This window comes from Balaenoptera acutorostrata, chromosome 6, assembly GCF_949987535.1.
Source record: "Balaenoptera acutorostrata chromosome 6, mBalAcu1.1, whole genome shotgun sequence".
Lineage (NCBI taxonomy): Eukaryota > Metazoa > Chordata > Mammalia > Artiodactyla > Balaenopteridae > Balaenoptera > Balaenoptera acutorostrata.
This window is the reverse complement of record NC_080069.1, coordinates 12,505,894-12,571,056: the sequence shown is the minus strand read 5'-3', so window position 1 is coordinate 12,571,056 and position 65,163 is coordinate 12,505,894. Positions and strand designations below refer to the sequence as shown.

The 65,163-nt window shown below is 39.3% G+C and overlaps 1 protein-coding gene across 3 annotated transcripts; it reads left to right on the top strand.

The window, feature by feature from the left end:
* Positions 1–28,657: 28,657 nt before the first annotated feature.
* On the top strand, positions 28,658–60,023 carry BNIP3L (BCL2 interacting protein 3 like). Of its 3 annotated transcripts, none has more exons than XM_007192755.3 (6): positions 28,658–28,856; positions 36,483–36,666; positions 40,461–40,533; positions 46,605–46,708; positions 46,827–46,976; positions 57,256–60,023. In XM_007192755.3, exons 1-6 carry the CDS (start codon positions 28,757–28,759, stop codon positions 57,302–57,304), a joined length of 660 nt encoding a protein of 219 aa, XP_007192817.1. In that variant the 5' UTR covers positions 28,658–28,756; the 3' UTR covers positions 57,305–60,023. The 3 variants fall into 3 exon arrangements, with proteins under 3 accessions (XP_007192817.1, XP_007192819.1, XP_007192821.1); XM_007192757.3 differs by having other exon boundaries at positions 28,661–28,820; XM_007192759.2 differs by lacking the exon at positions 28,658–28,856 and adding an exon at positions 35,640–35,716.
* The last annotated feature ends 5,140 nt before the right edge of the window (positions 60,024–65,163 follow it).

Genomic DNA, 65,163 nt, shown 5'->3' with positions numbered 1-65,163 from the left:
TATTAGCCCCAATCTAGATCAAACTCTTGCTGCACACAGTTTACTTAGTAACGCCTGAAAGGATCCCCTGATCAGGTTATGTAGTTGTTACCTTAAGTGGCAAAGAACAAGGGGGTTAGGATGTGGGGTAACGCCACACCTGGAACCCTGCCAGTCTAAGAAAATACTATAAAGTTCTTTCCTCCTCTTAGCCTCCCTTCACTCTCAACTGGCAGCAAATGATGACCAATCTTGCAGAAAAGTTGATTTGGTCACTGGATGAGAAGGCCTCTCAACAGCTCATTCTTCAATTTATTCTACCATGTTTACTGACTTCTCTTCCTTCTGAAACCACTAAGTTTACACCTCTTCTGCTTTAGAATTAGGGCCAAAACAAGGCAAAATTATTTGTAATTGGGTATGACATGGAACTCGTACTCAATATAATTAATAATTACAAAATAGTTTGCAGAGTACATCATGGTTTATGTAGTGCTCTTAGAAACATCCCATTTGATCCCTACTACATCCCTGAGATAGTGAGAGAGGATTACTGTCCCTATTCGACCCTTGATCAGGCTCAGAGAGGATGTGACTCGCCCAGCATCTCACCACTGGTAAGCCTGGACACGGGACCCAGTTTTTCTTACTCCAGGTCCCATGGTTTTTTGTGCTACATTACACACAATGCCTCTCTGAGGTTAAAGACATCTGTATTTTTACTTAATTTCCACTTTATAATGGTAATGATGATGATGATAATTGCACTGTACTAAGGATTTTACATAATTTTCTCAAGAGTAAACTGCCTAGAGCTACACAGCTAGTAAATACTACCCAGTTGGTCATCTCCAGAGCCCACAGTCTTACCACTACTTTAGACTGCCAGTAAAGAAAAACGGAAGTCCATCCACAGTTCTACCTCTCAGAGATCATTTGTTTTGTTTTCATATATACAAAACATGGAGTGCTATTCATACTGTTCTGTAAACTATTTTCACATTATGGCCCACATTTTCCCATCACTGATAAACATTTTCATTTTTAATGACTGCATTACAAGGATATACCATTGTGTATTAAACTGACTTTACTGGCCACATCTAGATTTTGTTTTCTAAATTTTTTGTTGCTAATAATGCTGCAATGACTATCCACGTACAGACTCTTTGATTATTTTGTTAGGCCAATTTCCTGAAAGTGAAAGTTCTAGATCAATAGACCACATTTAAAATTTGGATACACAGTATCCACCAGAAAGGGTGTAGACAAAGCTTTGTTAGTGTGACAAGCTTAAGATCCTAATTTATTTTTGTTTGTTTCTTTTGGCCCTGCACCGCGTGGCTTGTGGGATCTTAGTTCCCCCACCAGGGATTGAACCCAGGCCCTTAGCAGTGAAAGCTCGGATTCTTAACCACTGGACCTCCAGGGAATTCCCTTAAGATCCTAATTTAGATATCAATAGTACAGGTGCCAAAGCAGTTCCCAAAATTGTGGATCAGTAGGTCCATTTCCTGACTGATTTATATCATTTGGTCCTTATTTTTCCAAAAGCAGTAACACTGCAGAGTTCTCGAACTTGATGAAACTTCAGGGATCAAGGCAAAATATTTTCTGCAGATACAACTGTGGCTCTTTCTCTTGACAGGAAAGTAAAACTATAATTTGAGAGAAATCATTTCCTGGATTAATGCACAGGCAGCCAGCATTTTTTTTTTTTTGAGCATTTGAAAGGAAACCAATCCTTTCCTACAACTCAAATGCTAAATAATTACACCTCATAGACTAAACTTCATATAGCCCCGTAACTAATAGGTAGGAACTCTGATTAGTAAAAAGTTCTGAAGGAAGGGTGCCTGGCAGTGCAGCTGGTGTGTCCAGGTGGGATCTCTGTAAATCCGGGTAAAGAAGAATCTGGCCCAACCAGAGCCATTTTTCTAGACAGGGCCTTGGAGGCCAAGAAACTAGATTACAATCAGAATACACTGGCCACTTCATTCACACGTGTGTGAAAGTGAAAAGGGAGCATAGTAGCGGTGAGTCTGTACTTTGCAGTCAAGTGGTTCTGGGTTCGAGTACTAGCTCTATCACTGTCATCTTGTGTATGGTACTTTGCAAGTGTCTCAGTTTTCTTATTTGTAAAATAGTAATAATACCTAACTTGTAAGATTGTTGAGAGAACTAAATAGGAAATGATCTATATGAGGTACCTATAAAGCCTGGCTCACATGAAGTACACAATAACTTTCGCTGCTATTGTAAATGTCTGACACCACCTTCTACCTGATGTATTAGCTAACTGAGTGTGGATGAAGGCAATGTGTATACATCCACTACGTACAGTGTAGTATCTACAAACTCTTAGGCATCTAGACCCTGCGTAACTCCTACGTAATAAACAAGTGTCCCCTCATGGTAAATAACATGTTTGATGGTACAGACTCACCTTCAGGCCTCCCCCCAAAGTGGGGCCGGCTAGACCACATGTCCTGCCCCCCTAACTAGGAACTCACTTGCATGTGGCTTTTCTCACCATGATACATATGGGAGAGGGACATTTACCAGGGCAGTTGGGAGTAACTCAGGCTTTACTCAGTAATGCACTTTGCCGTAACTGAAACCTGCTTCCCTACATCAAGGAAACCCTAATGCAGTTTACGCAGTCCTGGAGAGCCGGCCGTTGTCTCTCGCGCCCTTCTCCTCCTCGAGTGCTCTTGTCTGTGCCCTCTGCTCCCGTTCTCAGGCCTCCTTCCTGTGCTCTGAGCGCGCCAAGTTTCTGATCATCACAAGGCTGCCCCGTTATGTCTCCGTTCAAATGTCTACTCCTCAGAGAGTTTTCTGCGGACTAAATCTAGTCCACATGCTTCAGTCAGTCTTCATCACCAACCCCTGACCTTCTATTTTCTTCTTGGTGCTTGTTACTATCTGAAGTTATTTCAATCACACACGTGATAATTACCTGTCTCACTACTGAGATAGGAAGCTACAATAAAGAGGCTTTCTTTTTTTTTTTTTTAAATATTTATTTATTTATTTATTTATTTGGCCTATCAGGGTCTTAGTTGAGGCCTGCGGGCATGTGGGATCTAGTTCCCTGATCAGGGATCGAACCCGGCCACCCTGCACTGGGAGCACGGAGTCTTAACGACTGGACCACCAGGGAAGTCCCAAGAGGCTTTCTTAACTGCAGTGATCTGGATGCCAAAACATGCCAGGCACCTGATAGGTGCTCAAAGAATATTTTATTGAATGATTGAGTGAATACATCCTGGCTTTTTGATTAGTCCTCTATAACCTTGCTGAAGCTACTCAGTGTATCTAAGCTTTAGAGTCCTCATTGGTAAAATGATACTGATAATGATACTTAAACTCACAGGGTGTGATGAGGATCAACTGAAGTAACTTACGTGGCAGACTTCCTGGCATTAAACAGTAGCTATTATGATGCTGGCATATTTAATGATGATGTGATATCTTGTAATGTATTTATTAAAGGAAATTTTCATTGGATATAGATTCTCGGTAGACTTTGTGCTTTCAGCACTTTTAAGAAATTCCAATACTTTATGCCTTCCATAGTTCCCAATGAGGAGTTTGCTGTTTTCTTATCTTTGTCTGTCTGTAAGTCATGTGTCGTTTTTTAGCTATTGCTTTTAAGATTTTCTCTTTATCACTTTTTTTTTGGCCACACAATTATGATGTGCCTTGGTATGATTTCCTTCATCGTTTTCCCATTTAGGGAAACTACAAAAGAACTGTAGGACAACTACAAAAGGTGTAACATACACAGCTTATAAAAGAAGGAGAAAAAAGGAGAAAAAGGAAAAAAAGAAATATTTGAAAAAAATAATGACTAAGAGTTTTCCCCTAAATTAACATCAAATACCAAATCACTAATACAAAAAACGCAGAACACCAAGCAGGATAAAAGCAAAACAAAACAGGGACTTCCCTGGTAGTCTAGTGGTAAGAATCCGCCTTCCAATGCAGGGGCCGGGGGTTCAATCCCTGGTCAGGGAACTAAGATCCCACATGCCACGGTGCAACTAAGCCCACGTGCTGCAACTACAAAGCCCACGCACTCTGGAACCTGCGTGCCACAACTAGAGAGAAGCTCGCAGGCCACAACAAAAGATCCCGCATGCCACAACAAAGACCCAATGCAGCCAAAAATAAATAAACTTGAATAAAATTTAAAAAGCAAAACAAAATAAAATGACACCAAAGCATATTGTTTTCAAAGTACAGAAAATCAAAGATAAAGAAAAAAATTCTTAAGAAGCTAAAGAAAAACACACCTTATCTACAGAGGAACAAAGATAAGAATTACAAGTGACCTCTCCTCTGAAATCATGAAAGCAAGGAGAGAGTAAAATATTTAAAATGTTGAGAGAAAAAAAATCTAGAATTCTGTATACTGTGAAATTATTCTTCAAAAATGAAAGAAAAATAAAGATTTTCTCAAACAAAAATTGAGGAAATTTGTTCCAGTAGACCTGCCTTGCAAGAAATGTTTTTCTTGAGAAAGAAAATGATATAGGTCAGAAACTCGGATCTACAGAAAAACAGGAAAAGCATTGGAGAAGGAATAACTGAAGGTGAAATAAAAAGGTATTTTTCTTATTCTTAACTGACTCAACAGATAACAGTTTGTTCAAAATAATAATAATAGCAATGATGTATATATGCTCACGTGTAAGTGAAATAAATGACAACAATAATACTAGAGAAGGGACTTCCCTGGTCGCACAGTGGTTAAGAATCTGCCTGCCGGGGCTTCCCTGGTGGCGCAGTGGTTGAGAGTCTGCCTGCCAATGCAGGGGACACGGGTTCGAGCCCTGGTCTGGGAGGATCCCACATGTCATGGAGCGACTGGGCCCGTGTGCCACAATTACTGAGCCTGCGCGTCTGGAGCCTGTGCTCTGCAACAAGAGAGGCCATGATAGTGAGAGGCCCACGCACCGCGATGAAGAGTGGCCCCCGCTTGCCACAACTAGAGAAAGCCCTCGCACAGAAACGAAGACCCAACACAGCCATAAATAAATAAAAATAAATTAAAAAAAAAAAAAAAAAAGAATCCGCCTGCCAATGCAGGGGACATGGGTTCGAGCCCTGGTCCGGGTAGATTTCACGTGCCGCGGAGCAACTAAGCCCGTGCGCTACATCTACTGAGCCTGCGCTCTAGAGCCCGTGCTCTGCAACAAGAGAAGCCACCGCAATGAGAAGCTCATGCACTGCAACAAAGAGCAGCCCCTGCTCGCTGTAACTAGAAAAAGCCCACGTGCAGCAACGAAGACCCGACACAGCCCTAAATAAATAAATAAATAAATAAATAAATAAATAATACTAGAGAAGGGATGGAGGAATTAGGATTATTTTGTTATTATAAGTTGCTCACACTACCTGGGAAGCAGTACAGTGTTATTTGAAAGTAGATCTGAATTCGTTGTAAATGTATATTGTAAACTCTAGGGCAACCAGTGAAAAAAGAGGGAAAAAAGTATAAATGATATGCTAAGAAAGGAGAGAAAATGGAATCATATAAAATGTCCAATAAAATTACATAAGACAGGAAAAGAGTGGAAGATAAAAATAGGAAGAACCTGGGCAAAAAACAAAAAACAGTAACAAGCAACAGCAATAATAAAGAATGAAATCATGCCATTTGCCACAACATGGATGTATCTTGAAGGCATTATGCTAACTGAAGTAAGTCAGACAGAGAAAGACAATTACCATATGATCTCTCTTTTATGTAGAATCAAATAAATAAATAAATAAATAAAACCAAGCTCATAGATACAGGGAAGAGATTGGTGGTCACCAGAGGCACAATACAGGGGTAGAAGAAATGGGTAAACTGTTTTTATTTAGTTAGTTTAAATAAACTGAATAAAAAGAAAAGAAAAAAAAAGAAAATGGTGATAAATGTGGTAAATATTAATCCAACTATGTCAATAATCACTTTGAATATAAATGGCCTAAATGTGCCAATTAAAAGACAGAGATTGTCAGAGTGAATCAAAAAACACCACCCACCTACATGTTACCTACAAAAAAGTTTATTTTAAACAGAAAAACAAACATAGATTAAAAGTAAAGGAATGGGGAGTTCCCTGGTGGCGCAGAGGTTAAGAATCTGCCTGCCAACGCAGGGGACGTGTGTTCGAGCCCTGGTCCGGGAAGATCCCACATGCTGTGCAGCAACTAAGCCCATGCGCCACAACTACTGAGCCTGTGCTCTAGAGCCCGTGAGCCACAACTACTGAGCCCACTCTCCTAGAGCCCGTGCTCCGCAACAAGAAAAGCCACCGCAATGAGAAACCCATGCACTGCAATGAAGAGTAGCCCCCGCTCGTTGCAACTAAAGAAAGCCTGTGTGCAGCAACAAAGACCCAACACAGCCAAAACCAATAAATTAATTAATTAATTAATTTTAAAAAAAGCTTTTTACTTTACAGCTAGAACTGCAAGGAGAAATAGATGAATCCATTATTATGGTCAGAGACTTCAACACACCTCTGTAAGAAATGGACAGATTAGACTAGCAGAAAACCATTAAAGACATAGTGGGAATCAACAGCACCATTGTTCAACTGGATATAACGGACATCTATAAACTACTTCATGCAAAACCACAGAATACACATTTTTCTCAAATTCACATGAAACATTCACCAAGCTAGATTACATTCTGGCCCTAAAACATACCTTTACATAAAGAATAGAAGTCATATAATAACTGCTCTCAGTCCCCAGTGGAATTAAACTAACATTCAATAACAGAAAGAAGCTGGAAAATCACAAAAGACTCAGAGATTAAACAACACACTTCTAAATAACACACAGGTCAACAAATAAATCTCAAGAGAAATATAAAAATATTTGACCTAAATGAAAATTAAAGCATAAGTAATCACAATCTGTGGAAGGCAGTGAAAGCAATGCTTTAGAGACATTTATACTATTGAATGCATGTATTAAAATAAGAAGAAAGATCTAAAATAAATAATCTAAGGTCCCATCTTAGGAAACTAGAAAAAGAAGACCAAATTAAGTCAAAACAACACAGAAGAAAATAAGTAATAAAAACTAAAAGAAAAATCAATGAAACAAAACAGAAAATTGATAGAAAAAAATAAAAGAAACAAAGAGCTGGTTCTTTTCAAAGATCAATAAAATCAATCAACCACTCAGTAGGCTAATTAAGAATAAAAGAGAAAGGACACAAATTATTAATATAAGAAATGAACAGGGGGGCTTCCCTGGTGGTGCAGTGGTTGAGAGTCTGCCTGCCAATGCAGGGGACATGGGTTCGAGCCCTGATCTGGGAGGATCCCACATGCCGCAGAGCAACTAGGCCCGTGGGCCACAACTACTGAGCCTGCGCTCTAGAGCCTGTGCTCCGCAACAAGAGAGGCCGCGATAGTGAGAGGCCCACGCACCGCGATGAAGAGTGGCCCCCGCACCGCAATGAAGAGTGGCCCCCGAGGAGATTAACCAAGATGGTGGAATAGAAGGACGTGCTCTCACTCCCTCTTGCGAGAGCACCAGAATCACAACTGGCTGCTGGACAATCATTGACAGGAAGACCCTGGACTTCACCAAGGAGGACACCCCACGTCCAAGGACAGAGGAGAAGCCACAGTGAGACGGTAGGAGGGGCGCAATCAGAGTAAAATCAAATCCCATAACTGCTGGGTGGGTGACTCACAGACTGGCGAACACTTATACCACAGAAGTCCACCCACTGGAGTGAAGGTTCTGAGCCCCACCTCAGGCTTCCCAACCTGGGGGTCCGGCAACGGGAGGAGGAATTCCCAGAGAATCAGACTTTGAAGTCTAGTGGGAATTGATTGCAGGACTGTGACAGGACTGGGGGAAACAGAGACCCCACTCTTGGAGGGCACACACAAAGTAATGTGTGCATCGGGACCCAGGGGAAGGAGCAGTGACCCTGGGGGAGACTGAACCAGACCTACCTGCTAGTGTTGGGGGGTCTCCTGCAGAGGCAAGTGGTGGCTCTGTTTCACCGTGGGGATAAGGACACTGGCAGCAGAGGTCCTGGGAAGTTCTCCTTGGCGTGAGCCCTCCCAGAGTCTGCCATTAACCCCACCAAAGAGCACGGGTAGGCTCCAGTGTTGGGTTGCCTCAGGCAAAACCTCCAACAGGGAGGGAACCCAGCCCCACCCATCAACAGTCAAGTGGATTAAGGTTTTACTGAGCTCTGACCGCCACAGCAACAGGGAGGGAACCCAGCCCCACCCATCAACAGTCAAGTGGATTAAGGTTTTACTGAGCTCTGACCGCCACAGCAACAGTCAGCTCTACCCACCACCAGAGCCTCCCATCAAGCCTCTTAGATAGCCTCAACCACCAGAGGGCAGACAACAGAAGCAAGAAAAACTACAATCCTGCAGCCTGTGGACCAAAAACCACAGTTACAGAAAGACAGAGAAGATGAAAAGGCAGAGGGCTATGTACCAGATGAAGGAACAAGAAAAAACCCCAGAAAAACAACTAAATGAAGTGGAGATAGGCAACCTTCCAGAAAAAGAATTCAGAATAATAATAGTGAAGATGATCCAGGACCTCGGAATAAGAATGGAGGCAAAGATTGAGAAGATGCAAGAAATGATTAACAAAGACCTAGAAGAATTAAAGAACAAACAAACAGAGATGACCAATACAATAACTGAAATGAAAACTACACTAGAAGGAATCAATAGCAGAATAACTGAGGCAGAAGAACGGATAAGTGACCTGGAAGACAGAATGGTGGAATTCACTGCTGTGGAACAGACTAAAGAAAAAAGAATGAAAAGAAATGAAGACAGCCTAAGAGACCTCTGGGACAACATTAAACGCAACAACATTCGCATTATAGGGGTCCCAGAAGGAGAAGAGAGAGAGAAAGGACCAGAGAAAATATTTGAAGAGATTATAGTCGAAAACTTCCCTAACATGGGAAAGGAAATAGCCACCCAAGTCCAGGAAGCGCAGAGAGTCCCATACAGAATAAACCCAAGGAGAAACACGCCGAGACACATAGTAATCAAAGTGGCAAAAATTAAAGACAAAGAAAAATTACTGAAAGCAGCAAGGGAAAAACGACAAATAACATACAAGGGAACTCCCATAAGGTTAACAGCTGATTTCTCAGCAGAAACTCTGCAAGCCAGAAGGGAGTGGCATGATATACTTAAAGTGATGAAAGGGAAGAACCTACAACCAAGATTACTCTACCCAGCAAGGATCTCATTTAGATTTGATGGAGAAATCAAAAGCTTTACAGACAAGCAAAAGTTAAGAGAATTCAGCACCACCAAACCAGCTCTACAACAAATGCTAAAGGAACTTCTCTAAGTGGGAAACACAAGAGAAGAAAAGGACCTACAAAAACAAACCCAAAACAATTAAGAAAATGGTCATAGGAACATACATATCGATAATTACCTTAAATGTGAATGGATTAAATGCCCCAACCAAAAGACATAGACTGGGTGAATGGATAAGAAAACAAGACCCATATATATGCTGTCTACAAGAGACCCACTTCAGACCTAGGGACACATACAGACTGAAAGTGAGGGGATGGAAAAAGATATTCCATGCAAATGGAAATCAAAAGAAAGCTGGAGTAGCTATACTCATATCAGATAAAATAGACTTTAAAATAAAGAATGTTACAAGAGACAAGGAAGGACACTACATAATGATCCAGGGATCAATCCAAGAAGAAGATATAACAATTATAAATATATATGCACCCAACATAGGAGCACCTCAATACATAAGGCAACTGCTAACAGCTATAAAAGAGGAAATCGACAGTAACACAACAATAGTGGGGGACTTTAACACCTCACTTACACCAATGGACAGATCATCCAAAATGAAAATAAATAAGGAAACAGAAGCTTTAAATGACACAATAGACCAGATAGAATTAATTGATATATATAGGACATTCCATCCAAAAACGGCAGATTACACGTTCTTCTCAAGTGCGCACGGAACATTCTCCAGGATAGATCACATCTTGGGTCACAAATCAAGCCTCAATAAATTTAAGAAAATTGAAATCATATCAAGCATCTTTTCTGACCACAACGCTATGAGATTAGAAATGAATTACAGGGAAAAAAACGAAAAAAAGACAAACACATGGAGGCTAAACAATACGTTACTAAATAACCAAGAGATCACTGAAGAAATCAAACAGGAAATAAAAAAATACCTAGAGACAAATGACAATGAAAACACGACGATCCAAAACCTATGGGATGCAGCAAAAGCGGTTCTAAGGGGGAAGTTTATAGCTATACAAGCCTACCTAAAGAAACAAGAAAAATCTCAAGTAAACAATCTAACCTTACACCTAAAGAAACTAGAGAAAGAAGAACAAACAAAACCCAAAGTTAGCAGAAGGAAAGAAATCATAAAGATCAGAGCAGAAATAAATGAAATAGAAACAAAGAAAACAATAGCAAAGATCAATAAAACTAAAAGTTGGTTCTTTGAGAAGATAAACAAAATTGATAAGCCTTTAGCCAGACTCATGAAGAAAAAGAGGGAGAGGACTCAAATCAATAAAATCAGAAATGAAAAAGGAGAAGTTACAACAGACACCGCAGAAATACAAAACATCCTAAGAGACTACTACAAGCAACTTTATGCCAATAAAATGGACAACCTGGAAGAAATGGACAAATTCTTAGAAAGGTATAACCTTCCAAGACTGAACCAGGAAGAAATAGAAAATATGAACAGACCAATCACAAGTAATGAAATTGAAACTGTGATTAAAAATCTTCCAACAAACAAAAGTCCAGGACCAGATGGCTTCACAGGTGAATTCTATCAAACATTTAGAGAAGAGCTAACACCCATCCTTCTCAAACTCTTCCAAAAAATTGCAGAGGAAGGAACACTCCCAAACTCATTCTATGAGGCCACCATCACCCTGATACCAAAACCAGACAAAGACACTACAAAAAAAGAAAATTACAGACCAATATCACTGATGAATATAGATGCAAAAATCCTCAACAAAATACTAGCAAACAGAATCCAACAACACATTAAAAGGATCATATACCACGATCAAGTGGGATTTATCCCAGGGATGCAAGGATTCTTCAATATACGCAAATCAATCAATGTGATACACCATATTAACAAATTGAAGGAGAAAAACCATATGATCATCTCAATAGATGCAGAAAAAGCTTTTGACAAAATTCAACACCCATTTATGATAAAAACTCTCCAGAAAGTGGGCATAGAGGGAACCTACCTCAACATAATAAAGGCCATATATGACAAACCCACAGCAAACATCATTCTCAATGGTGAAAAACTGAAAGCATTTCCTCTAAGATCAGGAACGAGACAAGGATGTCCACTCTCACCACTATTATTCAACATAGTTCTGGAAGTCCTAGCCACGGCAATCAGAGAAGAAAAAGAAATAAAAGGAATACAAATTGGAAAAGAAGAAGTAAAACTGTCACTGTTTGCGGATGACATGATACTATACATAGAGAATCCTAAAACTGCCACCAGAAAACTGCTAGAGCTAATTAATGAATATGGTAAAGTTGCAGGTTACAAAATTAATGCACAGAAATCTCTTGCATTCCTATACACTAATGATGAAAAATCTGAAAGAGAAATTATGCAAACACTCCCATTTACCATTGCAACAAAAAGAATAAAATACCTAGGAATAAACCTACCTAGGGAGACAAAAGACCTGTATGCAGAAAACTATAAGACACTGATGAAAGAAATTAAAGATGATACCAACAGATGGAGAGATATACCATGTTCTTGGATTGGAAGAATCAACATTGTGAAAATGAGTATACTACCCAAAGCAATCTACAGATTCAATGCAATCCCTATCAAATTACCAATGGCATTTTTTACGGAGCTAGAACAAATCATCTTAAAATTTGTATGGAGACACAAAAGACCCCGAATAGCCAAAACAGTCTTGAGGGAAAAAAATGGAGCTGGAGGAATCAGACTCCCTGACTTCAGACTATACTACAAAGCTACAGTAATCAAGACAATATGGTACTGGCACAAAAACAGAAACATAGATCAATGGAACAAGATAGAAAGCCCACAGATAAACCCACGCACCTATGGTCAACTAATCTATGACAAAGGAGGCAAAGATATACAATGGAGAAAAGACAGTCTCTTCAATAAGTGGTGCTGGGAAAACTGGACAGCTACATGTAAAAGAATGAAATTAGAATACTCCCTAACACCATACACAAAAATAAACTCAAAATGGATTAGAGACCTAAATATAAGACTGGACACTATAAAACTCTTAGAGGAAAACATAGGAAGAACACTCTTTGACATAAATCACAGCAAGATCTTTTTTGATCCACCTCCTAGAGTAATGGAAATAAAAACAAAAATAAACAAGTAGGACCTAATGAAACTTCAAAGCTTTTGCACAGCAAAGGAAACCATAAACAAGACGAAAAGACAACCCTCAGAATGGGAGAAAATATTTGCAAATGAATCAACGGACAAAGGATTAATCTCCAAAATATATAAACAGCTCATTCAGCTCAATATCAAAGAAACAAACACCCCAATCCAAAAATGGGCAGAAGACCTAAATAGACATTTCTCCAAAGAAGACATACAGACGGCCACGAAGCACATGAAAAGATGCTCAACATCACTAATTATTAGAGAAATGCAAATCAAAACTACAATGAGGTATCACCTCACTCCTGTTAGAATGGGCATCATCAGAAAATCTACAAACAACAAATGCTGGAGAGGGTGTGGAGAAAAGGGAACCCTCTTGCACTGTTGGTGGGAATGTAAATTGATACAGCCACTATGGAGAACAATATGGAGGTTCCTTAAAAAACTAAAAATAGAATTACCATATGACCCAGCAATCCCACTACTGGGCATATACCCAGAGAAAACCGTAATTCAAAAAGACACATGCACCCGAATGTTCATTGCAGCACTATTTACAATAGCCAGGTCATGGAAGCAACCTAAATGCCCATCAACAGACGAATGGATAAAGAAGTTGTGGTACATATATACAATGGAATATTACTCAGCCATAAAAAGGAACGAAATTGAGTCATTTGTTGAGACGTGGATGGATCTAGAGACTGTCATACAGAGTGAAGTAAGTCAGAAAGAGAAAAACAAATATCGTATATTAATGCATGTATGTGGAACCTAGAAAAATGGTACAGATGAGCCAGTTTGCAGGGCAGAAGTTGAGACGCAGATGTAGAGAATGGACATATGGACACCAAGGGGGGAAAACTGCGGTGAGGTGGGGATGGTGGTGTGCTGAATTGGGCGATTGGGATTGACATGTATACACTGATGTGTATAAAACTGATGCCTAATAAGAACCTGCAGTATAAAAAAACAAACAAAACAACTAATACTAAACTTTCATTGGGTTATTTGTATGGAAATATGTTAATATAAATGTTTCAGACATTACATGAAGTTTCTAAAAATCTTATATTTGTATTTGTATGGAAATATGTATGGAAATATGTTAATATAAATGTTTCAGACATTACAGGAAACTTCTAAAAATCTTATATGTTCTGGTATAAAAAAAAAAAAAAAAAACTAAAAATAGAATTACCATATGACCCAGCAATCCCACTACTGGGCATATACCCAGAGAAAACTGTAATTCAAAAAGACACATGCACCCGAATGTTCATTGCAGCACTATTTACAATAGCCAGGTCATGGAAGCAACCTAAATGCCCATCAACAGACGAATGGATAAAGAAGTTGTGGTACATATATACAATGGAATATTACTCAGCCATAAAAAGGAACGAAATTGAGTCATTTGTTGAGATGTGGATGGATCTAGAGACTGTCATACAGAGTGAAGTAAGTCAGAAAGAGAAAAACAAATATCGTATATTAATGCATGTATGTGGAACCTAGAAAAATGGTACAGATGAGCCAGTTTGCAGGGCAGAAGTTGAGACACAGATGTAGAGAATGGACATATGGACACCAAGGGGGGAAAACTGCAGTGAGGTGGGGATGGTGGTGTGCTGAATTGGGCGATTGGGATTGACATGTATACACTGATGTGTATAAAACTGATGCCTAATAAGATCCTGCAGTATAAAAAAACAAACAAAACAACTAATACTAAACTTTCATTGGGTTATTTGTATGGAAATATGTTAATATAAATGTTTCAGACATTACATGAAATTTCTAAAAATCTTATATTTGTATTTGTATGGAAATATGTATGGAAATATGTTAATATAAATGTTTCAGACATTACATGAAATTTCTAAAAATCTTATATTTGTATTTGTATGGAAATATGTATGGAAATATGTTAATATAAATGTTTCAGACATTACAGAAAACTTCTAAAAATCTTATATGTCCTGGTATAATGTTATAAGTAATAATCCTAGTTATTACTTTAAAATGTATATCTCAGAAATAACTAATTTTCTTGTCAACTGCATTATTATGAACTTTCATCAAATCTTTAACCATGGTCATTTTTAAGTCTTTTGTCATTTACAGACAGTTCTGGGTGTACTCTGATGATTTTGCAAATATGTTCCTATAAAAGGGTTTCATCTTCAAGAAATTCATGGAAAAGACTCTGACAAGTACAGGTTTCTGGTAACTGACTGTACTGCTGAACTGAATGAATAAGCATTTTCAGAACTCTAATGAAAAACTGATGAACTCATAAAAGTGCTAACAAAAGATCAAGATGAAAAAAAAAAATTAATCACATGGGACTGAGTGAACTGATGAGGATGAGTATAATTTTTGTGACTTTCTGTCTGAATTAAAAAAAAAAAATCCCACAAGGACTCAGAGGCAAAGAATATACAAATCAATTTTCACTGCAAAGTAAAGGAGCTGTTACAGTGGAGGATTACTGGACTGAATGTCAATATTATGACATAGTATGAGTGTGTTTCATGTTTGGTAATTGCAATCATTGTTGCTTTTGTTGTGGTCATCCATGTACAATGCTTGGTGTCAGTCTATTTATCTCTTGTAAAAATAAAATACAGTGTGTGTGTGGAAAAATAAATAAATAAATAAAATAAAATACACTGTTAAAAAAAAAAACAAAAACAAAAACAAAAAAAAAAGAGTGGCCCCCGCTTGCCACAACTAGAGAAAGCCCTCGCACAGAAACGAAGACCCAACACAGCCAAAAATAAATATATTTTTTTAAAAAATTTAAAAAAAAAAACAATGTAAGCTTTTCCCACTTGGATTCTTGAGGACAGAAATTAAAAAAAAAAAAAATGAACAGGGGAACATCAATACAGATCCCATGAACATTAAAAGGAAAATAAAGGAATGCTATGAATAACTCTCTACTTACAAATTTGACAATCTACACGAAACGGATGAATTTCTTGAAAGATAAGATGTGCAAAAACTCACACCAGAAGCGACAGGCCATTTAAATAGGCCTATATCTATTAACGAAATTGAATTAATAATTTAAAATCTTCCAAAACATAAAGCACTGGGCCACGATGGGTTCACTGGTGAATTATAACAACCATTTAATGAAGAAATCATATTAATTCTCTAGAATCTGTTTCAGAGGATAGAAGCAGAGAGGATTCTTCTGAATGCATTCCATGAGGCCAGCATACCCTAATACCAAATACCAAACTTGGGGTACCAAATACCAAAACCAGACTAAGACATTATAAGAAAACTGCAAACCAATATCTCCCATGAACATAAACTTAAAAATCCTCAAAAGATATTAGCAAATCAAATCCAACAATGTATTAAAAAAAGTATATACCACAACTAAGTGGGACTTATCCCAGGTATGCAAGGCCGGTTCACATTAGAAAATCAATTAATGTAAACCATCACATCAATAGGCTAAAGAAGAAAAATGAATCTAGACACAGACTTTACATCCTTCACAAAAATCAGCTCAAAATAGATCACAGATCTAAATGTAAAACATGAAACTATAAAACTGGAAGATGACATAGGAAAAAAATCTAGAAGACCTTGCTTTTGGCAATGACTTTTTCATTGCAACACCAAGGGCACAATCTGTGAAAGAAATAATTGATAAGGTAAACTTCATTAAAATAAAAAACTTCAGCTCTTTGAAAGACACTGACAAGAGAAAGAAAAGACAATTTAGAGATGGGAGAAGATATTTGTAAAAGACATATCTCATAAAGGACTGTTCTGCAAAATATACAAAGAAGAAAACAAACGATCTGATTTTTTTTAAATGGGCCAAAGACCTTAACAGACACCTTCCCAAAGAAAATACAGAAAGAAGTAAACTGTCACTATTTGCAGATGACAGACACTGCACGGAGAAAAACCTAAAATCTCCACCAAAAAGCTATTGGAGAACTAATAAATGAATTCACAAAGTTGCAGGATACAAGCTTAATATACAGAAATCTGTTACTTTTCTGTACACTAATAACTATTAGAAAGAGAAAGCAAGAAAATAATCCTATTTAAATCTCATAAAAAATAAAATAAAATAACTAGGAATAAACTTAACTAGGGAGGTGAAAGAGCTATACTCTGAAAACCATAAAATACTGATCAAGGAAACTGAAGATGGTACAGAGATGGAAAGATACCCTGTGTTCTTGGATTAAAATAATTAATATTTTTTAAATGTCCATACTACCCAAAGCAATCTGCAGATTTAATGCAATCCCTATCAAAATACCCATGACATTTTTCACAGACCTAGAACAACTAATCCTAAAATCTATATGGAACAACAAAAGACCCTAAATTGCCAAAACAGTCTTAAGAAAAAAAGAACAAAGCTGGAGGTATCATGCTCTCTGACTTCAGACTATACTACAAACCTACAGTAATCAAAACAGCATGGTACTGGCATAAAAACAGACACATAGATGAAAGGAACAGAACAGAGAACCCAGAAATAAACCCACATACTTATGCTCAATTAATCTACGACAAAGGAGGCAAGAATATAAAATTGAGAAAAGACAGTCTCTTCAATAAGTGGTGCCAGGAAAACAGGACAGCTATATGTAAAAGAATGAAATTAGTGCATTTCCTCACATCGTATATAAAAAACAAAAAAAATGGAGAGGATTGGTTCAAGATGGCGGAGTAGAAGGATGTGCTCTCATTCCCTCTTGCAAGAAGACCAGAATCACAACTAACTGCTGAGCAATCATCGACAGGAAGAAACTGGAACTCATCAAAAAAGATACCCCACACCCAAAGACAAAGGAGAAGCCACAATGAGATGGTAGGAGGGGCGCAAACACAATAAAATCAAATCCCATAACTGCTGGGTGGGTGACACACAAACTGGAGAACACTTATACCACAGAAGTCCACCCACTGGAGTGAAGGTTATGAGCCCCACATCAGGCTTCCCAATCTGGGGGTCTGGCAACGGGAGGAGGAATTCCTAGAGAATCAGATTTTGAAGGCTAGCGGGATTTGATTGCAGGACTTTGACAGAACTGCGGGAAACAGAGACTCCACTCTTGCAGGGCACACACAAAGTAGTGTGCGCACTGGGACCCAGGGGAAGGAGCAGTGATGCCACAGGAGACTGAACCAGACCTACCTGCTAGTGCTGGAGGGTCTCCTGCAGAGGCAGGGGGTGGCTGTGTCTCACTGTGAGGACAAGGACACTGGCAGCAGAAGTTCTGGGAAGTACTCCTTGGCGTGAGCCCTCTCAGAGACTGCCATGAGCCCCACCAAAGAGCCCAGGGAGGCTCCAATATTGGGTCGCCTCAGGTCAAACAACCAAAAAGGAGGGAACCCAGTCCCACCCATCAGCAGACAAGTGGATTAAAGTTTTACTGAGCTCTGCCCACCAAAGCAACAGCAAGCTCTACCCACCACCAGTGCCTCCCATCAGGAAACTTGCAAAAGCCTCTTAGATAGCCTCAACCACCAGAGGGCAGACAGCAGAAGCAGGAAGAACTACAATCCTGCAGCCTGTGGAACAAAAACCACATTCACAGAAAGACAGACAACATGAAAAGGCAAAGGGCTATGCACCAGATGAAGGAACACGATAAAACCCCAGAAAAACAACTAAATGAAGTGGAGATAGGAAACCTTCCAGAAAAAGAATTCAGAAGAATGACAGTGAAGATGATCCAGGACCTCAGAAAAAGAATGGAGGCAAAGATCAAGAAGATGCAAGGAATGTTTAACAAAGATCTAGAAGAATTAAAGAACAAACAGAGATGAACAACACAATAACTGAAATGAAAAATACACTAGAAGGAATCAATAGAACAACTGAGGCAGAAGAACGGATAAGCGACCTGGAAGACGGAATGGTGGAATTCACTGCTGCGGAACAGACTAAAGAAAAAAGAATGAAAAGAAATGAAGACAGCCTAAGAGACCTCTGGGGCAACATTAAACGCAACAACATTCACGTTATAGGGGTCCCAGAAGGAGAAGAGAGAGAGAAAGGACCAGAGAAAATATTTGAAGAGATTATAGTCGAAAACTTCCCTAACATGGGAAAGGAAAGAGCCACCCAAGTCCAGGAAGTGCAGAGAGTCCCATACAGGATAAACCCAAGGAAAAACACACCTAGACACATAGTAATCAAATTGGCAAAAATTAAAGACAAAGAAAAATTATTGAAAGCAGCAAGGGAAAAATGACAAATAACATACAAGGGAACTCCCATAAGGTTAACAGCTGATTTCTCAGCAGAAACTCTACAAGCCAGAGGGAGTGGCATGATATACTTAAAGTGATGAAAGGGAAGAAACTACAACCAAGATTACTCTACCCCACAAGGATCTCATTCAGATTCCACAGAGAAATCAAAAGCTTTACAGACAAGCAAAAGCTAAGAGAATTCAGCACCATCAAACCAGCTCTACAACAAATGTTAAAGGAACTCCTCTAAGTGGGAAACACAAGAGAAGAAAAGGACCTACAAAAACAAACCCAAAACAGTTTAAAAAATGGTAATAGGAACATACATATCGATAATTACCTTAAACATGAATGGATTAAATGCTCCAACCAAAAGACTCAGGCTCGCTGAATGGATACAAAAACAAGACCCATATATATGCTGTCTACAAGAGACCCACTTCAGACCTAGGGACACATTCAGACTGAAAGTGAGGGGATGGAAAAAGATATTCTATGCAAATGGAAATCAAAAGAAAGCTGGAGTAGTAATACTCATATCAGATAAAATAGACTTTAAAATAAAGAATGTTACAAGACGGGGCTTCCCTGGTGGCGCAGTGGTTGAGAATCTGCCTGCTAATGCAGGGGACACGGGTTCGAGCCCTGGTCTGGGAAGATCCCACATGCCACGGAGCAGCTGGGCCCGTGAGCCACAACTACTGAGCCTGTGCGTCTGGAGCCTGTGCCCCGCAACGGGAGGGGCCGCAATAGTGAAAGGCCCGCGCACCGCGATGAAGAGCGGTCCCCACACCGCGATGAAGAGTGGCCCCCACTTGCCGCAACTAGAGAAAGCCCTCGCACGAACCGAAGACCCAACACAGCCAAAAATAAATAAATAAATAAATAAAGTAGCTATAAAATTAAAAAAAAAAAAAAAAAGAATGTTACAAGAGACAAAGAAGGACATTACATAATGATCAAGGGATCAATCCAAGAAGAAGATATAACAATTATAAATATATATGCACCCAACACAGGAGCACCTCAATACATAAGGCAACTGCTAACACCTATAAAAGAGGAAATCGACAGTAACACAATAATAGTGGGGGACTTTAACACCTCACTTACACCAATGGACAGATCATCCAAACAGAAAATTAATAAGGAAACACAAGATTTAAATGACACAACAGACCAGATAGATTTAATTGATATTTATAGGACATTCCATCCAAAAAGAGCAGATTACACTTTCTTCTCAAGTGCACATGGAACATTCTCCAGAATAGATCATATCGTGGGTCACAAATCAAGTCTCAGTAAATTTAAGAAAATTGAAATCATATCAAGCATCTTCTCTGACCACAATGCTATGAGATTAGAAATGGATTACAGGAAAAAAAACGTAAAAAAGACAAACACATGGAGGCTAAACAATACGTGACTAAATAACCAAGAGATCACTGAAGAAATCAAAGAGGAAATCAAAAAATACCTAGAGACAAATAATAATGAAAACACGACGATCCAAAACCTATGGGATGCAGAAAGAGCAGTTCTAAGAGGGAAGTTTATAGCTATACAAGCCTACCTCAAGAAACAAGAAAAACCTCAAATAAACAATCTAACCTTACACCTAAAGGAACTAGAGAAAGAAGAACAAACAAAACCCAAAGTTAGCAGAAGGAAAGAAATCATAAAGATCAGAGCAGAAATAAATGAAATAGAAACAAAGAAAACAATAGCAAAGATCAATAAAACTAAAAGCTGGTTCTTTGAGAAGATAAACAAAATTGATAAGCCATTAGCCAGACTCATCAAGAAAAAGAAGAAGACTCAAATCAATAAAATTAGAAATGAAAAAGAAGCTACAACAGACACCACAGAAATACAAAGCATCCTAAGAGACTACTACAAGCAACTCTGTGCCAATAAAGTGGACAACCTGGAAGAAATGGACAAATTCTTAGAAAGGTATAACCTTCCAAGACTGAACCAGGAAGAAATAGAAAATATGAACAGACCAATCACAAGTAATGAAATTGAAACTGTGATTAAAAATCTTCCAACAAACAGAAGTCCAGGACCAGATGGCTTCACAGGTGAATTCCATCAAACATTTAGAGAAGAGCTAACACCCATCCTTCTCAAACTCTTCCAAAAAATTGCAGAGGAAGGAACACTCCCAAACTCATTCTATGAGGCCACCATCACCCTGATACCAAAACCAGACACAGATACTACAAAAAAAGAAAATTACAGACCAATATCACTGATGAATATAGATGCAAAAATCCTCAACAAAATTCTAGCAAACAGAATCCAACAACACATTAAAAGGATCATACACCATGATCAAGTGGGATTTATCCCAGGGATGCAAGGATTCTTCAATATATGCAAATCAATCAATGTGATACACCATATTAACAAATTGAAGACTAAAAATCGTATGATCATCTCAGTAGATGCAGAAAAAGCTTTTGACAAAATTCAACACCCATTTATGATAAAAACTCTCCAGAAAGTGGGCACAGAGGGAAACTACCTCAAAATAATAAAGGCCATATATGACAAACCCACAGCCAACATCATTCTCAATGGTGAAAAACTGAAAGCATTTCCTCTAAGATCAGGAACAAGAGAAGGATGTCCACTCTTGGCACTATTATTCAACATAGTTTTGGAAGTCCTAGCCATGGCAGAGAAGAAAAAGAAATAAAAGGAATAAAAATTGGAAAAGAAGAAGTAAAACTGTCACTGTTTGCAGATGACATGATACTATGCATAGAAAATCCTAAAGATGCCACCAGAAAAGTACTAGAACTAATCAATGAATTTGGTAAAGTTGCAGGACACAAAATTAATGCACAGAAATCTGTTGCATGCCTATACACTAATGATGAAAAATCTGAAAGAGAAATTAAGGAAACACTCCCATTTACTACTGCAACAAAAAGAATAAAACACCTAGGAATAAACCTACCTAAGCAGACAAAAGACCTGTATTTAGAAAATTATAAGACCTACCTATGCAGACAAAAGACCTGTATGCAGAAAACAATAAGACACTGTTGAAAGAAATTAAAGATGATATCAAGAGATGTAGCGATATCCCATGTTCTTGGATTGGAAGAATCAATATTGTGAAAATGACTGTACTACCCAAAGCAATCTACAGATTCAGTGCAATCCCTATCAAATTACCAATGGCATTTTTTACAGAACTAAAACAAAAATCTTAAAATTTGTATGGAGACACAAAAGACCCCGAATAGCCAAAGCAGTCTTGAGGGAAAAAAACGGAGCTGGAGGAATCAGATTCCCTAACTTCAGACTATACTACAAAGCTACAGTAATCAAGACAGTATGGCACTGGCACAAAAACAGAAATATAGATCAATGGAACAGGATAGAAAGCCCACAGATAAACCCACGCACCTATGGTCAACTAATCTATGACAAAGGAGACAAGGATATACAATGGAGAAAAGACAGTCTCTTCAATAAGTGGTGCTGGGAAAACTGGACAGCTACATGTAAAAGAATGAAATTAGAACGCTCCCTAACACCATACACAAAAATAAACTCAAAATGGATTTGAGACCTAAATGTAAGACCGGACACTATAAAACTCTTAGAGGGAAACATAGGAAGAACACTCTTTGACATAAATCACAGCAAGATCTTTTTTGATCCACCTCCTAGAGTAATGGAAATAAAAACAAAAATAAACAAATGGGACCTAATGAAACTTAAAAGCTTTTGCAAAGCAAAGGAAACTCTAAACAAGACGAAAAGACAACCCTCAGAATGGGAAAAAATATTTGCAAATGAATCAACGGACAAAGGATTAATCTCCAAAATATATAAACAGCTCATGCAGCTCAATATTAAAAAAACAAACAACCCAATCAAAAAATGGGCAGAAGACCTAAATAGACATTTCTCCAAAGAGGACATACAGATGGCAAAGAAGCACATGAAAAGCTGCTCAACATCACTAATTATTAGAGAAATGCAAATCAAAACTACAATGAGGTTATCACCTCACACCAGTTAGAATGGGCATCATCAGAGAATCTACAAACAACAAATGCTGGAAAGGGTGTGGAGAAAAGGGAACCCTCCTGCACTGTTGGTAGGAATGTAAATTGATACAGCCACTATGGAGAACAGTGTGGAGGTTCCCTAAAAAACTAAAAATAGAATTACCATATGACCCAGCAATCCCACTACTGGGCATATACCCAGAGAAAACCATAATTCAAAAAGACACATGCACCCCAATGTTCATTGCAGCACTATTTATAATAGCCAAGTCATGGAAGCAACCTAAATGCCCATCGACAGACGAATGGATAAAGAAGAAGTGGTACATATATACAATGGAATATTACTCAGTCATAAAAAGGAACGAAATTGGGTCATTTGTAGAAACGTGGATGAATCTAGAGACTGTCATACAGAGTGAAGTAAGTCAGAAAGAGAAAACAAATATCGCATATTAACGCATATATGTGGAACCTAGAAAAATGGTACAGATGAACCAGTTTGCAGGGCAGAAATTGAGACACAGAAGTAGAGAACAAATGTATGGACACCAAGGGGGGAAAGCGGCAGGGGGGTGGGGGTCGTGTGATGAATTGGGAGATTGGGATTGACATGTATACACTGATGTGTATAAAATGGATGACTAATAAGAACCTGCTGTATAAAAAAAAAAAGAAAATTCAAAAAAAACCCCCCAAAATGGATTAAAGACATAGATGTAAGACTAGAAATCATACAACTCCTAGAAGAAAACAGGCAGAACACTATTTGACATAAATGGTAGCAATATTTTTTTGGACCTGTCTCCTAAGGCAAAAGAAACAAAGCAAATTAAACAAATGGTACCTAATTAAGCTTAAAAGCTTTTTCACAGCAAAGGAAATCATAGACAAAACAAAAAGACAACCTCCTGAATGGGAGAAAATATTTGCAAATGATATGACCAATAAGGGGTTAATATCCAAAATACATAAACAGCTCATATAACTTAGCATCAAAAAACAAACAAAAAACCAAACAACCTAATTTAAAAATGGGCAGAAGACCTGAATAGACATTTTTTCCAAAGAAGATATACAGATAGCCAACAGGCACGTGAAAAAGTGTTCAACATTGCTAATCATCAGAGAAGTGCAAATCAAAACCACAGTGAGATATCACCTCACACCTATCAAAATGGCTGTCATCAAAAAGTCTACAAAGAACAAATGTTGGCAAGGATGTAGAGAAAAGGGAACCCTAGTACACTGTCAGTGGGATTGTAAATTGCTGCAGTCACTACTGAAAACAATATGAAGGTTCCTCAAAAAACAGAAAATAGAACTACTGTATGATCCAGTAATTCTACTCCTGGGTATGTATCTGAAGAAAACGAAAACACTAATTTGCAAAGATACATGACCCCAATGTTCACAGTAGAATTACTTACAATAGCCAAGATATGGAAGCTACCTAAGTGTTCATCAATAGATGAATGGATAAAGAATATGTAATATACACACATATATTACTCAGCCATAAAAAAGAATGAAATTCTGCCATTCGCAACAGTGTGGATGGACCTAGAGAGTATTTATGCTTAGTGAAATAAGTCAGACAGAGAAAGACAAATACTGTATGTTATATTACTGTATGTTATCACTTATATGTGGAATCTAAAAGATAAAACAAACGAATTTCTGAAGAGATGATTTCTCATCAGAAACTACAGAGGTGGGCTTCCCTGGTGGCGCAGTGGTTGAGAGTCTGCCTGCCGGTGCGGGGGACACGGGTTCGAGCCCTGGTCTGGGAAGATCCCACATGCCGCGGAGCAACTAGGCCCGTGAGCCACAACTACTGAGCCTGCGCGTCTGGAGCCTGTGCTCCGCAACAAGAGAGGCCGCGATAGTGAGAGGCTCGCGCACCGTGATGAAGAGTGACCCCCGCTTGCCGCAACTAGAGAAAGCCCTCGCACAGAAACGAAGACCCAGCACAGCCAAAAATAAATAAATAAATAAATAAAATTAAAACAAGTTACTTTAGAATTTTTTTAAAAAAAAAGATTGCTTTGGCTATTCAGGGTCTTTTGTGTTTCCATTTAGAAAAAAGAAAAAAGAAAAAAGAAAAAGAAACTACAGAGGTAAGAAGATAGTAGGAAAATACATTTAAAGTGCTGAAAGAAAGAACTACCAACCAAGAATTCTATATCTGGCAAAACTATCCTTCAAAAATGAAGATAGAATCAAGACATTCCCAGCTAAGGAATGAGGGAGTTCATCACTAGTAGACTTTCAGTACATGAAATGCTTAAAAAAAAAAAAAAAATCCTCAGGCTGAAATGAAAGGATACTAGACAGTAACTCAAAGACTTAAGAACCCCGGTAAAGGTAAGTACATAGGTAAACATAAAACCATTGTTACCGTGGTTTTGGTCTGTTAACTCCTCTTTTTGTTTCCTATATGATTTAAAAGAATAATGCATAAAATAATAATTATAAGTCTAGGTTAAAGGCCATACAATGTATCAAGACATAATTTGCAACAATAACATCATAAAAGGGAGCAAAGCTATACCGGAACAGAGTTTTTCTATGTCAGTGAAGCTATGTTGGTATCAATTCCAACTTCACTTGACCCTTCAACAACATGGGGGTCATGGGCACAGTTGAAAATCCATGTATAACTTTACAATGGGCCCCCTGTATCTGAGGTTCCACACCTGTGGATTCAACCAACCACGGATCATGTATTATTATAGTCGTGCTTACTGAAAAAAAAAAAAAAACACATACAAAGAGACCCATGTAGTTCAATCCCATGTTGTTCAAGGGTCAACTGTACATTGCTATAAACTTAGGATGCTAAATGTAACTTAACCTTCAGGGTAACCATTGAGAAATTATAATTTGTTGCCATATAATTCTTCACATTATTCTCTTACTCATAGTTCTGTCAAGTCGGTAGTAAGGTCCCCACTTTCACTTTTGATTCTAGCTATTTGCTTCTTCTCTTTTTCTTGTCAGTCTAGCTAAAGGCTGGTCAATTCTGTTGATATTTTCAAAGAGCCAACTTTTGGTTTTGTTGATTCTCTCTGTCATTTTACTATTTGCCTATTATGTTTATCTCTGCTATAATATTTATTATTTATTTCCTTCTGCTAGCCTTTGGTTTAGTTCGGTCTTTTTTCAGCTCCTTAACTCATAAAGTTAGGCTATGGACATGCAGGTAAATATTAAGACAGAACATGATCTTCTAAAAATGTGGGTAGGAGAGGGAAAGGAGGAAGAAGGGGCATTATACTAATTTCACTATTGTTCCTTTCTGAGCATTAAATGAAACCATCTAAAGAAATGACCGAATTATATAACTATACAGTTATAAAGGCTACTAATTGAACAAAAATTAAAATTTCTAGGTTATACAATGAAATACATTGGAAAAAAAATAGGGCCATAGTGAAAGATATTTTAAGATATTAATTGGAAAGCACGATGTAAAATAACAATATTAAATCCAAATACATGTAAACTATCAATAAATGTAAATGTGTTAAACTGCCCTCTTAAAAGAAAAAGAAATTCTGATTACATCCTAATGCAAAGACTACTTTTCTGCAGTTATCAGGTGATACACCTAATAGAAAGTGATTCAGAAAAGTAGGAAATTAAAAGAGTGGGTAGAAGTACATCAAAATGTTGCAACTGAACAAAAACAACAATAATAACAATAATAAAAACCAGAATCATGATTTCAATAACAGACAAGGTTGGCCTGAGGACAAAATTATGACCAATTCATAATGATAAAGACACAGTTATGAGCATCTATGCGTCAAATAATGAAGCCTCAATGACAAAAGAGATAGAATAGAAACATATCAGGAGTGGGAAATGTTAATTGACCTCTTGAAATCCATAAGACATAGAGAGGGAGGAAATATAAAAAGCTTAAATGACATTATTATTAAGGTAGTACAACAGATACATCAAACCTGCTGCCCTCAACACAGAAACCATACCTTCTTTTCAAATACTCATCGAACATTCCCCAAAAGGAATGATGTATTACACTTCAAAGAAAACCTAAGAAAAATCTCCAAACTAGAAATAGTACAGAAACATACTCTGACCAGGGAAAAATTCTTAAATACCCAAATAAAGAAAGAATGAATGAAATAAGCATCAAATGTAAGAAGTTAGGAAAAATGAGACATAACTAATGAGCATAGGGTTTCTTTTGGGGGTGACAAAAGTCCAAAATTAGACTGTGGTGATGGCTGCACAACTCTGTGAATATAACAAAAACAGTGAACTGTGAACTTTAAATGGATTAATTGTATAGTATGTGAATTATATATCTCAATTAAGCTGATAAAAAAGGATTTAAGAATCATACAATTAGGAAGAAGGAACTGGGTTTAAAAGAGCCAATAAAATAGATTAACCATTAGGTAATATAATCATGAGAAAATAAAGTCCAAATAACACAACATAAGAAATAAAGGTAACATCCTACAGAAACAGAGCTACCCGCTCCCACAAAAAAAAACCCCACTAGGTCTGGATGTTTCCTTAAGGGAAACAGAAAAGTAATTTCAATTTTACCTACTTAAGAACATAGAAAAGGAAACTCTCTATGTTTTTTTTAAAAATGAGTATAAGATTATACTAAAACTCAAAAAAAGTTTATGAAATGTTTAAGATCTTTTTAAAGAACACCTTTTAAAATTTTTAATAAAAATAGAATAAGGAGGGATATGTCTGAATGGAAGACAATTTTGTATGTCAGTTATCCCCCCAAAATTCATCTGAAGAGTAATTAAACAGTCAAAGAACAATTTTAAACAAACTTTCTCTAATAGTTATCTAATAGAGCTACTGTAGAGAAACCTGAAATGAACTCTCATTTTTGTGGGAATTTAGAATGTGATAAGGGTGCAATTTCAAATCAGGGTGGAAAGGACGACTTAAAAATTAATAAATACTGTTGGGTCAATTGGGAAGAATTGAAGTTAAGCAATTTACACATACAAGAATAAGTTTCAGATGGATTAGGGGTATAAATATAAAAATTAAACCTATAAGAAAATTAGAAAAAAATTTTGGGAGTAGATTCAAAATCAAGGTGTGAGGGTATTCCCAAGCCATATAAAAATAATAGATCTCATTGCCTGAAAATTTTAACTTCAGCAAAGTGAAACAAGGTTAAAAGACAAATGAGAAAAATAGATGTCACACATAAATGAAACCAAGGAAACGACAAAAACATGGAGAGAGGAAGTAGGTGGAGCGTTTAGGAACATAGTTTACTGTCACCCACGTAAACGAAACATGGCTTGCCATGTCAAGTCCCAGAAATGGGTTAAGTGATGGGATGTGGGTGATTATTTTCTTCTCTATGTTTTCCTGAAATTTTCCTTTTTTTAAAATAATGATTGCGTGTTGTTTGTAATTTATTTTTTTTTAATTGTTTAACAACGAAAAAGTCTGGCCTGCCTTACATTGTTCACTGGCGTGTCAGTGTTCCACCAGCTTTATTTTAGATTTATGACGGGGAGGCACGGGGACTTTTGCTTACTTTGTGTCACCACGATACCTATTACAGACTGAGTCCTTACAGATATTAAAAGAGAAATGCTCACGGATTGGCTAAAATAACGTTGGTCCTGTAGGTGTGGGAGACCTGCGTGCCAGCACCTGAGGGCCTTGCACTTCCTCATTACACACGTCTCCCCATCCTCTACCCCACTTACAGCCGCATACCTCACTCCATCCGGCCGGTACAAATGACACGCAGGAATTCATTCCTGGCGCGCGCGTCAGCGTGACTCCCACGTCTCCACGTCTGTCGCTCGCTTGGGAACGCCCCCGCCCCGCCCCGTCGCTTGTTGTGTTGTCATCACGTGGCCGGGGCGGGTCCTGACGGCAGGGCCAGGGGAGGGACTGCGCAGGCGCAGAAAAGGGGGCGGGGGACTCGGCTTGTTGTGTTGCTGCCCAAGAACCAGAGACGGTCCTGCTGCGGTCGCAGCTCTTCCAGCCGCCCGACGATGTCGTCTCACTTAGTAGAGCAGCCGCCGCCCCCGCACAACAACAACAACAACAGTGAGGAAGGTGAACAGTCTCTGCCCCCACCAGCCGGCCTCAACAGTGAGTGCTGGGCCGGCGAGCTCGGTAAAGGGGATGGGGGAGGAGGAGCTGCTCGGGCCGCTGCCGCCAGCTCCGCGCGGGGAGCGGTAGGAGAAGGGAGCCCATTGGTCAAGGCCGAGGATGTGCGGATGACTGACAGCTCCCGTCACCTGTCAGGAGGAGTTGCTCCTGTCTTCCTCCAGACCTGGCTCAGCTCCCTCCTGGGGTCTTGGGTGGGGGGCTGCTTGGGTTCGCCGTTGGGAAGGGTAGGTGGGTGGGTGGGAAGACGAGGGGGTCGAGCGGATCCCACCTGTGGTGGGCCCCTGAGCGGAGCCAATCGGGGCGTGGAGGGGCGGGCCTTGAGGCGCGGGGAGGGAGGGTGGGCGGAGCGGGCCGCCAAGTGGACGTGGGCAGGGATGGGGACGTGCGGCGGGGACGCCAGGGGATGGACGCGGGCGGCGGACCGAGAGGAGGGGGCGGGCGAGGGACGGGCGGGAGGTCAAGTGTGCGGCAGGCCTTGGGCCAAGCCCGGCTGACCCCACCTCACTGGGTCGGCCTTCCCCCAGGGCTCAAAATGTGAGCCCTCTTGTTGCGTTCCTTTGTTAGCACAAGCTGGCCAGGAGAATTATTTGGTAATTTAGTGGTTACTTGTATCACGTGACGGGGGGGGCGGTGAGGAGGCTATACTACTTTTTTTTAAAGATGTTTCAGAGTTGCTCAAGTATTTTTTTTTTTTTTAACATTGGGGTTGTGTGTCCTGTAAACCTGCTTACGAACAGCTTCTTGAACCATCCAAGAGTGCACAGATCACGGAGTCTGGGGCAATGAATTTTCAGAAACGGGATTAAAAATACATTGGTACACTGGGGCGGTTGAAAGTTAATGGCAGTATCGAATTACGACCAACTACGGTTACTTTTGCTAACATTCTGGTGTTTAGACATCTTGTTCTAAGGTGATTCCCTGTTGCCTTTAAAGCTCGCTGGAAGTCTTGGAAAGGTTCTTGCCTTAACTTTCCTGTAATTTACCTTTTGAAAGAGGTGGTTGGGACAGTTAGCGTATGGCCAGATGAAGTCGTTTAAAAATCAGTTGGATGCTTAAATGACATTTAAAGGCACTGCAAGGTCTTTCATCAGAGGGAGGTGTTCCAGCGTGGCCTAACAATTATTTTAGGGAAGAGAGTTCCTGTCCTCAGAAGATGTTTTCATTGCTTATTTTTCTTGCTCCATCTTTTGATTAGGTGATTCTTTAAATGTTGGCTTTTTAAAACTTTTAAGTGTCTTAATGTTCTAGAATGTAAGATTTAGATATTATTTCCCACAGTAAATTAAGATTAATGTCTGTGTGTTTTAATGTTCTTTGCTTCATATATTAATGTGCATTTTTAAATTAATTACCTATTTTTAGAACCATGTGATTTTAGAACGGGAAGAAACTTTAGCGATAACTGTCCACTTTTATTTACTGGTAGAGAAACAGGTCTATTTAGAATGGATAAAATACAAGGTCCTACTGTATAGCACAGGGAACTATATCCAATCTCCTGGGATAAACCATAATGGAAAAGATACAGAAAAAAAGAATGGGTATATGTGTATAACTGAGTCACTTTGCTCTATAGCAGGAATTAGCACAACATTGTAAATTAACTCTACTTCAATAGAAAAAAGAAAAAACAAACAGGTCTAGAGTAAAGTGTGTTGTCCAAGTTCACGGCAGGCTAGGTCCTAGAGCTGAGGTTTTACTTTCACCCGATCTAGTGTTGCTTTCAGGACACTTCTTTTCATTGGCCCACAATCCCCTGATTATGTGTGTTTCTTATTCTCTCAGTGTTAATGCCACCTAATGTATAGAGGTGACCTGCCTATCGATCTCTTTTTAATGTACTGTTTCTTAATTGTACTCCAGTTTTCCTATGATACTTACAAGTTAGCTGTTTGGTTAGTACGGGTACCCGACTTCACAGAAAGCAAAGGAATTTTTCTTTTCCTTTGACCATGTAACAGAAAAATGGGGTTGAGCTCTGTGTGATGGTTTTCCTCTGTGTCCTGACAGACCTCTGAGGTCTTTGATGTCCTTGGCAATCAGGTACTGCTACGTTTGTATTAGCTCTTACAGAAGTGCAAGAATGCTCAGCCTGTGTGTGATATCAAAATGTTGCTTTGGGAAATCTGCTAGATAGAAAGTATTTTATTTGAGCTAGGGTGAGCTGCTTTTAAATGTTACTGAAAAGCTTTCAGATAAGTGCCATGTTTCATTACACTCCTCTCGCCTTTTACTCTTTTTTAGCTCATTATACAACACTGGACTGAACAAAACAAGAAGCCTTATTGATTCCTTCAAGTGATTTTTGGGCACTGAGCAAAACAACTTATTCAGGCATCTAATACTATCCAAATTGCTGATAAGTTGAAGTTGTTTGTTGCGTAAAGTTGCACAACTCTGAAAAACAGGAGATGAACTCATTGTACAGATTATCTCTGGCTTGGGATTTTATCTTTAGTTCAGGGGTCAAAGTTTTAATAGAAAATTATTGAAATATTTGGAATAATGAAACCTTTCTTTGATTTTTTTTTTAAGTTTATCCTTGTATGGGAACTGTTCGCTTTCATTACAAATTAGTGGACAAATATCTGAACTACCTACAAAGTTAAAAGGATATTTTCCAGTTGATAGTTTTATTCTAGAGAAAACTATCAAGTTACTTAAGAATATTGGACATTTATGTCATAAAATTCAGTAGGTAATATGAGGAAAATTATGGTAGTAATAAAATTCTTGTTATTGTTTCACGTAGGAAGTGCAGCCTTTTTTTTTCTTTTTTTTTTTTTTTTAGTACAGCCTTTTTTATCTTTTTAAATATCTACAGCTATGATGTACTTTCTTCCTCAGTATGGCAAGAAGACTTTTAAGGCTGACACGTGAAACTCCAATGCCTTATAATACTGGTTTTTTTAGAAAAATGTTAGTGAATGTTCTTAGTCTGGATTCCAGCATCAGGTACTTGAAATAAAGTACATGTTTTGAGGAAAGAAAATAAGACATAATGAAATGTGTTAGCCCCGGTTAGGATGAGTTACACATGGAATTGAAAAGTTGGGAAAAGAATGAGAAATATTCTTTTTCCTTTTCTCCCTTCCCCCATTCCCTTGCAAGAGGATTGAACTGGTGATTATAAAATTATAGAGAGTAAATACAGCATACAGTCATGAATGCAATCAATTATTGGACCAACCTTCACGAAGAACTGTATTACAGAATGTAGAAGCGTACATCTCTGAATCCTCTTAGCAGTTCTCAGACTTAAACTAGAAAATAGCTCCTGTAGTGTGTATATGTACCACCTGGCGTAAGAGAACCATTGTTTGTAAGTAGTCTTTTAATATAGTAGAGCCTCCAGTTTTTAATTTTAAAGCTTAATTATTAGGAAGGGAATTCACTCTGAGATTTTTTTTCTTCATTGTATTGCTTGGACAGCACAGTCCTCATGTCTTGTTTCCTTTCTAAGTAAAAAGGGACTTTGTGAGGATTGGTAGTGTTAGAACGTCAAGAAATTCTGAGGCTATAAATCAGGAATGAACTAGGAGATGAGAAAAAGGTATGTGTAGTTCAACTATTGAGAAAGATAAGTTTGATTTTTTCCACTTTACGCAAAAGATAAAGCTAGTATGTAAACATTTTTTTTTTCAGATCTAAAATTTTTTTAAAAATTCTTTATTGGAGTATAATTGCTTTAAGTATGTAAACATTTAATGGATATCTATGTCCTGACTTTCTCTGCAGAACTGATTATTTCCATAGATGGTATTACTGGAACAGAATTAAGAGTCAAAGGAAATCTACCATTTTAAGGCTTTTAATGGGTATTGCCAGATTACCCAGCAGAATGTTCATGGAAGTCCTGGTTGTAATAACAGAATATTAGAAACAATCATTTGGGTGATGATTAACCATTGCTATTTGGATAATAGTTAAAGCATGGTATATCTTTATGATGGGATGCAGTGCAGTTCCAAAGAATAAAGTAAGGCAATATATATTGACATTGAAAGACATCAACAAGTTGTTAGGTAAGAAACACTATTTACAGAAAAATATATATATAGTACAATTGCATTGTTTTTATTTGTAATAACAAAAGCAAAACACAAAAAACGAAAGTATTCTCTGGAAGTCTACATATGAAACTGTTAAAAGTAGTTTTCTTTAAGAGTAGGAATGAGAGGTTGGGAGGAGAGGTATCAAATTTTTTTCCTTCATGTACTGATGTTTACATTTTCAAGGAATGCATTAATTTTGTAGTAAGAAATGTTTTTAAAAGATACTTAGTATAGGGCTTCCCTGGTGGCGCAGTGGTTGAGAATCCGCCTGCCAATGCAGGGGACACGGGTTCGAGCCCTGGTCTGGGAGGATCCCACATGCCACGGAGCAACTAGGCCCGTGAGCCACAATTACTGAGCCTGCGCATCTGGAGCCTGTGCTCCGCAACAAGAGAGGCCACGATAGTGAGAGGCCCGCGCACCGCGATGAAGAGTGACCCCCGCTTGCCACAACTAGAGAAAGCCCTTGCACAGAAACGAAGACCCAACACAGCCATAAATAAATAAATAAATAAATATTTTTAAAAAAAACTATAAAAAAAAAAGATACTTAGTATAATTATAATAGTAACTAACACAGCACTTGTTATGTACTCGGAACTTTTCGTTGTGTTTTATTCCTGTCGTCCTCCCAACAACCCTATGAGGTAGATGTGGTGTTTGTTTCCTTTTTTTCCACTATGTGCAGGCAACCATTCGGTGTGTGTTTTTTTTAAATTGAGGTGTAAGTGACATATAACATTATATTAGTTTCAGGTGTACAAAATAATGATTTTATTTATTTATTCATTCATTTTGAAATGACCACCACAGTAAGTCTAGTTAACATTCATCACCACACAGTTACGAAAAAATTTTTTTCTTATGATGAGAACTTTTAAGATCTACTCTCTTTTCTTTCAAATACACAATACAGTTATTAACTATAGTCATCATGTTGTACATTACATCCCCAGGACTTATTTCTCTCCTGACTGGAAGTTTGTACCTTTTGATCACCTTCAGGTAGACTCAGTTATTATCCCTATTTTACAGATGAGAAAACTGGAACAGAGAGGTTACTGGAACCCAGAGAGGTTAAGTGACCTGTCTAGGCTGTGACAGTTTGATGTGATAGAAGGGGAGTCTGGGACAACTGGACGTGATAGAAGGTAGAAGGAGAGTCTGGCTTCAGTCTGTGCTCTGAGCCACTACGCTAATACATGCCCGATAGGTATTGTCTGCCTTGAGTAGAGATGCCTGCAGTTACGTTACAGGGTGTTAAGGCAATTACAGGTCCTTTTCACTAAGCTTTTCTGGGTGAGTCTCCTCAAGTTCCTACATTATGATTACTTACATATATTTAATGTAGAAGGTAGAATTTAGATATGGGTTTGGAAGTCCTTCAAAAAAGCAAGGTTTTGAAAACCTGATATTGTTAACAGCCGTTTTTCTCTCTGATCAGCTGCTTCAAGTGAACGTTAGTTGTATTTTAGAGAAGACTGGCTTCCACGGAGACCCATCTAGAACTCCTGGTTCCTTAGTTCTGCTTCTGCCAGAGCACCTCCAGCCTTTTATTTTTTTCACATTGGGCTTCTGTACAAGAACTGGTCCCACTGGTGTAGAATAAATTAGACAGTCCTAGAAAGAGTGGGAGTAGGAAAAAACCAGTTTGTTCATATACCTCTCTCTCTGTCGCTCTTTTCAGTTAAAGTATTTTGTAGAGCTCTAAATTTAGGGATGCTCGTGGTATATTTCTTATGCATTCCAGAGGCACTCCACAAGTATTTAGGTAGATGACCTTCAGTGTTAGATCTATCTTACTAGCTTTGCTAGTTGAATTTCTTCATCCATTTTGAGTACTGCCGAGTCTGTGTCCATTTTTGTGTGTGGACAGAATGAGACCATGGAGATGTCATGGAGTTGTGTTGTTTGGCAGTGCAGTCCCAGAGAATCGGGAGTGATGATGGGACTCTGACAGCCACCGGGGCCGCCTTGGAGGGGAAGGAGGGAAAGGGTGACTTCACTTCCATGGAGCAAACGCTGTTCTGAGTACATTACAAATATCAGCTCTTGTAACTAGTGTATTGATGAGCATCTCCTGTTTACTAGGCACTTTACCTGTGTTGCTCTATTCAATCCTCACAGCAACCCTGGGGGGAAGGTACTGTGTAATCATCTCTGTTTTACAAATGAGGAAACTGAAGCTCGGAAAGTCATAGTAAGTGGGAGGGAGAGTCAGATTTCCAACCAGGGCTACCTTTGAGCTTTTCTTGTAGACGGGTGATGTTGAGTTCACTTCTGGGTCTGGATTAGCGGTCATCTCATTTAGAGTGCATTTTAGGCTTTGAGCCTGTTATTCTGATTTACGGATGGAAGACTGTTCTGCCACAGAGCTCTCTCTAACACTTCTGCTTGGAGTTTAGAGAAATGGCTCCACCAACCTGCTTGGTTATGTTTTCTAAAACAAAATTTGTTGTAAGAAATGGAAATTAGAAAAAAAATACACCATTCTGTTTTTGATATGAAGTTGGTTTATTGGCTCCTGTTGTCAATGCTTATTAGAATTAAAGGACCTTCATGTAGTCAGCAAACTCATGGAGCGAATATTTTCGAGACCCGTCCAAATTACCAGGGCCCCATCCTTTCCTGTGACTCCACCCTCTTTGACTGTCGCCTGAGGCAACGTCAGTGTTGCCCGTAGCAGATGCCTGGTTTTCTGCCCCAAACCAACAAGGCTTCATGAAAACCCTAGAAAGTGGGAACCTGTGGGAGAGAAGAGAGAAAAGACAAGCTTGCAAGGTATGTTTAGTGCATAGAGAAAGGAGAAGTAGAAAGAGTGAGGCATAAAGGAAGGGAAGAAGCTAATGTGTGGGAGAGGGATAAAGCTTTTTTTAAGGGTTTTTAAGCATTCTCGCCTGATTTAGTTAAGAGCCAGCTGCATTCATTTTATGCTCCAGACTTGCACACATATTGAAATGTTGATGATTGGATTTAAGTTCCCTCTCCAGGAACATCTCAATTGTTTGTGCTAATTAAGGCACAGTTGTTAACATACTTAGATGACCTTTATGAAGTTTCTAAATACAGGTGGAGAGGATACAATTAAACAGCTGAGGTAGATGGAGAGGATACAACTAAATAGCTGAAGTAGACTGTGGAAAAAATATATATGTAATTAAAATATTAAACGTAAGTACCCTGTCTGGTAATAAAGTAGCTGTTTATTTTTTGAAAAGCAACCTAAAATTTTTCAGTAAAGTATTTATCGTATGCAAATTAAGTTTTAACCAGAGAGAAAACTGGCTGAAAGACACATCTTCTGAGATACTCATTTTAGAGGTCCAGCTTCTTCTAAATCAGTTGATTGCACGAGCTCCTTCAGGAACAGAACTATATAGATTTTCAGACTTTTATTGCTCCTTGTTTATTTTCTTCAGAACACTTTGGCATTTGGTTTGAGGCGAGCCAGAATTCTTATCTGAATTCACCATATTCACATGCTGTGTGCACATGAGGGACTCCTGTTCTTATGTGGTTAACTGCAGTTATCTGACTTGTCCAACAGGTTCCTGGGTGGAGCTCCCCATGAATAGCAGCAATGGCAATGATAATGGCAATGGGAAAAATGGGGGGCTAGAACACGTACCCTCCTCATCCTCTATCCACAATGGAGACATGGAGAAGATTCTTTTGGATGCACAGCATGAATCCGGACAGAGCAGTTCAAGAGGCAGTTCTCATTGCGACAGGTAAGTGAGATCCACGTTTTGGTGGAATTCTGGAAATGGATGGGTTGCGAGGTTACTTCCCACTAGAAAAAATAAATTGCTTACATCTTCATTTGACAAAATTTACAACTCCCGATTTCTTGCAGCATGTGTATTTAAATCAGATAGCCAATTGACAAGGACATGAGTGCCGACTTTTTCCTCAGATTAAATCAGTTTCCTTAGTCAGATTGTGTCATTTTCAGATGTTTACTAGTTTAAAAGTCAGCAGTATAGATGTTTACTTACAGAATTAATCTTTCTCCCATTTTCCTTTGTCCTTTCACAGCTCTTTTTCTGCCTCAAATACAGTTACCTCTGTAATCTCTGTCCTCCCTTCTAGATTGTGAGGCTTTAAAAGGCAGGGATCCTGTTTCATCTCCTCTGTACCCTTGACAGTCATGATGCTGGTATATAGTAGACATTCAGGAAATGTTTGAGTCGCAGGAACTACAAGTTGATTCAGCTTGTTTTATAGCCGTATTTGCACAGTGGAAGCACCAACCAAGATCTGTAAAGATAGTTAATTTTGAAGGCGGCCATTGCGTTTCCTTAGAGCTCAGAGGAAGTTTTGTTTCAGACTTCGTTTTTCTATATTTGGCTTGGGGAGACATTCTTCAATTAAGGACTGCATATGGTGAAAGAGTTAAGAATACAGACACATATGAGGAGAGTGAAACTGAGTTGTTAGTTTATTTTTCAGTACAAGCTTCTCTTTTTTCCAGAGGGACTAGGTATTAAATGACATAGTGGTATATTGAACATTCTTAGACCAGTGACAGCCATAGTGTTAGCATTCTGGGGTACTGGATGATCTTCTGGCTAATTAAGAGTTCACTGTTATTGGCCATGTAGAAAATGCAGATACACAGGAAATAGATTAAGGGGACATCTAAAAATGTAAACAGTGATTATCTCTAGGGGATGGAATGATGGCCATTTGTCTTCTTCCAAATTTTTATACTTGGTAAAAATAGTGTGTGTGGTACATGTTATTTCTTATCAGAAAAAGTAGAAAAGGAGAATCAAGAGTTAAATCATGTTCGAAGTGCCTGCATGACTTACGATCCGCTGATGTTACCAAGGCCGCAGAGGACTGGTCTGACGGCTCTCTGGCACGCCCACCTCCCTGTCACATCACTCACGTGTCCCTGTGCTTCTGAAGAGCCGGGATGGCTCTTGGCATCAGCAGAAGCAGAGCAGATGCTCTTCTCTGAGCAGCTTGCCACCAATTCTGGGAGCTGCGACATTAGTCTGTTTTTGAGAAGCACGTTTATATTATGTTACATTTATGTTGTGAGACTCACGGATGGGTTTCTGAAGTTTTCTGCTGCTTATGGGCTTGTTGATAAGCCTTTTATTATCTGTTCAGGTACTGGTGAGTCCCTTAACCTGCTGTTCACTTGGTGCTGTCATTGAGCGGAGATAAGATCACCTGCCCGCCCTTCTGGTCATCTTATGTCATGTATGGTTGCAGTTATACTTGTGATCGAACACGAATTCATCTTCCCGTGATCATGTTTCAGTTAGGTTTCTGAACATGTGAATCAAGATGTGGCAGATGCACTTGGACACTTTCCTGTTCTCTGCTTACACATCTTCAGGCTCTGGGTTGCTGGTCACGTCTCAGGGGAGGCCTAGAACTCTAGCTCAGTAATGCTCTCCTGGGATATCTAACACTTGAACATTTAAGAATGTCTTCACAGTTCATGTCATCTGAATTGCCAACATCTCTAGATTTGAGGTTGTTAAGCAGTGCTTCTTGTAGGCGGAAATGTTTTAGGATTGTTGGGTATTCGTCCCCAAGCTAATTTATGTATATTTTCATACATATTTAAAAATTTAAAAATTATTCTGTCCGTATATTTTTGTCACTGTGGTGGTTGTTAGAAGAGACCCCCTATGTGTTTTGCTTTGTGCTCCAGCCTATTGTAGGAGTTTCCAACCTACACACTGTATTCCCCCAGGGAGCTTTTAAAAATACCAGTGCACAGACCCCGTCCCTAGAGAATCTTGTTCTGTTGTCGAGACATGAGAAAATTTTAAAAGCTCCCCAGCTGATCCTAACATGAGCCAGGATAATAATGCATCCCAAATGGATCAGTCTACCAATGAAATGTTGAGTATTTGTCTAAGTGGGCTTGGTGCCAGTGGTAAGAAGAGTGTAAAGTAGAGCTATGCTTCTCTTGGATTTTTGACTTGGTCATTCTGCTGCCTTGACCTGGTCATGGCTCTGTAAGGCTGGTCCTTAACTTGATCTCTGGCTGTGAATCCAACAGTGTTATGAGCATAATAACAGTACACTGAGGACAACAAGAGTCCCTCGTTCTACTTGGTTCCTATGCTATAGCCTGAGATTTCTCGTTCAAGACAAAAATTTTCTAAATACAGTAATATGGTGGTTTGGTATGGAACCAGGTTTTCACTTTTCCTTCCCCCATTTAAGAATCTCCTACGTCAGTTATAATAGTCAAAGACTGGTGATCTTACTTACTTTCCAGTCAATCTCACCAGCAGCATCTCTATATATTACCACTGTACACATGCTTTTGACAGCGTTGATAGTTAGTATCTATTCCTTTGAGCAAGTTAAGCCTGGAGCATCCTTCATGCCCACTTGAGTTTACATTTGGAGACGTGGGGTGTGTAGTGAAAGATCTGGTGACTTGCTGTGGTTACACAAGGAATCATTGATAAAGCTAAGAATAGCACTTGGCGCATTGTATTCATCTCTTGTATCAAGTACAGCTTGTGACCATGTATCTTTGTCTAAAAATTTATCTGTAAATTTTTATAGTTCTGGGAATATATCTTGTACTTGTTAAAGGTTATCACTTGCTGTAAGTTTATATAATTCACTCTGAAATATCTCCAAGTCAGTATTTCAAAAATAAGTAAAATAGTGGTTCTCAAACTGTTTGGTCTCAGTACTCCTTTACACTCGTAATAACTATTGGGGACCCCAAAGATCTTTTGTTTTTGTGGGTTATATATTTTGATATTTACTATATGAGAAATTAAAACTGAGAACATTAAAAAAATATGTATTCATTCAACAATAAGCCTATTACATGTTAACATAAGTAACTTTTTTAAACAAAAATTACCTGTTTTCCATAACCAAAAAAATTAGTAAGAATAGTGGCATTGTCTTACATTTATGCAAATCTCTTTAATATCTGGCTTAATAGAAAACAGCTGGATTCTCGCCTGCTTTTACATTCTTTCTGTTGTGCTATTACACATAATTTAGCCTTTGGAAATTTTCACTCTACACGCATGGCAAAATGAGAATGAAAAAGGCAAATAAATCCTGATAGTATTATGAAAACAATTTTAACCTCAAAGACCCTTCGAAAGAGTCGTTAAGAGCTGCTTTCACACTTTGAGAATAACTGCTGAATTGTTTAACAATGAAAGAACTTTGAGAAAAAGAACCCCAAACTAGAGTTTCTGAATTTGAAGATCATTTTACATTTATTGGAAAAAGAGTAAAAATAAGAAAATGTGACAGTCTTGTATCTTTAGATAGTATTTCCGTTGCAGATTTATCATTGCAAAGAAATTTATCACCACTGAAAAATTCTAGAACATTTGGGAGTAAGGGTGCTCAATTTCATTTTTTCTTACATGGGGTTATGGTATACTTTCTGATTTGCTGCTTTTTCAAAGCCATACCACTATAACTTTTAATTTTCTAATTTCCAGTAGAGGCTAATTTATTTGACAAAATGAGAATTAAAACTAATGGCTATAAATGTGTCTTTCTCTTCTAGCCCTTCCCCACAAGAAGATGGGCAGATCATGTTTGATGTGGAAATGCACACCAGCAGGGACCATAGCTCTCAGGTGTGTGTGTATGTTTATTTTTCTGATTTGCATTAGATAATTAGGAAAAATGCAAATCTCTAAGTCTGTTTTGCTGAAATATAGTAAAGAATATGAAGACTTTAAAAAATAGTTTGAACAATGGAATATTCCTCAGCCATAAAAAAGAACGAAATGTCATTTGTAGCAACGTAGATGGACCTAGACATTGTCATACTGAGTGAGGTAAGTCAGAGAAAGACAAATATCATATGATACTGTTTATTTGTGGAATCTAAGAAAATGGTGTAAATAAACTTATTTACAAAACAGAAATAGAGTCACAGATGTAGAAAACAAACTTATGGTTACCAGGGGGGGAAGGGAGGGAGGGATAAATTGGGAGATTGGGATTGACATATACACACGACTATATATAAAATAGATAACTAATAAGGACCTACTGTAGAGCACAGGGAACTCTACTCAGTACTCTACAATGACCTATATGGGAAAAGAATCTAAAAAAGAGTGGATACATGTTTATGTATAACTGATTCATTTTGCTGTACACCTGAAACTAACACAACATTCACAACATTTTAAATCAACTATACTCCAATAAAAATTTTAGAAAAATACTTTGAAGCCATTTTAAGTTATTCAGTTTCTGATGTTGGAATTTTTGCTGCTGTGGTCGTCATGCTCCTTTACAACTAAGAATTTGGGGTCCTAAAAGAATTGGGAAATTCTTGTCTATAATGTGTCATTCCAATATTCCAGGCTAGTTTCTTGAGTTTATAAATAGAAAACTGAGGCACATGTCTTATTTAAGCTCACAGAATAAATGAAACGGAAGGTTGTTGTAGAACCAGGTGTGAAAACTTTTTTGCGTCTGAAATCAAATCAAGCTAGAGACAAAATTCACCTAAATTATGCAGGATTCCTTAAGGTAAAGAAGTTAAATATAATTTCGCTAGGAGTTGACGTTGTTGGAAATATAGATGGATATAGTATTGAAAGCTTACAAAGGTTTTTATTGTAAAACTTGGGATAAATAAATAATTGTCGTTAGTGATTTAGAATGTTCATAGCCAGCCCTTGACTTTATTGATGTGTCAGATCACCTGCAAGTGTCAGAGTGCAAAATTTTTTTTTTTTAATAAATTTATTTTATTTATTTATTTTTGGCTGTGTTAGGTCTTTGTTGCTGCGCCCGGGCTTTCTCTAGTTGTGGCAAGCGGGGGCTACTCTTCGTTGCGGTGCACGGGCTTCTCATTGCAGTGGCTTCTCTTGTTGTGGATCACGGGCTCTAGGCGTGCGGGCTTCAGTAGTTGTGGCACGTGGGCTCAGTAGTTGTGGCTCGCGGCCTCTAGAGCGCAGGCTCAGTAGTTGTGGCGCATGGGTTGCTCCGCGGTATGTGGGATCTTCCTGGACCAGGGCTCGAACCCGTGTCCTCTGCATTGGCAGGCAGATTCTTAACCACTGAGCCAACAGGAAAGCCCAAGAGTGCAAATTCTTGAGAACAGGAGGCATTGTTTTTTTCTCCCATGTTAAGGTACTTGAAGAATATATGTTGAGTGAATGTTTGAATGAATGCTAACAGAAACTTTGTTTTGTGGAGTTCTCACTGTGCAGTGTCCTGGCTCCCTTTGCACTGGAAATATTTTGCATGTTACGTTGGTTCCACCCAGTATTATTTCTGTTTAGGAAGCTGCACACTTTCTCCCTGTGTTGACTGTGCTTTATTTGTGCTGTTTTCTGAAACCTAGAAACTCTATGGGACGGAATACTAATTTATTTTATGATGAACTTTATACTGTAGAGAAACTTGTAGTAGCAAGGCTGTCACGTAGGAAGTTGGCTGACTGGAATTGTGGAATTGCTCACTTATGTCTGTCAGTTTTGTCATGTGCAGTAAGCTATAGCTAATAAAGAGGAGAATATAATATAAAGTTTCCATGGGAATAAAGTGTACTAAGGAATCCCAAGATGGAGAAATGAAATTAATTCTTTGCTGCAGTCTTTCGTGAGGAAGATGTCTGCATTGTATTGCCTTTCGTACAGACAAGTTGAAAATCCGGAGTAGCATTTCCCAAAATGTGTTTTGAGGAACATTTGCTGAATGGGAAGGTCCATAATATAGTTCCGAAGTCAAATAAGCAGGAAAGACTGCAGCCTCTGGGCTCGCTCACCCTCCCACTCCAGTAGTCACAGTGCCTAGCAGCATATTAAAGGCTCTTGACAATTCCCGACGTAAAGAAATCTGTTGATTTAAACCAAGTACAGTCATTCCTCGGTATCCTCAGGCGATTGGTTCCAAGACCCGCCCCCCGCAATACCACAATCCGAGGCTGCACAAGTCCATTATATAGACTGGAGTAGTGCAGTCAGCCCTCCATATTCACGATGTGTGACCCACAGATGCTGAGGGCCAGCTGTGCTTCCCAAGCCTGTTTGACCTTAGACCTCCCTACCCCTCCACACATGCCTTTCTCCCCTAATAATCTACCTAATAACTAATAACCACAGAGGAGAGCTGTCCTGGCTCATGGGATGGCACGTGTACAATTAGGCTCACCTGAGAATTGAATTTTAAGTGGAATTGTAGAGCGGACTGTATCCATCCTAGAATTCCCAAGGAATTTGTGAAATTCGGGAGAGAAAATGGAAGATTTTGCCCTCTGTGTCAGATCACGATAGGATTGCTAGTGTGATCCCTATTCAGAAATAAGTACCTAAGAGAGCACTGGCTATCATCAAGCCTTGGGTAAATGATACTAACAGTCAGATCAGTTTATTTATTTTTGGCTGCGTTGGGTCTTCATTGCTGCGAGCGGGCTTTCTCTAGTTGCTGCGAGCAGGGGCTACTCCTCGTTGTGGTGCGCGGGCTTCTCATTGCGGTGGCTTCTCGTTGCGGAGCACGGGCTCTAGGCGCGCGGGCTTCAGTAGTTGTGGTACACAGGCTTCAGTAGTTGTGGCTCGCGGGCTCTAGAACGCAGGCTCAGTAGTTGTGGCGCACGGGCTTAGTTGCTCCGCGTCATGTGGGATCTTCCCGGGCCAGGGCTCGAACCCGTGTCCCCTGCATTGGCAGGCAGATTCTTAACCACTGCACCACCAGGGAAGTCCAGATCAGTCAATTTAAACCAGGTTACGTTTTTGAAAAAGCAATCTAACTTCTATAAGAAAAACATTATATCCTTTAGAGTAAGACTTTTTAGTAAGAGAGAAATCAATAGGAATAATATACTTGAACTTTCAAAAAGCCTTTTACATTGCTTGTTTTTAATTGAAGAAATGATAATTTAAAAATTAATTACTTTAGGGTTTGGGAAGGTGGATTTTTTTTTCATGAATTAGAAAGAAGCTTAGGGTTAGGAAACAGTTAAAAACAGTTAATAAAGGACTTAATGGTACTTGCTCTTATTGAATTTTTTAGATTGTTTACATGAGGAATATATGACATTTTTAGCTTTTTTAGGAGGAGGAAGGAAAGGAGCTAATATTTACTAGATATATTCCAGGTGCTAATTTTTTTTTTTTTTTAATTTTTTCCCACTTTAATGTTCTCAGTCCAGTGAAAGAGGTGACATAATGCCCATGAATGAATTGGAAAAAATGAAGCTTTGTCTTAATTAAGTTACTTATCTAAGATCAAAAGCAAGTAAGTGATAGAGTCAGGACTGAAACCAGGGCTGTCTGGGCCTGTGGCCCCTGTTCTACTAAAATAAGTCGATGAATGGGATTGATTTCAGAAGAGCTCACAAGGTCGTGAGAATGAACTAAAACATGTCTGGTGAGTCATGGTACAAGGAAGCCTAAGGTGTAATACATTTAGGAAAAAGTTGTTCAAACTGGACTTTTAGGATGATGGTCCTCAAGAGTCAGTTTTGTAGCAGAAAATAGACGGTAGATTGTCTCTCAGAGGCGTTTTTCAGTGTGTTTCTGGAACCAAATAGGCCAGCACAGGGTCGGGTGTCATTGAAAGATGATACAAACTGAAAATGTCTTCCTTTTCCCTCCTGTAAAACTGTGGTTTATCTGTTCTGTACTATGTAGTTTAATATCCACATTTAGAGACCTAAGAGAGCTTGAGGTGGGCCAGAGAAGGAAAATGTAAGTGATTAGAAGGTAAGGGACTGCCCATGATAATAGGCTGAAATGATCAGAATCTTCTATCTGAATAGATGTAGGTGTGGAGCGAGGGTTATTGATTTGGATAAAGGCATGACTATTACTTCATTAGACTAAGTGCATTTTTACCATATTCTGAAATTCCAAGAATCAGAAGGCAACTTAAAGCCTAAAGCTGGCAAATTTAAGATTAATAAAAGGAAGCACAGGGCAGTAGTGAATGAGGAGAGCTTACAATCCTTATTCTTAAGGTAAGCATTCTAAACTGATCTGGGAAGTTTTTTTGTTTTTTTTTTTCTTTTAATAATAGCCCAAAGGTCATCATCTTTAAAAATTAGAATAAAATCTTATTATATTTTCATTCTTTTGGAAAGTGTGAAATACTAGCTTGTTCACACATTTAAACCTAAATCTTTGAGCTGTTTTGGAAGCGATATTTAAGACCAATGTTGGAAACTGAACAGAAGTGACCTGCAGTGTGTTGAATGAGGTATTGTGTGGCACAGGCTGATCTATAAGGAAATTGTAACAATTTATCATTTTTGATTTAGGGTGTTTTCAGATTTACTCCAGAGAGCCAACTCATGATTCTGAGTAATCTCAATACGCAGTGGAACAAGCTTAATCCTAAAGGCTACATTGTCATTCAGTGGTATTTGTCAAGTCCAGCAGAACTAAATAAGAATGATAGTACCAGAGTAGCAAAAATCCACAGGGATTTTACTTTCTGTTTGATAGCAAAAGGGACCGTCTATATCTGGAGATTCTCTGAAGCTACCTTCCTGGAGCAGCTGTTTCATAGAGAATTTTCATAACTACCTACAAGAAAGAATGAAAGTTTCAATTCTATCCAAACAAAATAACAAATCAAAATAATTCTTAGCTTTGAGACCCTTTGGTTTGAGGTCATAGCATTATATTCCTTAAAACTGAATAAATAATGCTGTGTCATTTTTTAGGAATTTCTCATCCCCGTGGGGTCTGTGGAAAGAGAAGCTATTGGAAATTTTGATTGTTCTTAGCCTGAAACTTTAGGTTACTATCATTAGTAAGGAAAAGGACTTTTTTTATTTATTTGATGTAAAAGATGTCCAGTTCTTACTCTGTATTAAATAAATTACTCTTAAAACTTTTGGCTTAAGTAGTTTCGAATAAACCTTGGAAAATGTTTGGATAGCAATTTGTCTAAAAATCTCCTTCTAGGGAGTAAAACCTAATGCCTAAGAGTGGGGGCTATAGAGACCATTTGCCTGGGTTTGAATACTGGCCCTGCTACTTACCGCTTATAGAAACTTGGGCACTTAATTTATGTCTCGGATTCCTCATCTGTGGAATGGAATAGTAATAGTTCCTTTTTTTACAGGATTGTTGTAAGGTAAAGGTTAATGCATGTAAAGTGCTTAGACTAATGCTTGTCTCTTGATAAATGCTTAATAAATACTAGTTTTTTTAAGTTATTATAAATTGTTTACTTTCTCAGCCCAACTCCCAGTTATTTATTTTCTCATTACTTTATATTTGTTAGCATATACTTTTTGATGTTCCCCTTTGTTTTTAATTATGAAAAATTTTGAATGCATACAAAAGTAAAGAGGATATTACAATGGCCCTTCATACACGTATCACCCAGATTCAACGATTATCAATGTTTTCCACACTTTAGTTACACTGTATCCCCAAATATACTTTTTTCAGATTCATATTCTTTTTTTTTAATTGAGGAATAATTCAAATCTCAGGTTCATATTCTATGTTTAGACATAACAGTGAAACTCACTCAAGTTTTTTTTAAGATATTAAATAATCTGATCTTAGATCATTTTGTCAGCCTTTTTGGAAAAATGACATCTTTCTTACATAAAAATTATTGATGCACAAGCTTACGATTTTTGTATATTTTCTGTCTAGATTTGTCTTCTGTAGTAGGAAGGATCAGTCTTCCTTTTCTCCTTTTTTAAAATGTGAATTCTCCTTTACAGTCAGAAGAAGAAGTTGCAGAAGGAGAGAAAGAAGTGGATGCTTTGAAGAAAAGTGTAGACTGGGTGTCCGACTGGTCCAGTAGACCTGAGAACATTCCACCTAAGTAAGTCAGTACATGGTTCTTTTCAGTGGACACAGTGCATGTAGTGTGGACCTGCTAATTGCCGAGGTATTTTCAGCAAATGCATTTCTGACACCTGCCTCTGCATTTCTTCCCCCAGGGAGTTCCACTTCAGGCACCCTAAACGTTCCGTTTCCTTAAGCATGAGAAAAAGTGGAGCCATGAAGAAAGGGGGGATTTTCTCTGCAGAATTTCTTAAGGTGTTCATTCCATCTCTCTTCCTTTCCCATGTTTTGGCTTTGGGGCTAGGGTAAGTACTGGTCAGTGCCTGAAGTTTCTTCCATTCATTTTATTCACAGATTTTATTTCCAGCTGTAAGATATACATGAAAGCAGTTTGTGTTGTTGTCCTTTTAATGTTTCAGCGCAAGTGGGGTGAACTTAGAAGAATTATTGAAGTCGATTCATTATTGGTATATAGGGTTCCCCCGCTCTCTGAAAGTAGAGCATGTCTATGAAACCTTCCGTAAGCTGAAATGGTGTAAAGCGAAGAAGCAATTACCTTAGGACACATCTTGCCAACTGATGCACAACATACATCGCGATAAAGCACAGATGCTCACAGATGCAGTTCAAAGCTACGGCAGCTGGACGCTGAGTGTGGTTCCTGGGCGGGAGGCGCTCTCACTGCTCGGAGCGCGCTTCCTCTGTAACAGCTCGCTGCAAAACCAGCGCTGAACACTGTTCACTTTGCGCCTTTTTTTATACAAGTGAAAATCCTCTTCCAATTTCTTTCAGTTATCGAAAACAGGTACTAACATAGGTCTAACCTACATAGCGAAGTAATGAAAAGCAAACTTGCGAAAAGCGGGGGATACCTATCCAATAAGCATTTTTAAGAGTAGAGTTTTTTCTTATTTGAAAATAAGTTGTTCGTATGATTTACTACCCTAAATGTTCATTTTAAAGTGAGAGCTCTTCTATATTTGATTTTTCTTTTTGGGTTTTGTTGTTGTTGTTTATAAATTACTCATGATAAGCTGAGTTTTAAAGTAAATTAATCTTTAGTGTATAAAGTTGGCATTGATGTGAGCATTTCTTTTTCCCAAATGGGAAAATACGCCATTTTATCAAGTAGTCCTTGAGTGCAACTGGAAAGCTGGCTGGGGTCACTACTGTTTTCTCTTTGTATTGACAGCATTTTTCTTTCCTTCTAAAATTGACCCCACATTTACCTGCAATTCGTTAATTTTTCAGGGATGTCTTTTATTTTTTTAAATAGATCTTTATTGGAGTATAATTGCTTCACAATACTGTGTTCGTTTCTGTTGCACAAGAAAGCGCATCAGCCATATGCATACATATATCCCCATATCCCCTCCCTCTTGAGCCTCCCTCCCATCCTCCCTATCCCACACCTCTAGGTGGTCACAAAGCACCGATCCCGTCTCCCTGTACTGTGCTGCTGCTTCCCACCAGCCAGCTATTTTACATTCGGCAGTGTATATATGTCAACACTACTCTCACTTTGCCCCAGCTTCGCCCTCCCACCCCATGTCCTCAATTCCATTTTCTATGTCTACCTCCTTATTCCTGCCCTGTAACTAGGTTCATCAGTACCATTTTCTTTTTTTTTTAGATTCCATATATATGCGTTAGCATACGGTATTTGTTTTTCTCTTTCTGATGTACTTCATCAGAAGTACTTCTGTATGACAGACTCGCAGGTCCATCCACCTCATTACAAATAACTCAGTTTCGTTCTTTTTATGGCTGAGTAATATTCCATTGTATATATGTGCTACATCTTCTTTATCCATTCATCTGTTGATGGACATTTACGTTGGTTCCATGTCCTGGCTATTGTAAATAGTGCTGCAGTGAACATTGTGGTACATGACTCTTTATGAATTATGGTTTTCTCAGGGTGTATGCCCAGTAGTGGGATTGCTGGGTCATATGGTAGGTAGCTCTATTTTTAGTTTTTTAAGGAACCTCCATACTGTTCTCCATAGTGGTTGTATCAGTTTACATTCCCACCAACAGTGCAGGAGGGTTCCCTTTTTACCACACCTTTTCCAGCATTTATTGTTTGTAAATTTTTTGATGATGGCCATTCTGACTGGCGTGAGGTGATACCTCATTGTAGTTTTGATTTGCATTTCTCTAATAATTAGTGATGTTGAGCATCTTTTCATGTGCCTCTTGGCTATCTGTATGTCTTCCTTGGTGAAATGTCTATTTAGGTCTTCCACCCATTTTTTAACTGGATTGTTTGTTTTTTTGATATTGAGCTCCATGAGCTGTTTGTATATTTTGGAGATTAACCCTTTGTCTGTTGTTTCATTTGCAAATATTTTCTCCCATTTTGAGGGTTGTCTTTTTGTCTTGTTTATGGTTTCCTTTGCTGTGCAAAAGCTTTTAAGTTTAAGTAAGTCCCATTTGTTTATTTTTGTTTTTATTTCCGTTACTCTAGGAGGTGGGTCAAAAAAAATCTTGCTGTGGTTTATGTCAAAGAGTGTTTTTCCTATGTTTTCATCTAAGAGTTTTATATAGTGTCTGGTCTTACATTTAGGTCTTTAATCCATTTGGAGTTTATTTTTGTGTATGGTGTTAGGTAGTGTTCTAATTTCATTCTTTTGCATGTAGCTGTCCAGTTTTCCCAGCACTGAAGAGGCTGTCTTTTCTCTATTGTATGTTCTTGCCTCCTTTGTTGTAAATTAGGTGCCCATACGTGCGTGGGTTTATCTCTGGGCATTTTATCCTGTACCATTGATCTATATTTCTGTTTTTGTGCCAGTACCATACTGTCTTGATTACTGTAGCTTTGTGGTATAGTTTGAAGTTGGGGAGCCTCATTCCTCCAACTCCATTTTTCTTTCTCAAGATTGCTTTGGCTATTTGGGGTCTTCTGTGTTTCCATACGAATTGTAAGATTTTTTTGTTCTAATTCTGTGAAGAATGCCATTGGTAGTTTGATAGGGATTGCATTGAATCTGTAGATTGCTTTGGGTAGTATAGTCATTTTCACGATATTGATTCTTCCAATCCAAAACATGGTATATTTCTCCGTCTGTTTATGTCATCTTTGATTTCTTTCATCAGTGTTTTATAGTTTTCTGAGTACAAGTCTTTCACCTCCTTAGGCAGGTTTATTCCTAGGTATTTTATTCTTTTTGTTGCAGTGGTAAATGGGAGTGTTTCCTTAATTTCTCTTTCTGATTTTTTGTTGTTGGTGTATAGGAAAGCCAGAGACTTCTGTGCATTAATTTTGTATTCTGCAACCTTACCAAATTCATTGATTAGTTCTAGTAGTTTTCTGGTGGCATCTTTAGGATCTTCTATGTATAGTATCATGTCATCAGCAAACAGTGACAGTTTTACTTCTTCTTTTCCAATTTTTATTCCTTTTATTTCTTTTTCTTCTTTGATTGCTGTGGCTAGGACTTCCAAAACTATGTTGAATAAGAGTGGCGAGAGGGATATCCTTCTCTTGTTCCTGATCTTAGTGGAAATGCTTTCAGTTTTTCACTACTGAGTATGATGATTGCTGTGGGTTTGTCATATATGGCCTTTATTATGTTGAGGTAGGTTCCCTCTATGCCCGTTTTCTGGAGAGCTTTTATCATAAATGGGTGTTGAATTTTGTCAGAAGCTTTTTCTGCACCTATTGAGATGATCATATGGTTTTTGTTTTTTTTTTTTTAAATATAAAGCAGTGGACTTATATTTGCATATTCATAGAATCTTGAGAGAGAAAGAATCTTTTTTTTTTTTAATTTTTATTTATTTATTTATTTTTGGCTGTGTTGGGTCTTCGTTTCTGTGCGAGGGCTTTCTCTAGTTGCGGCAAGCGGGGGCCATTCTTCATCGCAGTGCGCGGGCCTCTCATTACCGCGGCCTCTCTTGTTGCGGAGCACAGGCTCCAGACGCGCAGGCTCAGCAATTGTGGCTCACGGGCCTAGTTGCTCCGCGGCATGTGGGATCTTCCCAGACCAGGGCTCAAACCCGTGTCCCCTGCATTGACAGGCAGACTCTCAACCACTGCACCACCAGGGAAGCCCAGATCATATGGTTTTTATTCCTTAATTTGTTAATGTGATATATCACATTGATTGATTTGCATATACTGAAGAATCCTTGCATTCCTGGGGTAAATCCCACTAGATCATGGTGTATGATCCTTTTAATGTGCTGTTGGATTCTGTTTGCTAGTATTTTGTTGAGGATTTTTGCATCTGTGTTCATCAGTGATATTGGTCTATAATTTTCTTTTTTTATGATATCTTTTTATGGTTTTGGTATCAGGGTGATGGTGGCTTCGTAGAATGAATATGGGAGTGTTTCTCCCTCTGCAATTTTTTGAAAGAGTTTGAGAAGGATCGGTGTTAGCTCTTCTCTAAATGTTTGATAGAATTCGCCTGTGAAGCCATCTGGTCCTGGACTTTTGTTTGTTGGAAGATTTTTAATTATGGTTTCAATTTCATGACTTGTGATGGGTCTGTTTATATTTTCTAATTCTTCCTGGTTCAGTCTTGGAAAATTGTACCTTTCCAAGAATTTGTCCATTTCTTTATGGTTGTCCATTTTATTGGCATAGAGTTGTTTGTAGTAGTCTCTTATAATCCTTTGTATTTTTGCAGTGTCAGTTGTGATTTCTCCTTTTTCATTTCTAATTTTATTGATTTGCGTCCTCCCCCTTTTTTTCTTGATGAGTCTGGCTAAGGGTTTATCAATTTTGTTCATCTTCTCAAAGAACCAGCTTTTAGTTTTATTGGTCTTTGCTATTGTTTTCTTCATTTCTATTTCATTTATTTCTGCTCTGATCTTTATGATTTCTATCCTTCTACAGACTTCAGGTTTTCTTTGTTCTTCTTTCTCTAGTTGTTGTATAGTGTTAGGTTGTTTATTTGAGATTTTTCTTGTTTCTTGAGGTGAGATTGTATTGCTATAAACTTCCCTCTTAGAACTGCTTTTGCTGCTTCCCATAGGTTTTGGGTCATTGTGTTTTCGTTGTCATTTGTTTCTATGTATTTTTTTATTTCCTCTTTGATTTCTTCAGTTATCTCTTGGTTATTTACTAGCACACTGTTTAGCCTCCATGTATTTGTATTTTTTACAGTTTTTTTCCTGTAATTGATTTCCAGTCTCATAGCATTGTGGTCAGAAAAGATGCTTGATGTGATTTCAGTTTTCTTAAATTTTCTGAGGTTTGATTAGTGACCCAAGATGTGATCTGTCCTGGAGAATGTTTCACGTGCACTTGAGAAGAAAGTGTATTCTGCCACTTTGGGGTGGAATGTTCTATAAATATCAATTAGATCTGTCTGGTCTATTGTGTCATTTAAAGCTTGTGTTTCCGTATTTATTTTCTGCTTGGATGATCTGTCCACTGGTACAAGTGGGGTGTTAAAGTCCCCTACTATTATTGTGTTACTGTCAATTTCTCCTTTCATGGTTGTTAGCATTTGCCTTATGTATTGAGGTGCTCCTATGTTGGGTGCGTAAACATTTATAATTGTTATATCTTCTTCTTGGATTGATCCTTTGATCATTATGTAGTGTCCCTCCATATCTCTTGTAACAGTTTTTATTTTAAAGTCTTATTTTATCTGATACGAGTATTGCTACCCCAGCTTTCTTTTGATTTCCATTTGCATGGAATATCTTTTTCCATCCCTTCACTTTCAGTCTGTATGTGTCCCTAGGTCTGAAGTGGGTCTCTTGTAGACAGCGTATATATGCGTCTTGTTTTTGTATCCATTCAGCCAGTCTGTGTCTTTTGGTTGGGCCGTTTAATCCATTTACATTCAAGGTTATTATCGATATGTATGTTCCTATTACCATTTTCTTAATTGCTTTGGGTTTGTTTTTGTGGGTCTTTTTCTTTTTTTGTGTTTCCCACTTAGAGAAGTTTCTTTAGCATGTGTTGTAAAGCTGGTTTGGTGGTGCTGAATCGTCTTAGCTTTTGCTTATCTGAAAAGCTTTTGACTTCTCCATCGAATCTGAATGAGATCCTTGCTGGGTAGAGTAATCTTGGATGTAGGTTTTTCTCTTTCATCACTTTAAGTATATCCTGCCACTACCTTCTTGCTTGCAAAGTTTCCGCTGAAAAATAAGCTGATAACATTATGGGGATTCCTTTGTATGTTATTTTTTGTTTCTCCCTTGCTGCTTTTAATATTTTTTCTTTGGATTTAATTTTTGTTAATTTGATTAATATGTGTCTTGGTGTGTTTTTCCTAGGGTTTATCCTGTATGGGACTCTCTGTGCTTCCTTGACTTGGGTGACTATTTCCTTTCCCATGTTAGGGAAGTTTTCAACTATAATCTCTTCAAATATTTTCGCAGACCCTCTCTTTTTCTTTTCTTCTTCTGGGACCCCTATAATTCAAATGTTGGTGTGTTTAGGGTTGTCCCTGAGGTCTCTGAGATTGTTTTCAATTCTTTTCATTCTTTTTTCTTTATTCTGCTCCTCGGCAGTTATTTCTACCATTTTGTCTTCTAGCTCACTTATTCGTTCTTCTGCCTCAGTTATTCTGTTATTGATTCCTTCTAGTGTATTTTTCTTTTCAGTTATTGTGTTGTTCATCTCTTTTTGTTTGTTCTTTAGTTCTCCTAGATCTTTGTTAAACATTTCTTGAATTTTCTCAATCCCTGCCTCCATTCTATTTCTGAGATTCTGGATGATCTTTACTATCATTACTCAGAATTCTTTTTCAGGTAGATTGCCTATTTCCTCTTCATTTATTTGGTCTTGTAGGTTTTTACCTTGCTCCTTCATCTGTGACATATTTTTTTGCTGTCTCTTTTTTTTTTTTTTTTTTAATGAGTAGGATTGTGTTCCTGTCTTACTGGTTGTTTGGCCTGAGGCTTCCAACACTGGAGTTTGTAGGCTATTGGGTAGAGCTGGTTCTTGGTGCTGAGATGAGCAACTCCATGAGACCTCACTCTGATGAATATTCCCTGGGATCTGAGGTTCTCTGTTAGTCCAGTGGTTTGGACTTGGATCTCCCACCCCAGGAGCTTCGGCCTGACCCCAGGCTCATGAACCAAGATCCCGCAAGCCACTGGTTCACTTTGGGGTTCTCCCGTCTCCTTGGGCATCAGAGTCCCCCACCAGCAGCCGGCAGGCGCCCTAGTTGTGGGGAGACACCAACTCCGTGTCTTCCCACACCGACATCTTGACTTCTCCAGGGGTGTCTTTCAAATTGTTCTTTTTTTCTTGATTTGAACAATAGAGGAAGTATAGTTTTGAAATATTTTAGGGGTTAAACACTTGTGGTTAAATATTTTTAAGACATATCTGCTGTTCTCTTTGAGCATGCCCAGTGGGTCCTTTTCTGTAGATAATGTGCAGAAGAAGTACAGCATCTCTTACCTTCCCTTTAAGGAGCTCAGCATATGGGAGAGATGTTCACAGTAATGAACTTGGAAACATATGTGACTTTCCCACACACACCTCCAGTCTTTCTGGGCGCCTGATCTGCTTTTGTGACTTTCCCACACACACCTCCAGTCTTTCTGGGCGCCTGATCTGCTTTTGTGACTTTCCCGCACACACCTCCTGTCTTTCTGGGCGCCTGATCTGCTTTTGTGACTTTCCCGCACACACCTCCTGTCTTTCTGGGCGCCTGATCTGCTTTTGTGACTTTCCCGCACACACCTCCAGTCTTTCTGGGCGCCTGATCTGCTTTTGTGACTTTCCCGCACACACCTCCTGTCTTTCTGGGCGCCTGATCTGCTTTTGTGACTTTCCCGCACACACCTCCTGTCTTTCTGGGCGCCTGATCTGCTTTTGTGACTTTCCCGCACACACCTCCTGTCTTTCTGGGCGCCTGATCTGCTTTTGTGACTTTCCCGCACACACCTCCTGTCTTTCTGGGCGCCTGATCTGCTTTTGTGACTTTCCCGCACACACCTCCAGTCTTTCTGGGCGCCTGATCTGCTTTTGTGACTTTCCCGCACACACCTCCTGTCTTTCTGGGCGCCTGATCTGCTTTTGTGACTTTCCCGCACACACCTCCTGTCTTTCTGGGCGCCTGATCTGCTTTTGTGACTTTCCCGCACACACCTCCAGTCTTTCTGGGCGCCTGATCTGCTTTTGTGACTTTCCCGCACACACCTCCTGTCTTTCTGGGCGCCTGATCTGCTTTTGTGACTTTCCCGCACACACCTCCTGTCTTTCTGGGCGCCTGATCTGCTTTTGTGACTTTCCCGCACACACCTCCTGTCTTTCTGGGCGCCTGATCTGCTTTTGTGACTTTCCCGCACACACCTCCTGTCTTTCTGGGCGCCTGATCTGCTTTTGTGACTTTCCCGCACACACCTCCAGTCTTTCTGGGCGCCTGATCTGCTTTTGTGACTTTCCCGCACACACCTCCTGTCTTTCTGGGCGCCTGATCTGCTTTTGTGACTTTCCCGCACACACCTCCTGTCTTTCTGGGCGCCTGATCTGCTTTTGTGACTTTCCCGCACACACCTCCTGTCTTTCTGGGCGCCTGATCTGCTTTTGTGACTTTCCCGCACACACCTCCTGTCTTTCTGGGCGCCTGATCTGCTTTTGTGACTTTCCCGCACACACCTCCAGTCTTTCTGGGCGCCTGATCTGCTTTTGTGACTTTCCCGCACACACCTCCAGTCTTTCTGGGCGCCTGATCTGCTTTTGTGACTTTCCCGCACACACCTCCTGTCTTTCTGGGCGCCTGATCTGCTTTTGTGACTTTCCCGCACACACCTCCTGTCTTTCTGGGCGCCTGATCTGCTTTTGTGACTTTCCCGCACACACCGCCTGTCTTTCTGGGCGCCTGATCTGCTTTTGTGACTTTCCCGCACACACCTCCTGTCTTTCTGGGCGCCTGATCTGCTTTTGTGACTTTCCCGCACACACCTCCTGTCTTTCTGGGCGCCTGATCTGCTTTTGTGACTTTCCCGCACACACCTCCTGTCTTTCTGGGCGCCTGATCTGCTTTTGTGACTTTCCCGCACACACCTCCTGTCTTTCTGGGCGCCTGATCTGCTTTTGTGACTTTCCCGCACACACCTCCTGTCTTTCTGGGCGCCTGATCTGCTTTTGTGACTTTCCCGCACACACCTCCTGTCTTTCTGGGCGCCTGATCTGCTTTTGTGACTTTCCCGCACACACCTCCTGTCTTTCTGGGCGCCTGATCTGCTTTTGTGACTTTCCCGCACACACCTCCTGTCTTTCTGGGCGCCTGATCTGCTTTTGTGACTTTCCCGCACACACCTCCTGTCTTTCTGGGCGCCTGATCTGCTTTTGTGACTTTCCCGCACACACCTCCTGTCTTTCTGGGCGCCTGATCTGCTTTTGTGACTTTCCCGCACACACCTCCTGTCTTTCTGGGCGCCTGATCTGCTTTTGTGACTTTCCCGCACACACCTCCTGTCTTTCTGGGCGCCTGATCTGCTTTTGTGACTTTCCCGCACACACCTCCTGTCTTTCTGGGCGCCTGATCTGCTTTTGTGACTTTCCCGCACACACCTCCAGTCTTTCTGGGCGCCTGATCTGCTTTTGTGACTTTCCCGCACACACCTCCTGTCTTTCTGGGCGCCTGATCTGCTTTTGTGACTTTCCCGCACACACCTCCAGTCTTTCTGGGCGCCTGATCTGCTTTTGTGACTTTCCCGCACACACCTCCTGTCTTTCTGGGCGCCTGATCTGCTTTTGTGACTTTCCTGCACACACCTCCTGTCTTTCTGGGCGCCTGATCTGCTTTTGTGACTTTCCCGCACACACCTCCAGTCTTTCTGGGCGCCTGATCTGCTTTTGTGAGGGTGAGGACAGTGATGGCACACAGCAAAACAGGGAGTATGTGAGAATGCTGTGTGGGGTAGGAGTTCACATTCCCCTGCAGCACTGACTGCACAGTAGTTCATTTGCCCTCAAGAGGCTGGTCGGCTTTTGTACCTTGGAGGATCTCTTCCTTTTATGAATTTTCAGACTGTTTCTATTGCTGGTGTAAGTGTAACTGTTGTTATAGATGAATGTAGAAAAAAAAAAGGATTCTAAAAAGTAAAGTTGGTTTTATTACGTTGGGGTGTGGGGCTGGTTCCATCTTTTCCTTAACTTCCCTTCTGCTTCTGTTATATAAGGGTCAAACACTTGCTTGGCATGGGAAAGTAATATAAGGCCCTAATCCTTAAGAGTTAAACTGTTAGTAAGGGCATTTTAAAGCACTGGCAGCTTTGTGATTTGGTATATTACTGTATTTTGTATCTGAAATATCAGTAGAATTTTTTGTCTACCACAGCAGACCGTCTCAAAGGAGGTTGGCTCTGCTTTACTCTTTGGAGGGATCTGTTCTCTCTGGCTTGGCTTTGTCTAATCACTGGCCCAGTGATGTCCAGTCCTGCCCAGTGAGTAAACATATAAAGCCAGTTTAGCTGGCTGATGACTAGCTTTAAGTAAGTCAGTGATGATTTCAGGGTGTTAGGGAACTGTACACATGGACCTTTAGAGCCTTATACAGTGGGTGAAAATTTTCATTTGTACGTACAGTTCAGCCTGTGGACAAGTTGGTAGAGAACTGTTGAAACAGATGAAACATGGTATACTGTGTTTCCTTTCAGCATCTACATTGGAAAACGACTCAGCACGCCTTCTGCCAGCACCTACTGAGGGAAAAGAAGAGCCCCTGGGAAAGCGTGTGACTTGTGAAGTGGTGTATTGTCACAGTAGTTTATTTGAACTTGAGACCATTGTAAGCATGACCCAGCCTACACCCTATTTTTACATATCCAAGTTCCAGTAACTCTCAAATCCAGTATTTTATTCAAACTCTGTTGAGGCATTTTACTAACCTCATTCCCTTTTTGGCCTGTAAAACACTTTAGAATTTCCTAACAGAGTTTACTGTTGTTTAGAAATTTGCAAGGGCTTCTTTTCTGCAAATGCCACCAGCAGATTATAATTTTGTCAACAATGCTGTTGTCTCCTTTTAGTACCACCAGACTTAGACCTGCATCATTCATGGTATAAATTTTACTCTTGCAAGATAACTCCCATCTTTCTCTTAAAGCAAGACCAGGTTAGCAAATGATATAAAAGCTTTGATTTTTTTTTTTTTTCAAGACAAAGGCAAGCTTCTCTAAGCTTGAATTTATAGTTATTAAAAAAGAAAGCAAAAACAAACAAAATAGGACACAAGAAAAAAAAATATCCTGGGCAATAAAAAATTATTTAAAACCAGCTTTGGAGCCACTTTCTGTCTAAGCCTCTTAATGGCGCCTTTTTATTTGTGGGAGGGAAGCTATATAAATGATAGGTATAAAATAGAAGAACAAGAATACATCAGCAGATTTTAATACTAGTATGTTATAATGGTGTCTTTTCTATGGTGTAGAATCTTTATTTCTGGTAAGGAATGTCTCAGGCCTAGAAATCTATGAAGTTGCTTTGGGGACCTCTGTGTGTGTGTGTTTGGTATTTTTATGTTTATTAGCTGCATGTGAATTTTTCATGACTTTGAATTTTTTTCTTTCTTTCTTTATTTTTCCCTAAGAGGCTTTGGAATGAGTTCCAATTTGTGGTATAAATAAATACAGGCTTCTTGTTTTAGGAAGCATCACTTACACTCTGAAGCCTTTAAACTCTGAAGATAATTGTTTCAGAGTTATTTCAAGCACTCGGGCAACTTTGAAAACCAGACTTGGGTTGTGGGAACAGTTGACAGAGTTCTGAAGAGACGCCATTGGTTTTCTTCTGCTCTCTCCCTTTCTCATGTTTACTGTACAACCTGCCCAAGGCGATGTCTGTGATTGTGCAGGCGCTAGCCATTTCCTTCTCCTGTAGCCATCTTTTCAGTTATGTTCAACTCCTGAAGTTCCAGAACACTCAACAACTTCCTCTTATGATATACTTTTTGGTTCATTTCTCAAATGTGAAGCTTTAGGACCAAATTGTTAGAAAGCAACAGATTTACCAGTCATTTCAAGTAGGTTTATTGGCTTTCTGAACACACAGCATGATTCTGAAGGATACTATTATATGTTTTATATATAAATAATTACTGTTTATGGTATAAGCATTGAATATTTAGAGAACCATTGTTAATTTGAAGGCTAGCAATCTATTCAGTAAATAAGGAGTATCAGGTTGACTTGAATAAAAGCACTCTGACCACCAGGCTTGCTAGTTTGCAGAAACTCTCTGAGTCTTTTCTCTCTCACATGAAGTTTTGTAAAGTTGATGTGTTATAGTGGAAAATAACATACATATTAAACAAAAAAATTAATTTCTGACTCTCTTTTTTCAAGAATGTAGCTGGCTGTCTTTAAGAAAGATGATATATCCAAATAGTCTTCTGAATTCTTTGACTATGTTTTTCTTTCTAGATTTTGGTGTCTAAATAATTTTGGACATTTTTTTATTATTCCTTGTTTCTATCTTATTCACAAATCTGACAACACTTGACTTGCCTTCTGTAACCTATTTATTTCAAGTCTTCATATTTCTTTGGGAAGAAAGTCAATCTGCTGGCCCGCTGACTTTGAAAAGCCTGAATAAAGTTGGAAAAGCCAGTAAAGTTAGGAGAACTAAAGAGCTAAACTGTTCTAATATACAATTTGTATTACAGTTGGTATCATGGGAGGGAGAAGTAAAATTATACTTAAAGAAAAGCAGCTTTTTACAGGCAACACATTACTCTCTTTTGAAATTCAGTAGTAATCCTGTCAGGTGTGTGGCTGAATTTGGGTATATTTGTGGTTTCTTTCCAACATTGAAAATAAATTTAGTCCTGCCCTTTTTCTTAAAATAGCTGTGAAATTTTGGACTATTCCTTAAAACATGAATACATGATGACAGTAGAACTTAATCATAGGATGAAATCATGCAGTATTTATTGATAACCCTAACATCTGGGATAAATGTTTATGTTCCTACCCAGATTTGTGTTGAATGGAAACAGATTGTGTGATTGGAAAGGAGAATTCGACAGTTAACAGTTGACATTTTTAAGATTAATGTTTAGAAAGCTTTACACCTGTTTACAATTTTAGGACGAAAAGGCAGTCTTCATTTTTCTTACGTTTGATGAAAACTGGCTTAAGATATTTGTAAATATAATCAAGAGCAGAACTGCACAAACTTGCACATGGAAAAGTGCAGCAAGTTACTTTGATTGCAGTAAAAACATCTATTCTAAAAAATGAAAACTGAAGACTTAGATGAATTTTCAAGTGAACCAGTTGTTGAAATTATCGGAATTAACTGAGCCAAAGTGATTATGCATTCTTCATCTATTTAGTTAGCACTTTGTATCATTATATACAGTTTACAATCCATGTATAACTTGTAGCTACAAACATTTTGTGCCATTAAAGCTCTCACAAAACTCTTTCTGTCAGTACGTTATTTTATGTCCCGTGTGTTGCCTGGGAGTTCAGGGGAAAGGAGGCCTTACCTGTGTACATACACGTTTTCCATAGTTGAGTTCCTCAAACCCTAGAGGACCTGCCAGTGTGCCAATGACATAGGCGTGGACGATATTCCTGCCCTCCTGAGGCTGCCACACTCGGGGGACATCCACCACACGATGTAATTATTCATCGTGTATGAGGTACAATGGGGCCATAACCATCAGAGCATTTGTTCTGCCAGAGGGCATCAGGGCTCACAGAGGAGGGGGTCTATTGAAGGATGAGTAAGTGTTCAACAAATGCAAAAAGGAATTACAAGCATGCCCGCAGCTGACACATGTGAAAATACATTCCGGAAATAACGAAGCTCACTGTGGCTGGAAAACAACGGTGGGTAGAGAGGACACTGAAAATGTAGTGAAGTGTTGAACCAAACTGAAGTTTACATGCCCTCGGGGGTTGAACTTCTTTGGATAGTCATTGGGTTACTTTTGAGGGGTTTATTTAAAGCAGGGAAATGCTTGAAGACTTAAGTTGTAGATGGTTATGAAAGAGTGAAGCAAAGAGAACCAGAGGCCAGGAGACCCGTGAGTTCTCTGAGGAAGGAATAGGAACCTGCCCTCAGCTGTAACCCTAGGGATGGGAAAGGTGGGCCGGGGTAGATTTGGGAGACAAAGCCGAGTCAATGGTAAGGAGATGGTTGAGAAAGGAAGAAGGCATGTGACATTAATGTGATGATGCCATTAACTGAGAAAGTGAGAACCAGAGGAGGAATGGAGTGGTAGGGGGAGAGAAAGATGATTTCAACTTTGAATACATTTGACCTGGTTTGAACATAACCAGCAGACACTTCTTAAATAGAACTAGAACTCAGGAGAAAAGTCTGGAGTGGAAATGGAAACACTGAGACATGCATGTGTATTATATTTGAAGATTTGGCCATGAGGACAGATGAGAAGTCGGCAAAGTAGTGGGGAAGGGCAGCATTTGAAGACTGAGCAGAAGAGAAGCTGGAAAAGGTGAGTGATGTAAATAGTGTGGTAGGAGAACCACTCCTCCCCAAAAAGAGGTGGTAACCAATCCTGTCCAATTTAGTGGTTAAAGAGGGTGAATTGAAGGGTAGCTTTTGAACTGGGCAGTTGAATCACTGCTGATCTTTGCAAGAGCGTTTCTGTCGGAGCAAAAGAGGGGTCCCAGGTTAAACTGAATTGGGTCAATGAATGAATAGCAACTAAGAAGTGTTGACTTTTCTTGGTCAATTTGGAGATGAAGAAAGTGAAGGGGAAGATTTCCCAGAGGAGACCGGTTGGTAGGATTGTTTGCTTAGGTTGGGATATAGAGAGAGGAGGAATGAGTTTGTAGGCTAAGGAGGAAGTGCAAAGGGAAATATTGAAGATGCGGGGGAGCCGATAACAAAGTCCTGGAGGGAGTAGGCAGGATATATTAAGGACTCAGAGGGGAGATTTACCTTGGAAAGGGGGAGAGGGACTTTTGGAATCACTCAAAATTCACAAAACCCAAATACTTACAATAGGAAATAAAGAGGTAGGTGAGAAGAGGTGAAGAGAGATCTGTGAGGGGGTGAAGGAGCCGTAAATTGAGGAAATCCACATCTGACGGGCTCCGTTTTCTCCATGAACACTAGGTCTTTGAAGATGAGGATGGTGGTGGAGGCTGAAGGAGGTTGGAACTGTTTTCCATCAATATCTCCTGATCTAAAAGGAGCCAGAACTAAAGCTGAGACTCTTGGAGCCTTTTAATTGCTCTTGGCATCTTTCCCCAGTGTACCTTGATGTTGAGCAGCCTTGAAGCCCAGACCGGGCTCTGCCACCTTTCAGCCTCGTCAGTGCTTTTGCGATTTCAGCTGTCTTGGATTGGATTCAACTAAATGATCTCTTGGGACTTTTTAATCCTATAATTGCTGTCAGTAAATTACAGTTCAGTCTAAAAAGCAGGATTGAGAATGGCTGAATGATGAATAGGCATTATGAACATCTTATAAGTATTACTTTATATTTGTTAGTGGAACAAGAAAACGTGTTTTTCTGAGCGTCTCCTTTATGTCTCTTGGTAAATGGACAAGATAACAAACCAGAATGCAGAGGAAAAGCTATAAATTCTGGGTGCCAATGAGCGAGGATTCCAAATCACAAATGATTTAAATCTTTAATCAGTTTGTAAGCCCCATGCCTGACATTTAAACTTTTACATGTTTTAGCCCTGGGATGATTTATTGTACCTCTGCTCTACGAGGGGTATGAAGTTCAAAGTCATAATCACTTTTCTAGATTAATTATAAAATTTAATGAAATCTTTGGAGTGGGGAGAAAAATTTGTAAAGATTGCCATGTCATCTACTTCATTTATTATTATTTCTCACTTAGAAACACAAATAGAAAGGTCATGAAATTAGCCAGTTTATAAATTCAAATCAAGGGAAAAATAGTTTCCGACAAAGGCCTCATTTCTCCAGCTAAGACAGAAAGCGCTCAGTCAGAAGTCAATGGACAGGGCTTCCCTGGTGGCGCAGTGATTAAGAATCCACCTGCCAATGCAGGGGACACGGGTTTGAGCCCTGGTCCAGGAAGATCCCACATGCCGCGGAGCAACTAAGCCTGTGCACCACAACTACTGAGCCTGCGCTCTAGAGCCCGCGTGCCACAACTACTGAAGCCCGCACGCGTAGAGCCCGTGCTCCACGACAAGAGAAGCCACTGCAATGAGAAGCCCGCGCACCGCAACGAAGAGTAGCCCCCGCTCACTGCAACTAGAGAAAGCCTGCACACAGCAACGAAGATCCAACACAGCCAAAAATAAATAAATTCAAGTCCTATAAATAACTGGAAAGAGCTTTTGAGCTGTTTCCAAGGGTTTTGAATAAGAGCTAATGGATGGTGAAGCTGCTGATCAATTCTTAGACTTTGAAATGCAAATTTGAAGTTTGCCTAAGTGAAATGAGGCTGGAAACTTGGGGTGAGGGCAGAAGGGTTACAAATCACATCAGAAATCATTTGCTTACCACTTAGTAAAAGATACACCCCCTGCAGTTCGTAGCATTTTTTGAAATGCTCAACAAACAAAAACGTCTTTACTTTCTCAACCTCGATGAATTTGACTTCCACTTAATGTCCTGTTCCCTACTTTCACTACTAGCATGAATATGGAAAAACTGTGGATATATTGAATAAGGAAAGAAACCACAGATTTTTTTTAAAAGGAGCTCCAAAAGCGATTCTGCTGCACAGCCAAGATGTGGACTCACTGACCCACAGGTACTTAGGAAGGATGCCCACAGCTACAATCAAGGCAGATCTCTACTGGACTTCAGGCCTGTGTATCCAGCTACCACGGACATTTTAAACTTCTTATGTCCTAGACTCATCTTGCCCATCTTTCCTGCTGTGTACCCATCTTCTTATGTTGTCTGGGAATTACACAAGTATCCCTTCAGTTGCCCAAACCGGAAACTTGCCAATTATTTTCCTTCCCCACTTCTCCAGTCAGTCACCACGGCCTGTCAATTCCACCTTCAAAATAGCCCCACCTACTCCTCCCCACCTTCCCCTACCTTAATCCAGGCCGCCCCCCAACCCCCTTTGTTGGGCCACTGCAAGAGCTTCCTGACTGGTCTCCATGGCAGCCAGAGTAATTGTTCTAAAATACAAATCCGATCAGACCGTGGTGTCACCCTTAAATGGTTCCCCATTGTCTTGAGGGCAAAGTTAAAGTTCTCTAAGGTTGCTGCCAGGCCCTTCTTCATCAGGCTCTGCCCGTCTCAGCCTCACGTCTCCCGTGGCTGTTCTCCACTCCCTCCCCCAACACAGGTCAGACGGAACAGATCTTCATGCTCTTCTAACTCCTGGCCTTTGTGAATACGGTTTCCTCTGCCAGGATAGCCCTTTCCCCACCCCTCCCTCTCACTCTTCATTTTTCAGGGCAGCTCAGCGTTCATTTCCTCTGAGAAATCTTCTTTGATGGCTGTCACACACGCTCCACACCCGAGTGGACTGAGTGCCTCTCCTGTAACCTCCCGGAACAGTTGGCATCTACCTCCATTGTGGCACAGTTCACCCTGAAATATGATGGTCTTCTTCCATGTCTTCCGCCCTCATAGACCTTGAGGCGCTCTAAGTTAAGTCCTGTATCTGGTTTGTTTTCCACCATGTCCCAGAACTGACGGTGCTTTTCACCGCATGCATGCTAAACATAGTGAAAATTACTGAATTTTGTTTTCAACACACACACACAGCTAGTTTCAGGCTAGTTTTATTGAATTTACCTGAAGTGGAATAGCAGGTATTTGGAGATAACTTAAGAATTCGGAAGGATTGAACTCTAGGGAAGTTGCATAGAATGGCAGCAGATTTTTGAAAAACTTCATTTTGGAGAGAGAAGAGGAAAATGTTTAAAAAACACTTAAGGGAAAGAACAGAGCTTGTGGAAACTTGAAATCTGAAGCAACATGGGTCAAACTGATTATTTAAACATCTGGTTAAACCTAGAATCTTCTCTTGTATCCTAGCTAGTGTGCCTTGTGAGTTCTGTGTTAGAACTGTCACATGCAAAAGCAGCTCTGTGTCATCACTGATTTTAAAAAATGGGATTAGAGCTACCACAGGGTTGGCTTGCATAATGTTAAACGTGGGACTGATTACTTTTCAACTTGTAACATTGTTTATGGCTTGGGATTGCATTAGATGGCTTGAAATGAGATGGCTGGCCATTGGAGGTGTTCGGACTAAAATTCAGCCTACAGAAAATGGTGTGGCAAGTTTGAGACTTTTTTTTGTAAAGGTTGTACTCCATTTATAGTTATTATAAAATATTGTTTATATTCCCCGTGTTGTACAATATATCCTTGTAGCTTATTTTGTACATAATAGTTTGTACCTCTTCCTCTCCTACCCCTATAGTGCCCCTCCCCTGCCACTGGTACCCACTAGTTTGTTCTCTCTCTCTGTGAGTCTCTTTTCTGTTATATTCACTAGTTTGTTGTATTGTTTACATTCCACATATAAGTGATATCGGACAGTATTTACCTCTCTCTGTCTGACTTATTTCACTTAGCATAATGCCCTCCAAGTCCATCCATGTTGCTGCAGATGGCAAAATTCCGCA

Excerpts from the sequence above, each read along its gene's own strand:
- BNIP3L (XM_007192755.3), top strand. The coding sequence starts at position 28,757 with ATGTCGTCTCACTTAGTAGAGCAGCCGCCGCCCCCGCACAACAACAAC. Across the intron at positions 36,667-40,460 it reads GGCAGTTCTCATTGCGACAG|CCCTTCCCCACAAGAAGATG; the intron begins GTAAGTGAGATC and ends TTTCTCTTCTAG. Across the intron at positions 40,534-46,604 it reads GCAGGGACCATAGCTCTCAG|TCAGAAGAAGAAGTTGCAGA; the intron begins GTGTGTGTGTAT and ends TCTCCTTTACAG.